Source organism: Malus domestica, chromosome 03, assembly GCF_042453785.1.
Source record: "Malus domestica chromosome 03, GDT2T_hap1".
In the NCBI taxonomy this organism is placed as follows: domain Eukaryota; kingdom Viridiplantae; phylum Streptophyta; class Magnoliopsida; order Rosales; family Rosaceae; genus Malus; species Malus domestica.
The window spans coordinates 3557892-3628863 of record NC_091663.1 but is presented as its reverse complement, the minus strand read 5'-3'; the positions used below and the strand labels follow the sequence as shown (position 1 = coordinate 3628863).

The window sequence follows — 70972 nt, the reverse complement described above, 5'->3', positions numbered from 1 at the left end:
TCTTTTGCATATTTAGACTGATTGATAACCAGTGAACCATCTTCTTTGTATTGAATATGTAGACCAAGGAAGAAAGTTAATCTTCCCATGTCTTTGAGATAAAAAAAAACTGCTGCAAGATCTTGTATAACTGCTTGAATTTTTGCAGGACTAGACCCTGTGAGTATCATATCATCAACATAGAATAAGAGGAGAATAATATCACCTTCATCAACCTTCACAAATAGGCTAGTATCAGACAATGAGGTTTTGAATCCCAGAGATGGAAGATAGCTAGTGAACTTCAAATTCCATGCTCTCGGGGCTTGTTTTAGCCTATTGAGAGACTTGACAAGCTTACACACATAATCTGGACAAGAGGAATCCACAAATCCTTGAGGGTGCATCATATAAATTTCTTCCTCAAGATCACCATGTAAAAAGGCGTTTTTAACATCCGATTGTCTCATAAATGGACTGAATGTTTCAGAATAGTCCAATCCTTGTTCTTGTGTGTGGCCTTGTGCAACTAACCTCGCTTTGTATCTTGAAATTGAGCTATCAGGGTTCTTTTTTACTTTGTACACCCATTTGCTTCCAATTATAGTTCTATGAGATGGAGGTGGAACCAAAACCCATGTCCTCTGAGTTTTTAAAGCATTATATTCTTCTTGCATGGCTAATCGCCACTCAGATTTGGTTGATGCAGCTCAAAACATTTTTGGTTCCTCAACTTCTTGTATATCAGCTATAAATGAGAATCCACCAGAAAATGTATCACATCAAGTTTCACTAGAACAATAGTCGATAAGCTGTAATGAACTTAACTCAGGCAATGTAGGAAGATAAGTTGCATAATTTTTTTTATGGAAATTGCTCCTTTTTGAAATCGAGTTTGGATACCATGTTGCCTATTATGATGCACTGGAATAGTAAAAGAATCAGTTCCAGAAGATGATTCAGAGAATGGTAGTATTACTTGGAGTTGTGCTAGATTGAGAACAGAAAGCAAATGAGGTGTATCACTGGAAGGGGAAAGAGTAAGACCATTTGCTGATATTGATGAAGAATTAGAGCTTTGAAACTATGGTGTATGATGAGTTGCAGAATTAATAGATGATGTATCATTCAATGATGTTCCAGAAATAGTAGTATGAATTGCATATGGATGTGAGGCTGCACTATTCTTATTCCTATATTGATGACTTGAATTTTGCAATGGTATTGGAACTGGCACAATGACATGTGAAGGTTGAGAACCATCATTCACAGACTGATCACTTCTGTGAGATAAACCCAATTTTGCAGGAAGCAATGACTTTTCAAATATAACATGCCTTGATATAATGTATTTCTTAGTCTACATATCATAACATATGACCCCTTTGTATCCCATTGCATAGCCTAGAAGGTACCCATTTTCGATTTGAATTGTAGCTTATTGACATTATAAGGTCTTATCCAAGGAACAACTATTGTTCCAAAAATCTTCAAAGATTGCAACTCAAGAACCTTGTTATATAATAATATATATGGTGACTTAAATGACAGAGTTTTACATGGCATTTTATTGATTAGAAACACTGCATGAGAACATGCAAAATACCAAAACTCTGTGGATAGACTAGCAGCATTGAGAAGAGTCAGTGCAATCTCTACTATGTGTATATGTTTCCTCATACTCCATTCTATTGAGGAGTGTAGGGACAAGAAATAAACTGCATAATACCTTTATCAACATTTGCTGGTGTATTCACCTCCACCATCTGTTTGAAGTCCCTTGATTGACATCCCAAATTGAGTATGAACAAAATTGTAGAATTTAACAAAGATTGCATACACATCTGACTTATTGCACATGTGAAATATACAAACAAATCTTGTATATTCATCCACAAAAAGTACATAATATCGATATCCTTATAAGGATTTTACAGGAGATGGAACCCAAATATCAGCGTGTACCTTCTCAAAAGGAACTAAGCATCTGTCATTTCTAATAGGAAATGGAATTTTTGACATTTTCCCTTGAATACAAGAAGCACAAATAGTGTGTTAATCATCTAAACTATGTATTACCCTAGACTATTTCAACATTACAAACATAGTATCATGAGCAGAATGCCCCAACCTTTGATGCCAAACACTTGATTTCACCATTTTTTTCCAAGCAAGCAACATGATTATTTGCAACAGATTGTACACCTCTTGACTTGTGAATCACAAGTATATGAAACAACTCTTCTGGCTTACTTTTTCTGTGATACACTACCTCTCTTGTCTACTTGTCTTTCACATAAAAATTAGATTCATCACATATAAACCAACTTTTGTTATCCGCACACAGTTGTTTAACTGAAGGAAGACTCCTTGCAATGTGTGGAACATAAAGAACTTTGTTAAGACTAAGGGAATGATTATCAGTTTGAATTATAGTTGAACTAGTATATTGAATTGGTAAACTAGAACCATTACCAATGGTTTTTTTCTCAGATCCTTGGAAATGAGCAACTTGAGTCAAAGAAGATATATCAGCAGTCATAAGATGGGAGGCACCTGAATCTACAATCCATGAATCCTGAGGAACAAATTGAGTTGCTTGTTATGCATTCATAGCTGATAAAGATGGTGGTGGTGGCTGTCATTGAAAAGAGTAATTCCCTTTATGAAAACAATCAACTGCAAAGTGTCCCCTCTTACCACAAATTTGGCATTCAACCACAAAACCAGCAGTGAGAGTGTTTGTATTTCTGTGAAAACAATTGGCAGATGTGTGACCTTTCTTATTGCAGATTTGTCATTCAATTACAATATTTGTTCTTGTTTTAGTGTTGCCTGTCCAAGAACCATTTCCATTATAAGCTTGTCTGGATCCACCTAAGTAGTAAAAATTACCATTGTTGTATCCTTTTCCTCTAAAGCCATTGTTGTTTCTATAGGTGCTTCCATTGCCTTTGTATTGACCCCCGTTATAAGATCTATATCCATTATTAGAAGATTGAGGCTGAAACCTTGTTGATTTCCAGAATTTGAATGACTCACAAGACCATAACCAAAAGATTGAGCATTTTGACCAGGGAGATGAGGTAATGATGTATCCGGATAGAATGTATGAGAATCACAAGGGTAATAGATGGATGAGTAGATGAACCATATGGCTGTTGTACAATAATTCCCTATGTATTAGCAAGAATGTGATTATGTCCCTGAAGATTAGAAGAAGATGCACCAGATGATACCCTTGACTGTACATGTTAGAACCAAAACCCATACCAATAGTAGTACTAGAATTAGCACCTTGAACATAGAGAACAGACATACTTTGAGACAACAAATTCATTTCTCCTTCAATTTCCTTTTCAGCACTAAGTAGTTGAGCACGAAATTCCTTCAGGGTAATAGATGATTCCCTTGCCAATATAACAATTCTAATAACAGCATACTCATTTGGTAAACCAGCCAAACCATCAATCATGATATCATTCTCACCCTGCAGCAGTTAATTGATCCCTAATGTTTTTCAATCGCAGCAAGTACTTATCAATATTGTATGTATATGTACCCTTCTAAATCGTATGCAATTCAGTCTTTAAGTGATTCACTCGAGATTTAGAAATTGAGGCATATCTTTCAATAAGATCGGATCAGGCCTCGAAAGCTGTTCTACACCCTATAACATACTCCATTGCTTCATCTGTTAGTGTAGCTAACAACAAACTAATGAGAGCCATATCAGTAGATTCGCATTCAAGAAACTTATATGTAATTTCCTTTGTAATACCAACTTCAATAGTAACAACAAATTTAGGTGGACACACAGTGGTACCATCCAAATGACCAAACATTTTGTATCCCTTAAGGATAGATTGAAACTAAAACGCTCACTTAGCAAAATTATTATCTCTGAGTTTTATAGTAAGCATACCCAACAAGTTCTTTACTTTGAATGATGAAGATGCCATCGAAAACAATTAAACTAACCAAAGCTTGAGTTGACACATACAATCTTGAGAGAATAATACTCCAAGATTCAAAACCAGAAATACTACTACTCCAAGAAAACACTATTGCTCCTAGAAAGAATGACACTTTCTTTATCAATCAACAAACTTCAATCTTCAACAAAATGACCAGAAAGAATAACACTTTCTCTACCAATCAACAATCTTTAATTGTCAACAAAATCCCCATAAAGAATAACACTTTCTCTACGAATTAACAGAAACCCTAGAGAATGATACTCCAAGACAAAAACCCATAAAGAATAACACTTTCTTGAATTCAATTTCTAATAAAAAATTATCAAATCTTCAACTCATACGAACCATCTTTAGCATATCGAATCAATACCAATGATCACAGCTTCAAGATTGTAGAAAACATATAGAAACACAAATTCATAGAGACGAAATCACCTAATTCTCCATACGCATCAATCGAAGTTCAAGATTCTCAGAACTTTCAACTCTCTCGAGCGTCAATCGAAGAAAACTCCATCGGAATCAGAGACAAAACAGTGGAGAAAACCCGTTTAGGATCGGAGTCGGCGACAAGCCAACATCGGCGATGATACCGTATTGACAGTTGAAGATAAAGCTTGAGAGCGAAGAAAAGAGAGAAGAAGAGAGAGCAACTAATTCTTTTGATTGAATGTATTACAACCTTGTTTTACAGTACATGCTACCAATTCCTTATATAGCCAAATCATTACATGTTACAATTACTACAATACCCTTCTAACGACCACAACTAACCACAACTATATTAAAAAACTATTTCACTAAAACAATGTCAAGTGTCATCACAATTATATAAGTTATTACTTACGTTGCTCGTAAGTTAGCTGTCGAATGTTAACGTCATATGTAACACAATTAAAAATGAAGATAGGGACTTTGAAAATGAATAACGTGATGACATCCGCTAATAGTTTTATTAAAACAAATGTTACCATTACCTTAATTTAAAGAGACATCAAATCACATGTATCTAAATTTTTAAATAAAAAGAATTCTTTAAATATGATTTTCTTGTTGCATATATATAATTCACAAATGGACAACCTAGTAGAAGAAGAATTCGTCAAGATTCAAAACCTGAATGAAAGCCATGCTCCTACTGACAGTGACAGTCCAAGTACTCCTACTATGAATGAAAGATAGGAGTGTGCTATCCACATACTTATTTTTATTTCGCACACACCTTTTGTTAATTTCTATCTGTTGATATTCTTCAATTCATCCGATCCGATGACCGAAAACTAAAAATGTATGGAAGAAGTAAAAATGAATGTGTGGATATCATACCTCGAAAAATATTATCCTCCAAAACCTAGACTGATTCTTCTCCGCACGCAAACTGATTAATTTATATATTTGATCATGAGCAGTGAATACGGTTAATTACCGAAATTTATATGACGAGGGTTTAATTTCCATTTTTGCAATCCAATTACTTTTCAGGGAGGAAGCAACTTGTATTTCAAGCTCCCCAAATCCCAAGGTGTGTGTTTCCCAAACAAATCAAATGGTATGTGACAGATGACAATACAAAGGTTTCAGTTAATTTAATGGCCGATTCAAACAAGGATATCCGCAAACCCACGAGAGGAAATACAACGACTTTGCTTTGTAGATTTTTTTTTGTTCATTTTAGAAAAGAAAATCACAATTAATTTGTTCAGCTTAAGTTGAAATCTCATGTGCGAATTTGACAGATTCAATGAGATTAGAAACTCCATGTTGATCAATGTGTGTGCATATTTTTTAGGAAACTATTCTATCTTATTCCATGTATTAACTTTGAATTCAATTTAATTTAGATGCAACAAACCTCGTTAAATAAACTGATTTTTGAGAAACGAATTAGCGGCTCACTACTAATCACACAAACATTGTTATTAATTTTCGTTTTTTATCACATACGTACTACTTGGTAATGCAGGATCAATTTTGAGGGTTTACACTACTGATACATCAGTACGAAATTTTTTAACACAAAAAGTCTCACTTTTACAAAGATCGAATTATTCATTGTTATTAAAAAACATTTATTCACATATTTTGTATTCCCAATTTCATACATGAATTTTTATTTTTTAGCATTCATTCACCATAACACAACAGTGAGCTAGCTAGCAACCACTGTGGAGCATGAGTGTTTATTTAATAATCCAAGTGAATAAACTGACTTCCCAAGTCAACGATTGATTCCTTGACCCAGAATCAATTTGGACAATGTACGTTTGAGAAATAGTATTTTTCTCCATTTCACATGTCCTTTATGTATGAATATTGTACACATGTTTAAAAATCTGAATCGTTGATTAATTATAGATAAACATAGTATTACATTATAATTAGATTATTAACCTATTGATCAGTTTAATCAAATGAAGTTTATTTAAATATGAATGTTCATTAGATAACATTTACATAATGCCAAATATCTAATAAAAAGAACATCATGTGCATGCAATAACTTTCTAAGTATATTGTGGAGGTCCCACCATTGTTAATGTGATCAACAATGCTAATGTCATAGATAAAAAAAGAGAGAGACATCTTGTACATTGTTGTTGCTCAGAGAGAAACAGATTACATACATATACACATACATAGAATAGTGTTATTCACACACTTATTTTTACTTCTTATACACTTTCATTATTTTTTGTCATTAATTTTCTTCAATTCATTGTTGCACGTATTGTTACTCTAAGTAGGCTGCAATATGGGATTACATGGAGGTGTACAATTAAGGTATCATAATGTAGGTACTCTGCAGTTATCGGATTTATTAGGAACAAGAACAATATTGGGCTTGTTAGTAATAAGCAAGTACAATATATATCGTAAAATCATTATACAAAGTATCAAGAAGAGAAATAAGTTTATGCAATAATTGTAAGAGAGAGGGTAATGCAGTGTACAATGACACTGTTACTGACTACTGCAAGCATTTCAGCTTCTGGTAGATAATCCTCCTCATAGAAAGCTGCTCCCAGCAGCATAACACATGATGAGATCACATCTTATTAAAATCCCTTCCTATAGTAGATTACACATGAGTAATGCTAAGGAGATTCAATTTGTAAATTAAATTTGATAAACTAAATGACATAGAAGTTGATGATTGAATTATTACTTAATCGTTAATAAACGTACTTATTTTTTATTGGTGACTCCTCATTTAGTTTGCTAATTTAGTTTACAAATTTAAATTATTACTTAATCTCGTTGTAAACTGAGCATGATAACTCTCTCCAAACCATAATCACAAATGATCTCTCTCTTCAAACCCTTGTGAGCAGGCTCCAGGTTTCCAGAGTGCAATTAATTTCTTACGTAACTATTTAAGTAGTATTATATATATTAATTTGTGTAGGCAAGGAGAGGGAGAGGAGGGAAGAGAGACCAGTTTCCCCAAATATACCTGGTATCCCAGTTTGCTGCTGCTACTTATTGCCACAGCTATATATGATTGCTCCTGCAGATTACAAGTTATTAAAGAAAGCAGCAGCTAGCTACCTAAGCTCAAAGCTCATCTGATCAATCAGAATATATATAATTAGTGATCATTCGCGTGAAGATCTCATCACCAACAACTGATTGCTCATGGGCTCATTCAATTCTTCCCATATCCAACAAGAAGAAAAAGAAGATCATCAAAACCACCCAAACAACAACAATATCTCAGATCTACAACTATACCACCACCACCACCACGTTTCTGATCAGCCTCCATTGATTATGTCAACATCTCCAAACATTTCACCAACCCACCTCCGCCACTTACTCATTACCTGCGCCGAGCTCATTTCCCACCTTGACTTCCCTTCCGCCAACCGCCTCATTTCTCTCTTATCCTCAAACTCCTCTCCCTTGGGAGACTCCACCGAAAGATTAACCCACTATTTTGTCAAAGCCCTCTCTTTCCGCCTCAATACAAACCCTAATTACTCTCCCACTACTATCTGCCCAATGACAGCGCTCACAACTGCCGCCAGTGCGTCCGCGTCCTCCTCCTCCAACTACTTGTTTCCGCCGATGTTACTCGAGGAGGAGGACGACAACGAGGAGACACTCCACTCGTGTTACCTAACCCTAAACCAGATAACCCCATTCATCCGGTTTAGCCACTTGACGGCCAATCAAGCCATCCTCGAATCCATAGACTCATCTCATCTCTCAATCCACATCCTCGACTTCGACATCATGCACGGCGTCCAGTGGCCCCCACTTATGCAGGCCCTCGTCGAGCGTTCCTACAACTCACCACTCCACCCACCTCCCACGCTTCGAATCACAGCCACCGGCCGCGACCTCACCCTCCTCCTCCGAACCGGTGAGCGTCTCTTGAGATTCGCTCAGTCACTTGGCCTGGCCTTCCAATTCCACCCCCTTGTCCTAAACAATGCAGCCCGGCCGTCGGACTTAATCTCCCCCTCAACCCTCGGCCTCCACCAAAACGAAGCCCTAGCCGTCAACTGCGTCCTCTACCTCCACACCCTAGTTACGGACGACTCACGTGACCTCCTCCTCTTTCTCCAGAAGATCAAGTCATTGAACCCAAAAGTCTTCACCGTCGCCAACAAAGAAGCCAACCACAACAACCCCCTCTTTTTTAACCGCTTCGTGGAGGCTCTCGACCACTACGGCGCCGTCTTTGAGTCCCTCGAGGCGACGCTGCCGCCCAACAGCCGGGAGAGGCTGGCGGTGGAGGAGTGGTTCGGGAGGGAGGTTAAAGACGTGGTGGGAGTCGAAGGAGAGAAGAGGAAGCAGCGGCACGAGAGGTACGAGACGTTTTGGGAGGTGGTGCTGCGGAGGGCGGGCTTTGAGAATGTGGCTTTGAGTCCGTTTGCGCTTTCGCAGGCGAAGCTTCTGTTGCGGCTTCATTATCCTTCTGAGGGTTACCAGCTGAGGATTCTCAATGACTCTTTTTTCTTAGGTTGGCAGAATCGTCCCCTTTTCTCTGTTTCTTCTTGGCACTAATTACAAATATATATACACATATATGTATGTGTCTGATTGATTTTTCAGCTATATTGCTAGCTAGGTTTGAGCTTTCCCCTCTTGTTTCATCTCTATATTACTATTCTTATTAGCCAGATTAAGGAGAGGGAGGGTTTGAATCGGGCTGGAAAGTAAGTTAAGGAGAAAAACCGTTTCTACCAGGGCAATCCACCGCTGTTTTTTTATCATATTTTTATATCTATATATACATATATAGAGAGGGTTTTATATGTACAAAAAGCTGCATTTATGAAGCAAGAGCTGCCATTAAAGTATTTTCAAGAACTCACTGAATTGTTCTACTCAAAGAGAAGAGTACTCTTTCTTTTTCCCTTATTCTTCTGCCTATCTCTAAACATTCCTAAAATTCCTAACTAGTTACTCAGCTGATCCGCCTAAGCATACATGCAAAGAGTAGGGTGAATCTTTGTGGACGTTGCATGTGAACTGAAGACACGCAGCCAGAGGGAGCTCCTGATCAGTTTTTCCAATATCACAGTTTGTTCTTTCTTTAGAGACTGAAATTGATCATGAATTATTGTTTTATATGAATCTCGTAAATATTGAGTTTTATTTAATTTATTATATTTTTTGGGATTTATCCTCTTAATTAAGATCCTGTTTTTTTCCTTATGCGTAATTATTTAATCAATTGTGTAACCAATTCCTCTCTGGCCATTAATTTGGAAGCAAACAAATTAAAGGCTTAACGGGAGCATATCTAATTCTCTCTTTTTATTGAGTATTGACTTTTATAATATATCAGCTAGTTTCAATATCTGAACTCCTTTAAGCATCATTTTCTTCTAGGGGGTTGTTTGTCTCCGTGTATATATCCTGATATAGCTAGTTTATATGCTACTTTTCTCCAAAGTTTGAGTCTCGAAGGACAGGACTAATTTTTAGCTAAATGCATTTTCACTCCTGGCTACAATTAAATGATGCATGTCCTTCTAAAACTTCAAATCAAAGAATCATTCGTATTTAGCTACTTAATACTATGATCTAGATATTTATCTTTACTTGTAAGTGAGAGATCTTAAGTTCGTTTCCTATCAAAGATGAATTTGAACTACATTATTGTTAATACATTGTGAGGTTAAACTCATCTCATCTTCCTAAATATAGATAATATTATTTATTAAAAAAAAAACATCACTCAGTATTTTGGCCACTAGTTTATACATATGCTACTTCATTAGATGCCTTCTTTTTAATGCTAATTAATTAATAATTATGTACTTCACTTTTGGATGAAATGCCAAATACTTTGTTTTGATCAGTTATCTATCATGCACTCCCACCTTGGACACCTAAAGATCATCTCTCTCTTTTGTTAACAATAAATTATAAAAAAAGAGGGGCACTGTTTAATTAAAGTAGTAAAAATATTGCAAATAACCACTCCTTGTTCCCCAAAATTCTTTTGTCTCCCTTCCTCCAATGAATGTTGTTGTGCTTTCACGAGATTGATTAAAGAGGCATGGAAGTGCATGAGAGCATATACATAGCACTAAGTAGCCGTATATGCCTGTCGATGTCTTTTGATTTTGCACTATTTTTTGCCCTAATTTATGCCGTCTGTCCCCTCAACAACACCATGAAATTTCTCAAAACAGACCATATCATGCTCTCCTTTGCCTCCTCTATCACCATACGCCCCCAAACCGACCTGCCTAGCTAGGGATCTCTCCTGTCCTCTTTGTTATTAAGGACCACTTAATTAATCTATTTATAAATTATTGGGTAATACTAATGAGACTAAATTTTTAAACTAAATTTTGTAAACTAAATGATTTTATTAGTGATATATCATTTAGTTTGTAAATTTAGTCTCTCCGACATTACACTAAATTATTTACACAAAAATATATGATCTCCTCTACCTAGCTTTCCCTTGTTATTTTTTTTTTGTCAAACTTCCCCTTTTTATTAAATATATATATATGGACGGTGGGAGGTAAGCCCAGTGGGGGCACATGCCCCCTCTCATTCCTTTTTTTAATTTCATTACAAATTATTCAATTAATCATTCTCATGTTATTTTGTTTTGCAGATTATTCAATTAATCATATTAAAATAGTGAAAATCCTCTTTTAGTTTTTAAATGCCCCTTCGTTTTGAATATTTTTCTCACGCACTAATGTCTAAACCTTGTTGAGTTGCATGTATCTGGTTAATTAGTATAAATGAGCATTAGATTGTCAACAGTTAAAGACAAAATTAGACAATAGAGTAATAAAATTAGGCATTTTGTAATTAATTTTTTCAGCATTTGTAAAAGAACTAGCTTTATTTGTCCAAAAAATGAGCTCAAATTTTTTAAGGTGCCTCTCTTAGTTAAATTTTTTGCTTCATCCCCTGTATACACACACACTTCAATTAACCTAACCCTAAAATTAATTCTCACTATCTCCTTGCACACGCGCGCCTGTATAACTTTCCAAAAGGAAATTAGATTTAATGAACCTTCCACTTAAAGTAAATTTAGGGATATATTAATCTTTTAGCTACTTACAATGGTACCTTCGAGCTATCTAGGTTTCTATATCCACCTTTCCCTAATATATGGCTTTCTTTAGTCGTCAACCTTGCCCTAATGTTGCTTAGTAAGAAAGACGTTGCCCTAACGTTACTTGCATACATTTCTGTAGGTAATATTGGTTCAGAAAGAATGTGTACACACGGACACACACACACACGCATATATATAATTTAAGAATTTATGTAAATATGGAAATGTAATAGGCCATCCATTTAACTAAAAAATTAAATTAAATATGAAAACTATGGTTTGCTAATATAGAAGCTCTAGCTAGGTATGTTAATTATACAGAAAAGTTCTATGTCTAGTTTGGTTGGTTGCTTACTGACATGAGTGATACGATGGTTACAAGGCATGGCAATAACGCAAAGAGCTTCTTACCTTAGGTTGGGCTTGCGTGTTGGGGCATATATATATGACTGAGTGATGAGGAATCAGGTTCAGGTTCAGGGCTATAGCTAGGGTTGGTGGCAACATGGCATTGACATCCATCCATCCATCTTTTCTTTAATTTCCATCTGATTCAGACTAACCTTTTGGCCAATGTGTTCTGTTTGTTTGGACAAAACAAAACTTAACCCTTTTTTTAGCCACTGCTAGCTTGACATGTTTGGGAGTTGATGCCCGGCCCTATCACACGTCTCTCAATTATTCTCATAGTATCGGATATATACTTTGGATTTCTTTACTATTAGATTTTTGGTTAGAAATACAAAAATTCAACAGTTAAATAGTATTTTATATTTCGGAGCACTATAAAATTTTGATATACATATTATTAATTATGGACAATTAAAATATTAATTATTTAAAAAAAAATCTATGTATTCCTTTTTTATATTGGGTTTTGCTATAAAAGTCAATGTTTTCGTTTTCATGCTTGTAAAGAAATGATTGATGTTTATGCACTCTAGTACGGGTCGTTACCGATTTTTCTTTTCCCTAATAATTAATAATTTAACTCATTAACGATATTGTTGTTAAAAAAAAAAAATCACAAACGTCCTTTTTTGGTTTCATACAAACTCAGGTTTATTTTTGTTGTGGCCTAAATGTAACGAAAGGTAGAGAGAGGGGACAGCGACAAAAGAGAGAGTTTGGGTAATTTAGGTGATGTTGATTTTCATCACTTTTGTATTTATTTATAGTAAACTTAGTAGGCTTACTTGCCTCACAAGTAATACAAATCTATGGGAATAAGATCTTCTAGATCATAGAAGAATTTGAAATACAATTTATTGGAGAGTAATCTAATTACATATAAGCACATGCAAGATCCATTTTCTTATAAATGTGAGATTCATTCTTAACACATCCTTATAGATATGAAGTAGAAGAAGGAAGTGTTTGCAGTGCAGCAATGGAGAGAGAGAGAGAGAGAGAGAGAATAAGCTTTCTGTTATATTTCATTAACTCACGGTTCATTACAAGGATCCTATTTATACAAGCTACATTGCTTAGAGACTGGTTTGATATTGTTGTGCTTTGAAAAAAAACTGTTCCTGTTGTGCTGTGAGAATAAGCTCATTTTTACTGTTTCACGTTTTCAGTTTTTTTTTTAATATCCAAAACTGTGAAAATAAGATGTTTTTAAGTGTTTACCAAACACTTTTTTGAGCTCAGCTTTTTTTATACCCACTTTTTATAAAAGCACCTTAGTACCAAACCAGTACTAAGCAACCATGTAATAACAGACTTAACAACTGTTTGCCTAATCTGTTGACAAGTGGCAATATCTGAGACATCTTGAGCTTGAGCTGGATCTTGAGCTTTTATACCTTTACAATACTCTCACGTGTGACGAATTTTCAAGCCTAGTATACGCACAAATTTGGTGATGTGGAGATGGCATGTGTTGCCGTTGACTTCACACATGAGACAACCTGCTCTGATACCATGAAAAGAGTTGAGGTTCCACTATAAATCAATTGATGTATGGTAAGTAGCCCAATTACTTATAATTACATACAAAATCCATTCTCTTATCAATATCAAATTTATTCTTTAAAAAAAAGAAAGTCATTACACAATTCAAAATTTATAACCAATTTGAAAATTCAGCAGAAGACAAAATGCCTCTAATTCGTGGAGCATTGCATATTCCCTATTTTTATATACAAGTCTATGGTTAGTGGGTATCTTCTTCATGGAATAGCCAACTATAAAACATTTTGCACAAATCGAAATTAAGCGTCCAATTTGCCTCGACATTGTATGCCACTTATCCTATGCATATGTTTTATTAGCTATTCTATTCATGTGTCTGTTAAGTGACTCGGAGAGAGAAAGCTGAGAGCGGAAAGAAAGGATAACTTCAACTTATTCACAGCATTTACCGGCTAGCTGCTCTTTTACCCTTCTTCTTCCATGCATCAATTTTTTTTTAAGAATCTGTTTTCAATTTTCGAGGCATCTACTTCTTATATTAATTTACTTGAGGAAAATAGTCAAATCGTCCCCAACCTCCCTGTCCGCTGAATACATACCTGATTCTTCCACAGCATGCACACCCTTTTTTTTTTCCCCCACTTTTCCCAGTGATTTAGGGTTTTTTTTAATTTAAATAAATGATAAATACACGTTATTCCAACCTTTTACACATCTCTATTTAGTCTTGATCATTATTTTTACTTACATTATTCAATTTAATGGTTAAAAATAAAAAGTAGTTTGTGAAAAGCAATAAATGACCTGTGCAAATCATCTCCCTTAATTTAATTCTTCTTTTGTCTTAGGTAGGGAAGTCGTAATGTGATGTGCATTGAAGAGACACACACCATGCATTGTAGAAATTTATTTTGTTTTATTTTCTACGATTAATTTAATTCTTCTTTTGTGTTGGGTAGGGAAGTCGTAATGTGATGTGCATTGAAGAGACACACACCATGCATTGTAGAAATTTATTTTGTTTTATTTTCTCCAACGACATATGGTACAATAATTCAAGTTGTCGATCAGATATACACACACACACACACGCACACACACGCACAGAGAGAGAGAGAGAGAGGATTGGGGACCATCAGGGTGTGCATCAGTTGTGAGTATATGGATGTTGATGTATAAGTAGATAGCTAAGCTACAAGAACAACACTATTGTCAGGCCTTCTTTATCACCATGAGTAATATTAACCCTAGCGATATACTTGTCCATGGAGATCACACACAATAATATAAAGTAGAGTAATGTTAGGAAGATTAAAATTTTCAAATCAAATTACAAACCAAATGATACTTTACCAATAAGAAACAAACACGTTAATTGACACTTAATTAATAATTCAATCCTCTACAATCACATTATTTAGTTTGCAAATTTGATTTAAAAAATTTAGTCCCCCTAAAATTACTCTATATAATAACTGTTGAAGCTCAGGATATCAATGGTTCTCTGATCATATCTTCTCTCACATCAAACTTCCTACAACGAGAGAGAGAGAGAGAGAGAGAGAGAGAGAGAGAGAGAGAGAGAGAGAGAGTTTTGGATGGTGATGAATCAATGAAGCGTGGGGGGAATGATGGTAGTGAAAGTATATACAAGGTATGACTACTGAAAGGGACGAGGATCAGCTAGAGGAGAGGGACAGACAAGATTCTCCAGAATTGTGTTATATATATATATGTGTGTGTGTGTGTGTAATTAATTTGCTTTATTTAGGGTTTGTAGTACGTATGTATAGAAATCGATTAATATTACTACAACCAGAGCTATCAGTTTGTACATACATACATACATATACATTCATATTATATGTGGATGGAGAGTGCAGAAAATAATGAATGGTGGGTTGGGGATGGACGTAGGTGGGGTTAATTCTATATATGCCAAAGGGGGATAGGGATGGATATTGTGGTTGGCCGTGCACAAGAAGTTAAAGCAAGAGAAGAGACCAGACACTCTCTGCGATGAGTTTTCAGTGCGTGTGTGTGTGGTTGGTTTCTACTTCTTTCTTTATTAAATCATCCGGTTAACTGTACTTTTATACTGGGACAAAGATTGTTTGCCCTCCCTTTTTTCATGTTCTTCTGTTTGTGTGGTCACGGTTAAGCCACGTCAACATTTTATATTACTATTTATTTTTGTCTTATTATTTTTATAAAAAAATAATATAAAATTTTAACGTGGCTTAATCGTGACCACACAAAACAGGAGAGCATGGAAGGGCATGAAAAAAAAAAGGAGGGCAGACAATCCTTGTCCTTTATACTGATACATGATTTATAAGATGTCCATAGTTTGACTTTATAATTTACGATATGTTGTAGGTAATCTTGACTTTAGTGCATCTAACCACATTGGAAAAAGACGATAGCTTGTTTGGATTTGTTTTTAGAATGACTAAATGTATTGTTATATGACAAATAAAAATACTTTTGAGTACGTTTAATAGAAAAACTTAAACTACAATTTTTATCATATAAGCATTTTTCGGAGAAAACTTGTTAGGTGCTTCTGCAGAAAGAACTCAATTTTTTTTTTTTTATATTTTTTTTTTTATAAAAATTTCAACATGCTTATATTAATAATGCTTCGAAAATAATGTTTTAAGCATGAGCTTTTAAACAAAAGCAGTCGCAAACGATTTTGTGGATGTTCGTATGCTACCATGGATTCCTCTCTTCCTTTATTGATATTCAGAACCTCTTGCATTATCCAACACAAATGATTGATTTAGAGTGAGAGAGACCACTCTGGCATTGGGTTGGCTTTGGTTTCAGCACACACGCAAGGAGAACAATGGATCATTAGACCATGGCAGTTAATTTTTGTCCATAGGCTGTGGAGCCTTATAGGGGGAACTCATGAAACAGTGAATTATGTGTTATCTTATGATTACAAGATTCAAAAGAAAAAAAATGGCATTTTTTGGGATTTTACAAATGAAAAATGCTAAGAAGAATCATTTAAATTTGCAACTCTCAATGCATTTTCTGTCATCTCATATTTTTTACATAATATTTTATGAAAAATGCTTAAGGGACTCTCCAAAAGTGGAGCTCTCCATGGATTGTATATCACCTCACAGTTTAAAGTTCATTTCCGTGCTAACTTTATAAAATATTGTGCAAAAAATATAAGATGCCAGAGAGTCCCATTTCATAGAGTCTCCTTAGTATTTTTCATGTTTTATAATGTTGACACGAAAGTTGACGATAAAATGTGAATTGGGAGAAAATTTATGAACAATCCCGCCTTTGAGATTCTTTACAAATTTACTACAATCATGAGTTCCCCAACATTATTTTGTTGCAGCTGCAGGTATAATTGGGGATTTGTGGACAAAATGGCCCTTTGAGTCTCTGATGGTTCTATCACTTTATTAAGATACAAAGATCCTTGTATCTCAGAATTCACATGGTCAATTTTGACAAGCATTAATGGTTGACTTCAACCCCTGGATGTGCCGTGAATAATTCCAGACTAGTTTTGGAATAGGATCTTCTTTGGATACTCATCCGAATGATTAATCAATCGTGTCCGTTCATCGTATATTGTATGGTTAAAAATTATTTTAAATTTTAAAATTGAATATAAATAGTATTTAACGAAAACTGGCCGCACGATATACGATGAACGAACACGATAGATTGATCCCCGGATCCCCACAAAAAGAATCTGTAGAGGATCCTTGTCCTCCACTCTTAACTTTAGGGTATAAAAAAATTAAACTTAACATATTAAAACATTCTAAATAACTATCTAACGTTTTGAAAATTAGACATCTGATAGGTCACAAGGAATTTTACCAAAATTAAGTGATGAAATTACTGGCATTAAATGATGAGGTGGCCAAGTCTAAAGTTGGTTTTCACTAATTGACGTATTTGGAGTCCTAATCTCCCAAATTGACTAATTTTAGCCAAGTTAAACCATAAATTTGCTTAGCTAAATGTCGTCAATTTGGAATTCAAGTCTCCAGTGATGACTTGAGAGTTGAGAATTAAAGCACGCTTAATATTTGCCCATGTCATCGTTGAACGCTACTGAACCTAATAGATGTCATTTACAAAACTTTAGATAGTCATTCGGAGCGTGTTAAGAGGTTAGGAGGAATTTGAAATTACTCCGAGAAGTTAGGTACCCATTTTTTAAAATCAGAAAAAAGAATGTAGGCTTGTCAATGGCTTGCCATATCAAACTCTTTTTGTTTACTTATATGAGTAAATCTCATTTTTTATTTATTTATTTTTACATACAAGAAAATCTAGAGGAAAGGAGATTAGAACATGGGACCTTCGCATTCAAGGACAAAATCTCTTAAACCGGTGAAATTAGCGTACTTCCAACTTTATACTCTGAAAATTCTTAAAAATTTGACAAAAAATCATGAGCACCAACAGTGTGACCAAAATAACCACAGCAGATATGAACAAACCCTAATTCCATTACAATTTACATCCTTTTTCAATGTAAGCTATGATTCTGATTTCTGTTATACAATAGAAGCGTTACACATAGACGATTTATTTTTGAAGTGCCGAGACTTATTTCATTTCGATGAATTTTTATTGGCCCGCTTCTTCTTTCGAGTTACGCCTCTGTCGGGATAATGTTTACCAAAACCGGCAGACTTTGCTTAAGAAGCACCGGAGGATGAACCGTAAAGGTGAATGTTCTCTAAAATCACAGTTCCGGCGGGAGCACCAGAGGATGCATGTTTCGGTTTTTCATTCCAGCAACCCGAAATAGATACATGTTCTATAACGGAAACTCTTTCTGGAGAACATCTAGATTCCGAGAATCGCATGCTTCCAACATGTCGTTCCTAGAAGCACAGCTGCAACAAAGACGATAATAGTAACGTATTTAATAGGTATCTTGCAAAGAGAGGCTTAAAAGATTTTTTCCTGCCTTTTGATACTTAACATACCTCAACGAAATTCTCAAATATTGCCAACCGTTGTCTGCCTTTGGATTCATGGTCAGTGCTCGGACATAGTAACGTATGGAATCCTCATACATGCCCTAGATGCAAAACCAAAAGGGAAGAAAGAAAATAACCGGTCAGACAATGTTGCGGATCCCAAATTTAAGACACTGGGAAACACTATCCTAACAGTTTGATTACTTATAACAAAGTTGAATAACAAGTAATAACTAGTCAAAATTCATGGACTGGGCGCTCTCTCTCAGCATCGAAGTTTGAAACCAAAACATTGTTCAAACTCGAAACAAGGTAGGAAATGATAAAATTCATTACCCGTCTAAAATTTCAAATTGATAGTGAGCATGAATTAAGCGTAGGAATAAACCTGGTTGGCATAACTGATACCCATATTTGCCCATGCACGAACATAATTTGGCTTCAAATCTAGTGCCTGTATACCCAGAGGAAGAACCAAAAACAAAAGTTAGTCCAAAGTAGATGGTATAAAATATTCGCGAAAGTCAATTAAACACAGAAATACAAACATGCACTTTGTATTAAATAAAACTGTACATCTATCACATAATGTACTGAAAGGCACTGAAGCCCATTGAAAGGAACAAAACAAAAGTAACAACTATAAACAAAAATTATGGAATTGTTTATTTTGTTAATAAGGAAAGATAAAGATAAAACTATTGTTGACGGAGAATCCTCAACCGATGACAATAAGGGCTGCAGGAAAATTGTAAACTCGTCTTTGAACAATTTTGGAAAGCCGCTAGTTCAAGAAGCATCTGAGTAACAATTTTCCTTAACACTCACTAACAAAAGTTTATCATAGTATTATAAATTGCAGTCAATTTCTTATATGCTACTGTGGCTAAGGTGACTGTTTTGTCCTACATTTAGTCTTTCAGAATGAAGGGATTCATATGCATTTTAAATATAAGGTAAGTTAGAAAGAAGAAACCCTATAAGGGTTGATTACCCAAATTACCTGTTGATAAGCGAATATCGCATCAGCACTCTGAACACTGTTTGCTTGTGTTGCTCCAAGCTTGTTCCACAGAGAGTAATCTTGTGGCTTTAGTTTCAAAGCTGTCCGGAAGGAATTGATAGCTTTGTCATATTCTCTTGACAAATTGTAAAGGACACCAAGTACTATGTGCACATCAGCATCATCAGGTGACATCTGAGCAGCTTCATTGAATAATCTAGCAACCTGTGCATTAGAAATAAGGTTTATTCATACCTTATAGGTTTAGGGGTAGCACTAAGCAATTCAAACCTGAAACTAATATGCGCTAAAAACAATTTTGGGGAAAAAAAAAATCCTCTGCCGAATATATTTGGAATATTAAGACCCACAAAACCATAAAGGTTCTAAAGGTGAACACTTACATCAGCATAATACAAGGAATCAGACAGCTCTGGGTTGGTAAGTACCCCATACTTTTGGTGATGGTGTAACCATCCATGTAAATATTTCAAAGCAGACGCCTGCTCCATTTCTGCAAATTTGATGAGTCTTATCAGTTTACTTTAGAGAAGTATCTGCTTCCTAGAGTTTGTTTCTGAAGAAAAAAATCACTTTTTTTTTTTTTACAAACTGAAAAAGGCTAGATTTTTTTGGCAAACAGAAAAAGACCATAAATATTCACACAACTAGTGTGCTTCAGGGGTGTGGATACTATGATCAGTTGCTTGGAACTTTAATGATTACTCAAATGAGGTTCTACTGTTTTACTTATAAATGGAGAAAGAACGACTGACCATTTGTATGACTCACTCCAAGAGCAAGAAGCACTTCGAGATTTGTTGGATCAGCCTCCTGTGCACGCATCATACCTGCTATAGCCTGCAAAGATTACATTTTAGGACATTAATTGTCATTCTATGGAGTAAAAACACACTGAAACACATGTATAAGTCAGACACAAGGTAGAAATAAGGTCATTCTTTGACTTAAAGCATGTTCTACGGCTATATGAAATTTTCAGGAGTTCATATAGTACGACTATATGGAGACCACCTATGCTAAGGGTTAAAAAGAAGGAATATGCCAAAAGTATACAATTTGTAAATGCTAGATGGTAAATATTAACATAGTAGGATTACCTGTTGATCATCATCATTTTCTGCATGCGCTATTCCAAGTAGCCTCCAACCTTCAGCATTGTCGGGGTTTTTGAGAACTTCGGCTTCTAATGCCAGCACTGCTTCACTCAAAAGACCCTTGTGGAACATTTCCTGGCCTACTTTTAGTGGGTTTGGGTGACCAACGTAAGGATTCATATCGGAAAATACATAAACTCCCCTTGCAGCATCATTACGCTGTTTCGTAGCTACTTGCTCATTCATGTACCTGCTCGTCGAATAAGGAAGATAAGTTTTCTTTAAGGATGAAATAATGAATACCATAGAAGGTGAGTAATAACACAACGTCCTCCAAGCCTGTTTAATGAATGAGAGATGGAATCAACATTTATTACTCGAAATATCTTAAACAGACAGACATATAAATTAACAAACACATTAAGTATCCTTTTTTTTTTTTTTTTTTGAAACTAGAGCATCCAAGTCTTTGACCTGACTAATCACTAGGTCCCCCCACCTGACCCCACAACATTTGGGGAGCGAGAAACTCTAGCATTTTGCTAGGTGGGTACCGTGGGAGAGAGTCGAACCCAAGACCACTTGGGAGCAAACCAAGGACCTGACTGGCAGACCAACAACTCTTAGGTCATTAAGTATCTTATATAAATCTTTCTTCTTTTTTTGGTCTGAAAGATAGGATACAAAGTTGATAACTATACAAGTAGAAACAAGAGAGGGAGGAATCTCATAAAGCCCATGCTCATGAACTGCAAAAATCCACTCTTCATTACTCTAAGTTTTCCTCTTTTGAAATAAAGAAAGTTGAGTGATGCTTAAAGGGGACCAATATTTGAACATTAAATCAATTGAATTTCCAGTACTTTAGCGGTTTAGCCATGAGATGCATTCATTTCAGCACTAGGTGTCAATATACAGACCAAAACCACCAACAGAAATGCATGATTTACTTAATTGAAATAACTGCAAACTTAAGGCACACGTTTAGTGCCTAGGATTGGATTGAATAACTCATTAGAAGAAATGGAGGCCAACTTCCAACATTTGTCCAAGTTGAAGGTTGATGGAATAGTCATTAAAGGAAACTTATCCCTTCCAATACCCCACAAAATGGTAGGATATTAACACCATGTAACTAATTCATCTATTTTTTTCACCTTGGAAAAAATTTAGAAGTTTGCCTTCATTTCTTACTTCAACGTACCTTAAATCTAGTAAGTTATTTGATTTAGTCCAATCCTAGGCAACAAACGTGGCCAAGACGTTACTGTTGCTGTAACTTTGCAAATATATGACACATTCATTAGCTATTGGATTATATATCAGACCAACTTCCCCAAAGTAGAATATAAAGCTGATAAAGTAGAAAAAACATTTTGTTTCAAAAAAGAACGATTTGACTTACTCATTGTATGCATTAGCCCAGCTATCAGCAGAACTGTCCCCCAAGAGTCCTTCACCAACCTGATTTCCAAAATCCTCAGCCCAGTCATCGACATGCAACTTAGAAAACTGATTGACCCACTGATCATCAACTGACCCATGCTGCTCTTGTTCAGAATTAAACTCATTTGCCCATTGATTGGGTCCATGAGATAGCTGGAAAACCATCAGAATCAGACAGCAGAAATTGGAACTGGAGTGAACTCATTGCACAACAAATCAAGGTATTAAAAATAAAAGCTTATGCATGAGTTTGCCACCTTACAGAAGGATCATGTAAATCACTATTATTCTCTATTTGTGACAACAACTTACCCACCAAAATGTTTATAAATGGGTTTCATTTTCCTTTAAGTATGAACTTCTAGCCTTGTCGCAACACAAATTTACATAGGATATTTTCTTGTATTATTTTGTTAAGCATCTTTGGTTTCTTCCGCTTCAAAACAAGCTCGATCGCTCCAACATATAGAAGCATATTATTAATTTAGTAGTATTATGTATGTTAAACTTTGTTGAATACATGTACAAAAAGTAATATGCATTATAATTACCAATTCAATTACATTAGTTTTTGTATGTATAAGGTTTTTCTTGTGAAATGATTCTCGGACACCACTGTTTATTTTCGTCCCTTGATTCTCCTACGATCTAAAAAGGGTTGTGCATGGGAGAAATAGGGTGTGAGGAAACCACTTCCCCTTTTCTTTTATGTGTCATCCCGCACCACAAGTCATCCCAGAAACTAACTCATCCCACCCTTTCTTCATACCATTCATAAACCAGAACATGAACACCTCACCTCAACACCCCAAAATAATCGCTTGTACAAATAGGAAAAGTATCGTAAAATGGGTTCAAAATTGGTTGGTATATTTCAGATGCTGAAAGTAAATATAAACTAGGGAACAAATATTCATATTCAGACCAGATTCCTACCTCGCCACGTGCATATTCGTCAGCCCAACTAGGACCCGCATTATACTGCCGTTGATATTCCGATGCCCAGTCCCCAGATGATGTTGCCGGCTTGACTTGATTATCATCGATAATGAGTTCACCACGACTCATTTTTGATACAAACTGGAGAAACCTTGACTTCTACATACCCCGAAAAGTAAAATATATGAATGACGATAGTAATAATTCCAAAAAACAAGAATGCAATTACATTGCATCGTTAATACCCATCATAACAAATCACATGTAATTGGGGCCATCATTTGTTTAAGGACAACATTCTGACTACATGTCATGATAATTAACAGCCCCTGAGCTATTTAATGCCAAAACATCCAGAGATTAATTCATGTAAGCGTCTGCTTACAAAATAAAAATGTTGACACAAGCTAACAAGGACACCTAAACAGTGAATACAGTTAACAGCAATTGGAGCATTTCATGAGAATTTTTACGGGAATTTGCATGATGAATCATCTTGAGTAATTCCATGTTTGTTATACTTAGAAGCACTAATGTAAAACATGGTGTAAAAATGACATATTACAAACATTAGCCATCATTTATAATAGATTCTGTGACTAGTGACTATTGCAGTCCAATAGGTTCAGCCAAAAACGATAAGTCAATTAAAAGGCGTGCAAAAGCTTGGAAAGAGTATGCTTGATTCCAAAAGTCATTTGCTGATGCGATATTCAATAAAAAAAATGTTCCAAAATTCAGTCTTGGAAACTATAGTGTGAAGAACGTGTATAAACCTGAAACTTTGGTTCTTCATTCTGAGCTAGCGTACTTGCAAGTATACGAGTTTGCTCCATTGCAGCTAAGTTTGCCATATTTACACCTCTCATATGATCTGCAGACATCAACTGGGACTGTTCCTGTAACCATCGGAAACGGAAAATTATGCATCAATATAGCTCTCATATAAAATTTGTATTGATTATAGTTTTAAAATCCAAATCCTATTACAACGGGATATCAAGCAACATATAAACAGTCTTACACTTTCAGTTCAAGGTCAACTCACATACACTAGTGTGATGCACTCAAACTAAGGTGGTAAGCCTAGTTTTTAATTAAGGGGCCATAACTTATATATTCTTCTTCTTTTCTTTTCTATTTTCCTTAGGTTAAAAAATTTTCGGTGCTTCTATATTACAAGCATACTCCACCATGTACTACGTGCTTCATCTTGAACAAGCCCCTGGTTCTAGGCCAATACACTGCACAGGAATAATCCCCAAACCCCAGAATATTGTAACTTACCTGAAAAAAACCTAATATATTGCCACACCACCAAATTTTAACTCAAGTACACATTTTCCAACCTCCTTGGTTACTAAATCGATGACAGCAAGAAATAATTGCTAGTGTCGTTCTCCATCAAATTATGAAGGTCAATGATTGATCAATGGCAAGTGAGTATAGAATCAGTGAATGCAATTGACATACAAGTTACAATACTCCTTTACCTGCTCAAATTCAGAAGCCCAACCATTGGCACCATGTTGTCGCTCAAATGAGTGAGCCCACGTATTGGGATCACCATGATCTAACCTATGTTGGCTAAATTCAGTGACCCATCCTTGCGCAGCGTGAGCACCAGGTTTTGTTATAGCTTGGGATTCATTCCAATAATCGTCCAGTTCCCGAAACCTTGCAGGCAGAGGTCCTTTACTGTTGACATCACTGTCAATATCTAAAGAAGATAGAAGTGCATTGACCTGGAAAAATAGAAAATACAAAATTAACCTAAACTCTTGAGACTATGATTCTCGTTGGAGAGAAAAGGAACAACTCAAGATACAAACTTCTGAAACAAACCCCAAAGACAAGCAAAAACATGACAATGAGGCAACAGAAAATGCACCATCGAATGCTCATAAACAAAACCAAGCTGACAGCTACTGCTAGAAAAGAAGATACATTCCGATTTACGACAGACAAATTCCAATATAACATAGGTAAGAGAAACTTCAAACCTGCCCATTAATAAAATCTTCACTTTTATCAGCAAAGAAGTGCCGGGCCATGATGCTGGTGCGATCACGTATACATTGTTTGTCACCAGCAGACAATCCTAACACTGGAAGTGGAGTGGGACGAAAAGGCATTCCACCACGACTACTTTCAACAAATGAGTGCAAAAAGCTTGACAACACCCTTTGTGGTGGCCCTGCAAAACATATTTAGAAGGGAAAAATATAGATAAATCTCAAAATAAATTAATAATCCTTTATGCTTAGGATAGACACTACTCCTGGTTATTTGATCAGAAGCAACGACCAGACATTTAGGCTAAGCATAAAGTACTACACAAAGCGGGAAGATAACAACCTACAACTCATCCAAAAAGAGAAGTAAAACAAAAGAGCTTTTCCTTTTTTCTGGTTGAACTATAAAATTAACTGGAAATTGAAAAAAAAATAAAACTAAAACTTCAAGCTTCTACCTCACTTCAAAGTTAAACGTTTCAAGATATAAAATAATTAAAAGTAGCAGCACCGAAATCCAAAACTCCAAAGTATCGCCTATTATGTGGTTTTTTCTTATTCAAATGCCAGGTTTTGGGCATAAAAGCCTCTGACAAACACTCATTCCACAAGCAACTGTACTAATCTCCAATGTTGATAAACATAGAAACCAATATCCATTCTTGATCAAGTAATCTTGCCATTTATGTCGTTCACTCGTTACTTATAAAGGCGAAAATACATGGACAAAGCGGAAGGCCTAGCAGGTTGTGAATGAAGTGCAACAATCAAGAGGTAAATACTACAAAGACAAGCACTTTGAGAAATCTACCATCCAAAGTCGGTTGAAGATGAGGTCTCATATCATAAATGCGGTCGTGTTGAGGCACATGCATAGGCTCGGGCTGAGAACTCTGTATCTCGTCCCACGCATTGTCAAGCAGTCTGTTGCCATCAACCGAGTTGAAGTTTCGAAGAAACTCCGAGCTCTGACACAAAACGAATGCTAATTAAGCAAAATTAAAGGTAAGTAAATTATAATACTAGAAGTAAAATCAGTGGGCAAAGATTGGAGCTTTAGAAGTCAAACCTGAGTGCGGGGTTGCATAAACGGCTGGTCGAGCTCGGAGCCGGGGAGCTGTTGCAGGTGTCCATGGCCGTCGGGATAAAACTGCGGCTCGGAAGCAGTGGGCGTCGACGAAGGTATCTCCTTCAACCCCTCCTGTTCACAAATTAAATAGAATTTCAACAAAACGACGCCGTCGCCGCCGTTTCCGACTGAATTGCTGATCGAAACGAATGAAATACAGAGAGATTGAAAGGAGGAAGAGAAGACGAACCTGCTTGGAGGAGGAGCCGATGAGGGCGTTGGCGAGGGCGCCGAAAGGATTGGAGGAAGAAGATTGGCCCGGAACCGCACAAGCTGCTCCGCCGGTCACGAGCTCGCGCATCGCCATGGCGGCCGATGTTCTTCTTCCTCCTCAATCCACACCAGAAGTACAATACAACCGCCACCCACTGTGTAAATATCTCTCTCTGTATTTTTCTTCTCTGTGAATTATTTAAATAATAATTTTAGAAAGACCTACCGGAAGATATGAAGAAATGATGAGTGTGTTTGTTGGGATTTGGATTGAGGGGATTACGGCAGAGAGAGAGCTTTGATGGCTGTTTCAGTTCCTCTTCTTGGTCTGTGACGTCTGTCTAAGTTATCAGATGGATTTATTTTAGGGAAATTTAACGAAATGTTTACATTTTTATATTAAAAAGTCAATTTTGATATTATTTACTTTACCTTTTATTTTGTTTTTATCGTTAAAACTTAAAGTATTTAAATCATTTTTATTAGTTTTCCTTTTATTTTATAGCTTTTTAGCTTAGAATATTCTATGAAGTTGGTATAACGGTATAAGTTCTTATTTTCGTGTCGATAAAATTGGTTTCTAGGATTGTTGTAAATCAATTATATTGGTTATTTCATAAAAGTTTTTGTTAAATATGAATAACGATAAAAACATCGTTAATTTTTATTAAATCATTTTGACTTTATTAATTTGAGAGTTTTTGTCATTTATGTTCTTATTAAAAGAAAATTTTCACAAAAATGATTGATAGTGAATAAACTCATAAACTAATTCTATTAATTTTAAATCTCAGACATCAAAATAAAAAGTTATATCGATCTCAAATATCACTTTAACTCAAAAGTCTTATTTTATTTGTTTGATCCCTCTTCCTCATGGGTCGTGTGACGTGGGAAAAGCGTTTTCAGGTGATGGGCTTTATTCAAATCGACTCGTCCTCTTTCACTCAGTACTAAGTCTAGTGGTATTTCTCTGAGGTCCGCGAATTTGAATCACATTGTAGAAGATAATCGAAATTAAGGTATCTAATTTACAAGTGAAAAGAAATACCACTAGATTATAATACTAAATGACAATAATATCGTTTGTTAAAAAAATAAAATCAACACGTCCTCTACTAAACGGGCCCCAAGAGCTGAATTTTGTTAAATATGGGGTGGGCCAGATGCCATTTCATGGTTCCAAAACCCACCAGACTCAGGCCCAAATCCTGGAACGAACTGAGCGAAGTCACCAACTCGGAAATTAAACTGCAATAAAATCACAAATAAAATGAAAAGAAAAGAGAAGGCAGAGAGGAAGCAAAAGCAAAAACCCAAACCGGAGCTCCGAAGAGCCAAAAAACCAAAACCACCAAATCACGAAATCGGAAAAAAATGGCGGAATCCTCCAGCAGCGGGCTGACGTTCAAGCTCCACCCACTGGTGATCGTCAACATCTCCGACCACTACTCTAGGGTTAAGTCCCAGATGCACCCGCCCGTCACCAACACATCGACACCACCACCGCCCAACAACGGCGCCAACGGAGCAGTAGAAGCAGCCTCCTCTTCTTCCTTCTCCGACTCCGCCTCCGCCTCCGCCTCGTGTCCGCGGGTCTTTGGCTGCGTTATCGGGGTTCAGAGGGGCCGCACGGTCGAGATCTTCAACAGCTTCGAGCTCCTCTACGATCCTGCAACTCACTCCCTCGACCGTGCCTTCCTTGAGAAGAAGCAAGAGCTCTGTTGCGTTCTCGTTTCTCATAGCCTTTATTTTTTATTATTTTATTATTTTATTTTTGTGGTTTTAATCAGTGGCAGTATTTTGCTTTTGCAGATAAGAAGGTGTTCCCGCAGTTTTACATACTGGGGTGGTACTCTACTGGAACAGATGCTCAGGAATCTGACATGAACATCCACAAAGCTGTAATTTTTCTGCTCTTTTCTTATTATTCGAACCCGTAGATACTTGCATTATGTGATACTGTACTGTTAGGGACCGAATCATGTCGACTGCGAAATATCAATGATTCTTGAATTCGAGAGTCTAGTTTTTCGGCATGATGTTTATACTGCATTTGGTTTTCGGTTTTCCCACGATAAGAATTTGTGTTTCTATTGTCGCAGTTGATGGATATCAATGAAAGCCCTGTTTATGTTCTTCTCAACCCCTTGATCAATGCTGCTCAAAAGGATCTCCCAATCACTATTTACGAAAGTGGTACATTAGCTGCATAGTTATCTTCTTGTTGTTGTGTATGTGAGCTTTTGTGGGCATTTCCAGTTAATTGTAAACCTATGCATTTCTAATTTTGTGAATTTGTATGCTATTTGGTATCATATCCATGGCTGAAGCATGAATTTGTATTTTTATCATGGCAGCATATGCATGTAGTGCTTTCTCTTTCTTGTATATACCATGATTGCTTATTTTAGTTTGCACTGGTTGGTGGTTGTTTGCTTGAGATATTGTATTGGAATTCGGCCACGTGGTGTTTCTTAGGAAGCCATCCTTGAGAACTGTGGCAAACAAACTAAAAGTGCCCCAGTGCCGGTTCCAGTTCTTTCAATACTCTGTCGAACATAAGGCTGTCTAAAATTTAGTACGAGGTTGTTTAAGCTTCTTAACAACCCCACATTGATGGTGTTCTAACACAGCGTTATCTATTGTTTGCTGCCATCTTCTTAGTTTTAGTTGAGATTGTAGTGTTTCTTTTTTCTTTGCCTTGTACTGCACAATTAATAGTTCCTGCAACTCTTATTTGTCTCAAGAAATCATGGTCCTTAGTGAAATCTATTGTGCAAGGACTTTTAGGGTGGCAATATTTTTAACTGGATTGGCTTGCAAATTATTTCTATTGGCCAGAGTCGTATGGAAAACTTGTGGGATTTGGACAGTTTTCTTGGTTCCTATTAGAATTGCCATTTATCATTTATCTGTTTCAACTTGGTCGTCTTATGATTGTTAACTTTACAACTGTAGAGATGCATGTCATTGATGGGATTCCACAGCTAATCTTTGTCAGCTCAAGCTATACCATTGAGGTTAGGCTTATTCATTATTTTCTACTCTAAAGTTATTTATTATTATCAACCAGGGTTTACTGAGACGATTTTGTTCTTATTTTTTGTGTATGTGTTTGTGTGTTTCAAAGACGGTGGAAGCTGAGCGCATTTCAGTTGATCATGTTGCCCATCTTAAACCATCTGATGGAGGTTCAGCAGCAACTCAATGTGAGTCCTCAGTTGATCATGTTGCTCATCTCACACCGGTTCTTCCCCACAAAAGATAACTGGACGTACTCATCTATTTCTGGTACAAACTAATACAACATGGGTTGTGTGCAGTGGCTGCTCATCTTACAGGAATCCACAGTGCTATCAAGATGCTAAATAGCAGAATTAGAGTGCTTCATCACTATCTTCTTGCTTTGCAGAAAGGTACGCACATACTTTTAGTATAAGTACAAGTACTTGCTTTTGTGTTGGCGCTTTGTGTATACATACTGCTGGGAGCCATGTTTTAGAAAGGTCCAGAACTGATAATAATTGCTCTTGTTTCTCTACTAGCAGGTGACATACCTTGTGAAAATTCACTGCTACGACAAGTATCAAGTCTTTTGAGAAGGTTGCCTGCCATAGAATCGGGGAAATTTCAAGATGACTTTTTGATGGTGAGTGTTCCTCATTTCAATTGCGAATTCACTAGTAAAGGCATTTGTTATGCACTTAATTGTACTATTAGAGAAATAAACGTTAATTAAAAATGGGAAGATGGCATAATAATTTTGGATGGTGTTGGGAAAATGGTAGAAGATTTGGTCCTTCCCTTATCAGTTATATATGTTTCATCAGAATAAACTTGTTATATTATTTGTAAGAGCTGTATTCGGTAGAGCTCATTACTTATACTTCATGGCTCAGAAAAGCTCTTAATTTAAGCTTCGTAGTTCCAATTATCAATTTTATCTTGTCGTTAATTTGGAATGGAAGATTTTGTGATCCATAACTGTAAGTAAGTAAGGCCTGTTTGTCGAGATTTTTTCCTCTCTTTTCACATAATGTATGATTGTGGATAGTGGCTGCTGATTAAGCTGACATCTTTATCCCGTGGATGCTGACCTCTTTTTTTATTTTTGGTAGGAATACAATGACACTTTGTTGATTACATATTTGGCTGTTCTGACCAACTGCTCAAGGTATGAGATGTGGCATATCTTGCACTAATATGTTTTCTTTCCATGTGATTCTTATGAACTGAATTAAACTTTTCAATGTCCATCGTTTTATTACAAAGGAAGTCCTGTAAAAAAGTTGTTGCAGCAAAAAGATAAACAATAGAATGTAAACATAAACTTTTCCAGATCAATGACTTTCATGTGAAGATCAAATGGGGGATCCGTCAGAGCAGCTTAGGCACATGGGTTTGATACCCATGTATTCTCCTGTTTGAAGCCCGAGGCTACCTATCTAGAAATTGCTAGTATTTCCTGCCCTGAACGATTGTAGGGTTCGGGGTGGGGGTGATTTTACTGTCTTTTTTCAGTTGATGTGTGGTAACGAATTTTGTTCCTACGCCTAGAATAAAGTTGTTTATAATACGGGTGTTGTCGTAAGTTGAATTTACGAATTACATTCACAGTTAAGATCATAATCCAAACCTCTGTGTGATACTAATGCACTCACCAAGTTTGCGTAGCTCTGTACCGCAGCGTGCGTATATTTTTGTTGGGGTAAAACAGTAGAGTAGTTGAATGTGGCATTGTATCAAAATTTCAATGATACTAAAGAAGTTCGTAGCTGAATATGACAATTGTATTCTCATTTCCTTATCGTTTATTTCTTTTTTTTTCTCAGTACAACGAATGAGCTAGTGGACAAGTTCAACACCGCATATGATAGGCACAGTCGAAGAGGTGGACGGACTGCTTATTTCTGAAAGTTTCTTTGACATATTTTTGGGTGCTTCTGGTTTCGTTTGACTGCATAGAGGCGTAGAAATTGAAGTCTTAATGAGACCTACACCATTCGGAATGGAATATAAATTTCAGTCACCCCAACTGTCAATGCCCATTATTGTTTCGTTTTGGGTTGTAGTTTTTAAAGGGTAATATATGAGTTGTTTGATAATCATTTTGTTTTTGTTATTTATTATTTATTATTATTTTCTGCTATAGATTGATGGAATTGGAGAAAGATTGATGGAAGTGGTGGGAGGACGAGAGGGAAGTGATGGAGAATGTACTAAATAAAAACTCGAAAGCAAAAGCCACTCTAATTAAATTAGGGTTACGATCGGGGAGCCTATTTTTTTGACATACATTCTGATTCACTTTCTTAGAGCCCAATTTATAATTTTTTTTTCTACGATCCAAATCATTTATATTTCAATTCAACATTTATTGAAATACAAAAATCATTTTTTGTTCAGTTTAACGGCCATTTTTATTGGCTGAAAAATTATTAAAAAACGGCCCTTCTTTTTTCTGAAAGCTCAAATATGATATCAAAGGAAAAAAAAAACACCAAATCGAAGGAGACCAGTTCCGCGGAGAAGTGAACTAATCACGGTACAAGGTTAATTAGGCTCTTAAGGAAATGAGCTTGCTTGCTAACAGAGGCACGAATGCCAATCGAACAAACAGCCACCCAAACGAAGGGCATAATTCCATGTAGGAAGTCGATGTTCACACAAGAAAGATATTCAGATTCTGTAACATGGTTAATTATGCTCCAAGGAAATGAGCTTGCTTGTTGACAGTAGCAATAATAAATTCACTCAAAAAAGTTGCTGTTATTCCTTTCTCTCCACGGAAAGTAAATCGCAGAAGAGGGAGACGTGTATAGAGAGAAAAGAGAGGTGCTTAGGCCTCTTTTTTTTTTCTTTGGTACCGTATTCCCGTCTTCGTTTCGGTAATTCACTCAAAGAATCTTGCTTTACAGGTGTGTATATATATGTATTGTCTATATAAACTAGGTAGAAGAAAAGCAATAGCACACAACGACATCCTGCGTTTCTCTAATTCCTATACACTTTCCTTTTTCCAACTATTCTCTTTTTATCCTCTGTCAACCAATTTCTAAGTTCCTTACCCTAAAAATGGCCGATGCCCTTATCTCCACACTACTAGAAAAGTTAGCTTCAACGGCTTATGAATACGTAGCCGAAGAGGTGAAACTTGTTTTGAATGTTAAGAAAGAAGTTGAAGAATGTTCTCGCAATCTAAAAGCAATTCGGGCTGTGCTTGAGGATGCAGAGCAAAGGCAAGTGAAAGAGGCCAACGTGAGAGACTGGTTGGATAATCTCAAGGAAATATCCTTCGACATGGTAGATGTGCTGGATGACTGGAACGGTGAGATTTTGAGGCAACAAGTGGAGAAGCAAGAAAGGGAAGGCACAAGTGTTGTTGTTCCTAAGAAAAAGGTATGTTTCCCTATTGTCCCCCGTTGCTTTTGTTGTGGCCATGTTGGGCGGGTAATTCCTCGTCATAAAATTGCTCAAGAGATTAAGGATCTGAATGAGAGGTTAACTGTGATCTATAAGCAAAGAGAAATGTATAGTTTTCAACTTATAGAAAAAGCCACTCAAAATCATCAAATCCCTCAAACCTCTCAAACCTCATCTTTTGTCGATGTATCTGGGATATATGGCCGAGAAGCAGAAAAGGATAGTTTGGTAAGGAAGTTAGTGAGTGACGAAGAAGGGAGGGGGCTCCTCATCATTCCTATTGTAGGGATGGGAGGAATGGGGAAGACAACTTTAGCCCAACTAGCCTATAATGATGCCAATGTCCATGCCCATTTTAAAAAGAAAATATGGATTTGTGTGTCAGAGCCTTTTGATGTCATGAAGATTGCAAAAAAAATTATTGGTGATGAGTCCTTAAGTTCAAATGAGTTGGATTATGTCTTACAATGTATGTCTATATCTATTGAGAAAGAAAAGTTTCTCCTAGTATTGGATGATGTGTGGAATGAAGACAGTACACAGTGGGACCAGTTAAAGGTACCACTGATGCGAAATAGTGCTAAGGGCAGTAGAATATTGGTCACCACAAGAAAAGAAAGGGTTGCTAGTATGGTGAGATCAACCACTTTCACGATAAATCTTGGAGAGTTGAGTGAACAACATTGTTTGTCAATCTTCAATCACATGGCATTTCCTAATGGGGAAGCAGATGAGTATGGGGTGTTTGGAGATATTAGTAGGGAAATTGTAAAGAAGTGTAAGGGTTTGCCTCTTGTTGCAAAGACTTTGGGTAGTCTCATGCGCGATAAGAGAATAATGAAGGAATGGAAAAATGTTTTGAATAGTAAGATATGGGATTGGAAAGAAGTGGAGGAAGAAGTTTTCCGACCCCTGCTTCTAAGTTATTATGATTTGATCCCTGGAGATAGATGTTGCCTTTTATATTGTGGAATTTTTCCCAAAGATTATGAGTTAGAGAGGGATAAATTGATAAATCTTTGGATGGCACAAGATTATCTTGATTCGGGAGAGAATAAAGATAAGGGTATAATTGTTTTTGAAAACTTAGTTGCACGGTCGTTTTTCCAAGATTTTAAAAAAGATGATGATAGTGGTAAGATTATAGGTTGCAAAATGCATGATATTGTACATGACTTTGTGCACTTTCTCACCAAGAAGGAATGTTTGATTACGGAGGCTAATCAAGGTGCTAACAGGGAGATAGAGGTATTGGCCAGCAAGGTTCGCCATTTAACCATAACATATGTTCCCGACGGTTCAAATTCACTTCCTACCTCATGTTACAATTGCAAAAAACTACGTACCCTCGCAGTTTTTGGGTCATCACTGTCATGCATAGACGCACGTTTAGTTTTGCAATTGAAATGTCTTAGGACATTAAATTTGATTGGTAGTTCCATTAAAGAACTTCCAAAGGAGATTGGTCAATTGGTACATTTGAGGCATCTTGATTTGTCTGGCAATTATCTTTTGAAGAAATTACCGGACTCTATTTGTAGTTTATACAATTTGTATACCTTGGTCATTTGTTTTTGTGGTTCACTTTCAAAATTGCCTCGTAACATGAGCAAGTTGATTAACTTAAGGCATCTTTATGTGGCAAACTGTATTCGTCTGGAGTACTTGCCAAAAGGGATAGGGAGATTGACAAGTTTGCAAACATTAGATGAGTGTAGTGTTTTTTTCGGTCGCAATGACGAAGCATTCAAAGTTGGGGATCTGAGAACCTTGAACAACCTTCGGGGCAGTCTCAAAATAACAGTTAGGGGGGATTTGAATGATGTAAGCGAGGTTGTGGAACTACCATTGGTTGACAACAAACAAATTTTTAATCTCCAAATTCATTGGGCGTTTGCGCCCCCTATGACTCCAGAGAGTAATATTCAAATACTGAATGCCTTGCAACCGCAAGAAGATTTGGAATCTTTAGGCATTAATAGGTTTGTGGCTCCCACCTGGCCGAAATGGTTGACGTGTTTAAACAGGTTGAGATTCCTTACTCTTGGTGATTGTGGAAATTGGGAAACTTTGCCTCCTCTTGGTAAATTGCCCTTCCTTGAAAGACTGAAGCTATCGTTTATGAGGCGTATAGAAAAGGTTGGTGGCGAATTTTTGGGACTAGAAGATGACCAAGCAGCATTCAAATCATCCTCCGCAGTATTCCCAAAACTGAAAGACCTCTGCTTTAAGGATATATGGGCTTGGAAAAAGTGGGAAGGCGTGAGCGGGTGGGCGAAAGAGGATTCTAAATTTCCTGCAATCATGCCTTGTCTTTCTTCCTTGACTATTCACTGCTGTCCACTAGAAACACTGCCAGACTTCCTCAGCAAAGTACCACTTCAGAATCTTTACATCTGGAGATGTCCGAAACTTATCCCTCGTTGCACAAAAGCGAGTGGAGAGGAGTGGCCTAAGATTTCTCACATCCAAAAAATCATCTGGTAATTGAGATCATCTATTTTATTTTATTTGATTTTTAGATATACATTTATGTATCGACTGTGGCTTAACATCATCATTTTTTGGGTTTATTTAGCCACTAAATCTTCAATTATTAATTACTAATGGTGGCTCGCAAAGACATACTCTGTGTGTAATCCTATTTGAAAAGGTACTGTTCTGTGCATATTTGCTTCCCACAACTAAATTCATGTAATCTGTTGTGCGTTGCTATATTAGACTAACATATTTTAGTAAAAATATTTGTTCATATCGTTTCAGGGAATCTCGTGATGAAGCTAAAAGGGTGATCATGTAGAGGCCACTGAAGTATGCCTCCCGAGGTCTCGGGCTGTTGCACTGTGTGAATTTTATTATTTGGATTCCATCGATTTCAGGGTTTCAATGTGAATTCACAATAATGTCTTTTCTTATTATAGTTATGCTGGAGTGGAAGTGACATTGTTGTTTTAATTTAAAACAGAGTTTCAGTATGGATTTGTTACATCTTGTATATATTGGTTGTTTGAGGTTTGTTGGTTATGATTGCTGTCATGATCAATATCGGACTTTATGTCCCCTTTAATAGATTGTACTTCCCCTTTTTTATTATAAATAAATCTACTATTGAGAATTTTAATGTGAATCTAACATTGTGGATGTTGAATGAGTTTTTCTTCATTATTGTTTAATTTCGTGATCGATAAATGTTAGTTTATATTCGTAGATTTGATCAAGTTTTTCATTATAGCTTGGTTTCAATATTTAATACAAGCCTCATGTGAAACACGCCACAACTTCTCAAAGGATAAGCAAATGACACTTTTAGAGAGATAAAAATTGTTATTTCTCTTTGAGATGCTCTTATGAAACGAAAACCCGACAATATTTGAGTTTTTTAATAATATTAATAATTCGGAGTGATACAACCAGTGGCGAAGCCAGGATTTCTCGAGGGGAGGGGCGAACTTAAAAGGGTGCAAGGTTAAAAAAAGATGGCAACAACTAAATCTTTTTATATAGTAATGTCTTCCAAAATTAATCAATACAAACAAATTACAATTGTTGTCGGCGAGGTTTCATGTCATAAGAACGTCGCATAATAGGCTCATTATCAATAAAAGAAAATACATATCTCTCAATGTAAACAACCATGCTATCACTCAATCATTGATCTCCAATTTTGTTACGCAATGGTGTTTTCACAATCTTCATAGCAAAAAAAGCTCTCTCCACTGAAGCGGTTGCAACCGGTAACACCAAAGTCAATGTAAGAAGCTTATACACTAACATATAGCTCTCACACCTCCCGGTCTTCACTAACTCTTTTGCAAGATCTCTAATTCCTCTCAATGATGAAAACTCACTATGCATCTTCATATCATGAATGTAATTGTCAAGTTGAATTGGAAGATTCATATCATCCAACTCAGTAACCTCACTTTGTTGTGCATTACCCGGAATACTAGAAGGAAGACTACTCGGAATATTTGAAGGTGGAGGAGGACTACCCAGAATATTTGAAGGAAGAGGAGGACTATCCGGAATATTTGGAGAAGGATTTAAGCACTGTTTCTTATAATATCGTTCCATTACGTAACTGTATAACAAAAGAAAAACAAATATATCTTAGACTCTTAGTCCTAGAGTAGATTACGACTTTAATTAATCAGTACCAACAATCATATGAATAATCAAGAATTCAATTTTTATCCTAGAGTAGAGTCTGTAGACTACGAGTCTACGAATGTAATTAATAAGTACCAACAATGCATTTGAATAAGGGTTTTGGTTGGTTGAATTGGGGTTTATTATGTTAATGTAAATATGATGTAAAAGTCTTCACCAATCACCTCTTTTATGTACTTCAAAAAAAAAAATATCAATAATCATAGTATTCATATGAATAATCTATAATCAATAACCATATAATGTATAACTCTATAATCCTACATTAATCAAACAAAAATTTGTATTCAATAATCAATTAGGGTTTGAAATAAATTAAAATTTTACCTTAATTGGAGGCGTGGCGAGTCAGTGATCTTGGACAGTTGGACCTGGGGCTGGTGGCAACCAACGAAACGGGGTGGCTGCTTGTGTTCTTGGGATTTGAGACAATTTTGGAAAGTGAAATTTGGGAGGGGAGGGTTTTGTCGTGTGGGGAGTAAAGGTGGGGGAGTAAAGTGAAATATGGGAAAAGGGTAGGGATAATTGAAACGGGTGGGATTGGAATGGGGATGGGGACCAGTGGTCCCCCACTTTGTTTTTTCTTTTAATTTTCTTATACAATAAACGACGCCGTTTAACAAAAAATTTACATTTTTTTTACCAGGCCCAAAACGACATGTCGTTTTGGCCTGGATTTTAAAATTAAAAAAAAAACCCTGCGCACAGTGCAGGTTTCTGGTTTCACAGAACCACCGCGATTCCCAGTTTCCGGGCGAACCAGGGGGGTTCAAGCGTCGCTCCTGACTTTGTTTTCCGGCGAGCGGAGGGGCGGCCGCCCCCCTTCGCTCCTATGTAGCTTCGCCCCTGGATACAACATTGCTCTATACCAAAGGTCAAAAAACACTGTTAAATAACAGCATTTGGCGAATATGCATTTCAGTTGCTGCACTTGCTTGGATATATGTTTTGTTTATCAAAGTCCGGATTTCTTCTATTAAAGACTCAGAATCAAGTGATTCGGATCGTTAAAATTTGATCCAACAGTTATAATTATTTTAATTTTTAAAGAATTTACTATTTGTAATCGTTAACTCAAATTTCAACTAGACCGGAGCTTTTAATGGGCAGCAATGTAATACTTGGGTACTGTCTAGTCCAACACCCACTTCTTTTATTAATCATGTGACCAAACATATCCCTTCGTCTTTTCTCCAACGAATCTGCGCATCTTCCAACCATGGCAGCCATGGCTTGTCTTCTCCGGCGACACCAAAGGCACAATTCCTTCCCTTCTCCGGCGTCCCAAACCTCTATTCCCTCTCTTCTACAACAACTGTGGCTCGTCCTCTGTGGTGGGGTGGAGGACGGTGAATAATGAGGTCAAGTACACATTTTCCAACCTCCTTGGTTAGTAAATCGATGGTAGCAAGAAATAGTTGCTAGTGTCGTTCTCCATCACATTATGAAGGTCAAGTGAATATAGAATCAGTGAATGCAATTGAAACAGAAGCTACAATACTCCTTTACCTGCTCAAATTCAGAAGCCCAACCATTGGCACCAGGTTGTCGCTCAAATGAGTGAGCCCACGTATTGGGATCACCATGATCTAACCTATGTTGGCTAAATTCAGTGACCCATCCTTGCGCAGCGTGAGCACCAGGTTTTGTTATAGCTTGGGATTCATTCCAATAATCGTCCAGTTCCCGAAACCTTGCAGGCAGAGGTCCTTTACTGTTGACATCACTGTCAATATCTAAAGAAGATAAAAGTGCATTTACCTGGAAAAATAGAAAATACAAAATTAACCTAAACTCTTGAGACTGTGATTCTCGTTGGAGAGAAAAGTAACAACCCAAGATACAAAATTCTGAAACAAACCCCAAAGACAAGCAAAAAAATGACAATGAGGCAACAGAAAATGTGCTATCGAATGCTCATAAAACAAACCAAGCTGACAGCTACTACTAGAAAAGAAGATACATTTCGATTTACGACAGACAAATTCCAATATAACATATAGGTAACAGAAACTTCAAACCTGCCCATTAATAAAATCTTCACTTTTATCAGCAAAGAAGTGCCGGGCCATGATGCTGGTTCGATCACGTATACATTGTTTGTCACCAGCAGACAATCCTAACACTGGAAGTGGAGTGGGACGAAAAGGCATTCCACCACGACTACTTTCAACAAATGAGTGCAAAAAGCTTGACAACACCCTTTGTGGTGGCCCTGCAAAACATATTTAGAAGGGAAAACTATAAATAAATCTCAAAATAAATTAATAATCCTTTATGCTGAGGATAGACCCTACTCCTGGTTATTTGATCAGAAGCAACGACCAGGCGTTTAGGCTAAGCATAAAGTACTACACAAAGCGGGAAGATAACAACCTACAACTCATCCAAAAAGAGAAGTAAAACAAAAGAGCTTTTCCTTTTTTCTGGTTGAACTATAAAATTAACTGGAAATTGAAAAAAAAATAAAACTAAAACTTCAAGCTTCTACCTCACTTCAAAGTTAAACGTTTCAAGATATAAAATAATTAAAAGTAGCAGCACCGAAATCCAAAACTCCAAAGTATCGCCTATTATGTGGTTTTTTCTTATTCAAATGCCAGGTTTTGGGCATAAAAGCCTCTGACAAACACTCATTCCACAAGCAACTGTACTAATCTCCAATGTTGATAAACATAGAAACCAATATCCATTCTTGATCAAGTAATCTTGCCATTTATGTCGTTCACTCGTTACTTATAAAGGCGAAAATACATGGACAAAGCGGAAGGCCTAGCAGGTTGTGAATGAAGTGCAACAATCAAGAGGTAAATACTACAAAGACAAGCACTTTGAGAAATCTACCATCCAAAGTCGGTTGAAGATGAGGTCTCATATCATAAATGCGGTCGTGTTGATGCACATGCATAGGCTCGGGCTGAGAACTCTGTATCTCGTCCCACGCATTGTCAAGCAGTCTGTTGCCATCAACCGAGTTGAAGTTTCGAAGAAACTCCGAGCTCTGACACAAAACGAATGCTAATTAAGCAAAATTAAAGGTAAGTAAATTATAATACTAGAAGTAAAATCAGTGGGCAAAGATTGGAGCTTTAGAAGTCAAACCTGAGTGCGGGGTTGCATAAACGGCTGGTCGAGCTCGGAGCCGGGGAGCTGTTGCAGGTGTCCATGGCCGTCGGGATAAAACTGCGGCTCGGAAGCAGTGGGCGTCGACGAAGGTATCTCCTTCAACCCCTCCTGTTCACAAATTAAATAGAATTTCAACAAAACGACGCCGTCGCCGCCGTTTCCGACTGAATTGCTGATCGAAACGAATGAAATACAGAGAGATTGAAAGGAGGAAGAGAAGACGAACCTGCTTGGAGGAGGAGCCGATGAGTGCGTTGGCGAGGGCGCCGAAAGGATTGGAGGAAGTGTTGGATTTATCCAATATAAATCAACCTTTAAGTGGTCTACTATATGTAATAGGAATGTAATATTGGAGAATAATGTTAATTGTGATTTGATCTCTTAAAGATATCAATCCTATATAAGGTGTCTTATATTGGAAATAGGATTGATGGAATCCTTAATTGAATATGATTATGATACTTGACTTGGAGGCTAATAAAGTAAGTTTAGGTTTCCTTTATGGATGGAAACCCTAGCTTTTAGCCTATATAAAACACCGGTCCCTATAAGCCCTAGAACACACAACATAATGCTTCCCATAGAGTAGTTGTATTCGGCTAGGAACTTATAGAAGATCTTGGTGTTGCCATGCCCAGTTCCTTTCGTGTTCGACTTCCATGGCTACCGTTGGAATCAGGTTAGTCACTCATTCGTTTGTGTTTTAATTGTATAACCTAATAAGGCTAACAATTGGTATCAGAGCCACTGGTTATATGATTAAAACCTATTAAGTTTGAAGTTTGATTATATAATATTTTCCTTTTTGGATTGCGGTATTGATCTTAAAATTCAAATTGTGTTCCGGGTCGATGAGGTCTTCTTGCATGAAGACACATCTGCGGTCATGAACGAGATCTACGCCCTGCATTGGTTCAAGGACGTTCACGTGAGAACCGTCCGTGCATTGGTCGGTAACCTTATTCCAAACGTAGGCTTTTCTAATTGAAGCACCTAATGATGATATCAAATTAACTATAATAAAGGAAGATTGATATAGTTGATTCATTATTTTATGGAATTGTATAATTGGAAAACCATGGTGCTTAACGTTTTCTATTTCACATATGCATCGCATATTAAGAATCAGATGGAGGTCGGTTAAAGAGCAAGGGCCGACAGGACTTACGATTGTGTTGTTCATGGTATCAAGATTGTTTCTTACTAATTAATCTTATGGCACGAATCTGGAAATTTTTATCAGAAATAGCTATAAACTGTGTTTCAATCGTATAATCATATTGGAATTTGGAGAAGCATATACATATATATATATATATATATATATCATGCTAATATGTAAATATTTTGTAGTGGGATCCAAACATGGATTGAAGTATAAAATTTAAATAATGGTGATGGTTGCTTCGAATTCCAACAGTGTTCCAGACTATACTTATTATAATTACATATAATCTATGATTAGGTTGATGGCATTTTTTGCAGGCCTTTGTTTTGCATATAATAAGTTTTGGTCGAGCCACTGGTTATGCAGGTTTTATTTACATGTGCTTGCTTGATCAACAAAAGCCAATTTGATTAGTCAAAATAGATTACCACCAATAGTTCTGATAAAGGAATGACTAAGAAAGTTAGATTAGCGTCAGTTTATTGGATTAACAACGATTGAAAACCATGGAATATTTCAGAGATTCTATTTCAATTTTCATGCTAAGTTTTTGGTTGATTTACCATGTGCCACTGATGATCTCAATTTTTGTAAGCATGCTATATTTGTTCTGACCTTACTGAAGAGGCCCCTCTGATTAGCAAGCAGAACGAAGTCATCTACCAAAGCAAAATGGTTTGTTTCATTGACTTTTAATTTCCATAATGGTTTATGGTATTTTGGTTGATATATATTCGGGTTGATCCTTGAAAGCTTAAATTGGTAATAAGATAAAGATATAATTGCATGAGTGATGTGCTAATTATTGTAGAACATGTACATACATTGATTACCATGTATCGGTTAAGTATGTCATGAATATGGATCCAATTTTTATATATTTTGGCAATACGTATCTAAATGGGCATATGTTTATTGAATAAGAACTAATATTGTTTTCCATAAGTTATATTCTATATGAATTGCTACGGGTGATACGCTAATGTGACAAGAAATAATTGCATAAGTGCCAGCAATTGTTTGATCAAGCAAAGTATACATAATTTTCTAAAGCCAATTATGTATCTATAGTTCGCATAGCATGTATATGTATTTACATGTGTTCTAACCTTGCATTGGAGAATTTCTTAAGATCCCTCAGTCGAACAAGCCCAATGAAGAAGTTCGTATTACATCGGTTATGAAATTCTAGTATGATCTTTCCTTTTGGTCTTCATGATAAATTATATAAGGAATGGTTATGTTGGAGTCATGAAGTGTTATATTGTTCCTGCAAAATCCAACCATGTCGTTACATCTTTCTGATTGTAGGAGACGAAATTAGTCATATCCTATAATTTATCAATACTATTCGGATATATTGTGCCTATGATTGTGATAACATATATTAAAGTTATGTTTCAAGGATGCATATGTTAAGTTCTCCGCATATCAACTTTATACATGCTTGTCAATGAATATAATGTATTTCTTATACATGAAGGTAATTTAATATAAATTTTGGCAACATAATTAAGCAAATGGCGTGTTGGTTCCAGCATGTATGGGATGATGCAATTTTTAAACATTGTCGTGAGCTTGGAATGTGTTGCATTATAGTTTTTGGTTAATCATGTGATTATACATATGTTTATAAAGAAGTAATGAACATATGAAGGCATGAGGTATGTATTTCATTCAAAGTATGTGACTAAATTGATAAGCATGGATTTTTCAAACATGTATTACTGTTTGTGGTTTTTCCTATGCCTAAAGAATTTAAACAGTGTTTTAATTAGTAAATTTTTATGTGCCATAAGGGGAGAAGAAAAGAAACTTTTCAAGGCTAATGTAGGGCATATATATTCGAGATGTTTTCTATGGAAGAAAATAATTTTGGTTGTTCCTTTAATTTAATTGGTATTTACAAGGCTAATGCACGATTTTGATGCTAATGTTTTAGGAGTCTTGTACTACGGAAAGAAAGATACAAAAGAAAAGGAACCCGTTTGACTTAAGAAAACATTTGAGCGATTTAGTTTTTAAATTAAAGGAATGTATTGTTCTTTTGCATTACATAAAGTATTTCTAATTCAAACAATTGACTCCATAATGATAAGTATTGACATTCTTTTGGTGGAATAAAATTTGTTCTATATGTGATTAATCTCTTTCAAGTATGCTGTCAGGTTTCTTGAGATTAATTTAATGTCAAAGGGAGTCATGAAGGAATTAGTGCCATTTGTTGGCAAGACTTGAAGCTCGAATCAAGTTATCATAATTTTGTCACTTACAGTTAATTAATTCATGTGACATCTTGTATCGTTTCAGGGCGGAGTTGATCAATGTCATTTCAACTAAGCAAGCCGCAATGGCTCAGTTGATGATGAGACTGTATTTTTGAGTTACTTCGGTCAACTTTGCATCTTAATTAGAATAAAAGGGATAATCTCCTTGCCTACAGGTGCGGATTACTTCTTTTAGTTTAATTAAGATGGCATAGTATGGGTTTTATTTCACATAAGTTGTGAAAACCTTCATCTTGCCTACAGGTGTTGAAGTTTTTCATTAAGGAACTTTTGTGACATAAAATCTAGTACTAGAAACTAGTTAATTTTCTTGCCTACAGGTGTAAATTAATTTAGTTTCATGCAGTTTATTGGGATAAAGTTCCATGCCATTAGTGACAAATATTTCCACAATGAGCCCCATAAAAGGTTGTGGTTTGAAGGCATGGAAATCGGTTGCATCATGACGTATTTTGTGTCTCTTCATGAGACTTGTTGATGAAAAGTATTGGACCCATGAAGGTTAATCAATGATTGCTAAGGTACGCATTGTTTAAGTCTTTATGCTTGAAAATCTTTTCAATTTGAACTATGATGTCAGTTTAGAGGATGAAATTTGACTACTAAAGTTTCCTTTGGACATCGAAATTGAAATGATATGAAATTGAATTTGTTATGGATGCATAAATTCATGATAGAAGCACATAATTGTTTCTGGCAGATTACGTATCTTGATTTAAATCGGGTGAATGACATGTCTAATGGTCACCAAATGACCTGAATTTTGGATATGTTTAACATATAGATGTCTAATATGTGTCTGAAAAGTTTCGTAATTTTCTGCCATGTATGTTAATTATGGTGAATTTACTAGTAACACATGCTCGTATAGGCAGTTTTACTGGCAGATTGTGTTGGTCTTTTTGAGACATGATTTTAGACTACTATTTTGACCCAAAACGGCTCTATATTTTTATTTTATGAAGATTAGTATGTCAATTTTGATCAGTATAACTTTGGTAGCAATCAAGCTTGTAAATTAATTATGATAAATTCTAAAGTAGGTGTAACTCATTGCTGAAATTCTGTTTTGACAACTTTATGTTGGTTGAGATGTCTATTTTATTATGTCTAAAATATAGAGAAATTTTTTTAGGTACATCTTTGAAAGAGTGTTTGCCCAAGTGGGAGAATTAGTGAACAAAAATTGGGCTTCACACTCATTAACTTATTTGCAAGTATAAACTCTGAAAACTTAGTGGGAGTTATTCTAAAATTGTGAGCATTAAGTGGTCTTGCATGAATCTATTAAAGAGTTATTCTATCTTCCATGAATTTGTGTTGCTTGAATGTCTATAATATGTTTAAGTTGCACGAATGTATACTTGGTATATGCGTGCATTTTTCTGTTACTGCCAATCATTTGGATTTCTCGGTTGATCATTTGTTTTGGGGCTCATAAGGACTTAGCATAAATGTGGACTTATTAATACATATACGATGGTTGTTGGATGCACGTTTTTTGTGTAAACAGCAGTGAATGCTTTCATGCTTAGTTGTACCTTTCATTGAGGTAATATGCAGTCATTGACTAAGTAAGGCTATTCCCAAAGGCATATTTTCAAAAGTATGATTTAAGTATTGATTTGCAAATTAAGTAATGATGTTGCAGATCAGTGGGAGTTTGAGTTTCGTGTTAGTAATGCCTTACAGTTGCAGATGACCTATAAGGTATGTATAGAATCCATGTATTCATTTTAATCTCCAGTTGGATTCATTAAGTCACATTTTTCGTGTGCTAGTCAATAATCTGATAAAATATATATCAGATATCAAGTTGTTATCAAATTGCATATTAAATGGCATGACATGATTTGTGCATTGCCTCAGTTGTAAGGATTTCCATCTTGCCCGCAGGTGTTGGAAATCACTATGAAAGTAACTGGTATGGTGCATAGATCAATGTCAAAAACATATTAATTCATCTTGCTCACAAGTGTTGAATTAATTTGTTTTATGAAGTTTTGGGATATTTTACTTGGACATGTGCCTATTTGGTATTTTCAGTTGTGTCCGTTGGTTACAAACATTGTTTGTATTGTTATCGGTCTAATGAAACTGATGCATGATTGTTTTGGAGATGTATTCACCCCTGCAGGTTATGGTGGTTTCATTAGATGAAGGATATCTGCATTGGCAGATTTAAGGCTTCGAAAAAGCATAAAGTGTAACTTGTGAGTTACAATAAGGTGGACCTGAGATGATATAAAGTAAGACATTTTGGTTAATTTAAAATTTAATTTTAAAGTTTCATCTCTTGATCATAATTTGTGTTTCATGTGAATGAGGATCTTAGCATGTGTGATTATGAAGGTTCTGGGTTGTGTCAACTCTACAACCTTGTTAGTTCCATGTTAAGAAATGCATTTGACAAAAGCTGCATTAAGGACGAGATGTAATCACTGTTACATGGCCACTAAAGTGACATTAGTCTCCAATCTCAAGTATAAACATGAATATTACATTTTGTAGACCAAGTGGGAGAATGTTGGATTTATCCAATATAAATCAACCTTTAAGTGGTCTACTATATGTAATAGGAATGTAATATTGGAGAATAATGTTAATTGTGATTTGATCTCTTAAAGATATCAATCCTATATAAGGTGTCTTATATTGGAAATAGGATTGATGGAATCCTTAATTGAATATGATTATGATACTTGACTTGGAGACTAATAAAGTAAGTTTAGGTTTCCTTTATGGATGGAAACCCTAGCTTTTAGCCTATATAAAACACCGGTCCCTATAAGCCCTAGAACACACAACATAATGCTTCCCATAGAGTAGTTGTATTCGGCTAGGAACTTATAGAAGATCTTGGTGTTGCCATGCCCAGTTCCTTTCGTGTTCGACTTCCATGGCTACCGTTGGAATCAGGTTAGTCACTCATTCGTTTGTGTTTTAATTGTATAACCTAATAAGGCTAACAGGAAGAAGATTGGCCCGGAACCGCACAAGCTGCTCCGCCGGTCACGAGCTCGCGCATCGCCATGGCGGCCGATGTTCTTCTTCCTCTTCAATCCACACCAGAAGTACAATACAACCGCCACCCACTGTGTGAATATCTCTCTGTGTATTTTTCTTCTCTGTGAATTATTTAAATAATAATTCAAGAAAGAGACCAACCGGAAAAATATGAAGAAATGATGAGTGTGTTTGTTGGGATTTGGATTGAGGGGATTACAGCAGAAAGAGAGCTTTGATGGCTGTTTCAGCTCCTCTTCTTGGTCTGTGACGTCTGTCAAAGTTATCAGATGAATTTATTTTAGACAACTTTCATGAAAAGTTTCGATACTGTTTATTTTAACAAAAAATTATATTTTTACATTAAAAAGTTAATCTTAGTACTATTCACTTTATAATTTATTTTGTGTTTATCGTTAAAACTCAAAATTTTCAAACTCTTTTCATTAATTTTCCTTTTATTTTATGATTTTTTAGCTTAAAATATTTTATGAAGTTGGTATAATTGTGTAAGTCCTTATTTTGGTGTAGATAAAATTGGTTTCTAGGATTGTAAATCAATTATATTGGTTAATTCGTAAAAGTTTCTGTTAAATATGAATAACGATAAAAACATCGTTAATTTTTATTGAATTATTTTGGCTTTATTAATTTGAGAGTATTTTTGTCGTTTTTGTCCTTATTAAAAGAAAATTTTCACTAAAATAATTGATAGTAAACAAATTCAGAAACTAATTCTATTAATTTCAAATCTCAAACATCAAAATAAAAAATTATATCAATCTCAAGTATGCTTTAACTAAAAAGTCTTATTTTATTTGTTTGATCCATCTTCCTCATGGGTCGTGTGACGTGGGAAAAGCTTTTCAAGTGATGGGCTTTATTCAAATCGACTCGTTCTCTTCCAGTATTCCTATTCACTAGTAAGTGAGAGGTCTACGAATTTGAATCACATTGTAGAAGAGAATCGAAATTAAGATTTCTAACTTACAAGTAAAAAGAAATATCACTATATTGTAATTTGTAATACTAAGTAACGATAATATCGTTTGTTAAAAAATATAAAATCAACACGTCCTCTACTAAACGGCCCCAAGAGCTGAATTTTGTTAAATATGGGCTGGGCCAGATGCCATTTCATGGTTCTAAAACGCACCAGACTCAGGCCCAAATCCTGCAACGAACTGAGCGAAGACACCAACTCGGAAATTAAACTGCAATAAAATCACAAATAAAATAAAAAGAAAAGAGAAGGCAGAGAGGAAGCAAAAGCAAAAACCCAAACCGGAGCTCCGGAGAGCCAAAAAACCAAAACCACCAAATCACGACAACAACAACAACAACAACAACAACAAAGCCTTTTCCCACTAAGTGGGGTCGGCTATATGAATCCTAGAACGCCATTGCGCTCGGTTTTGTGTCATATCCTCCGTTAGATCCAAGTACTCAAGTCTTTTCTTAGGGTCTCTTCCAAAGTTTTCATAGGTCTTCCTCTACCCCTTCGGCCCTGAACCTCTGTCCCGTAGTCACATTTTCGAACCGGAGCGTCAGTAGGCCTTCTTTGCACATGTCCAAACCACCGGAACCGATTTTCTCTCATATTTCCTTCAATTTTGGCTACTCCTACTTTACCTCGGATATCCTCATTCCCAATCTTATCCTTTCTCGTGTGCCCATACATCCCACGAAGCATCCTCATCTCCACTACACCCATTTTGTGTACGTGTTGATGCTTCACCCCCAACATTCTGTGCCATACAACATCGCTGGCCTTATTGCCGTCCTATAAAATTTTCCCTTGAGCTTCAGTGGCCTACGACGGTCACACAACATGCCGGATGCACTCTTACACTTCATCCATCCAGCTTGTATTCTATGGTTGAGATCTCCATCTAATTCTCCGTTCTCTTGCAAGATAGATCCTAGGTAGCGAAAACGGTCACTTTTTGTGATCTTCGCTAGATTGCTCCGGTCATTAGTGTTGATAAGTATATAAATGGATAGAGATAGGAAAACAAACACAAGATGTACGTGGTTCACCCAGATTGGCTACGTCCACGGAATAGAGGAGTTCTCATTAATTGTGAAGAGTTTACACAAGTACATAGGTTCAAGCTCTCCTTTAGTGAGTACAAGTGAATGATTTAGTACAAATGACATTAGGAAATATTGTGGGAGAATGATCTCATAACCACGAAACTTCTAAGTACCGGAGTGTGGTATCGTCTTGACTTGCCTTATCTGTCTCATAGGTAGATGTGGCATCTTCTCTGAAAGTACTCTTCCTCCATCCAGGGGTGGTATCTGTAACTGGTGGAGATGCACAAGGTAATGTATCAATTTCACTTGAAGCTTACTTGCAGTTTCAGGCTTGGTCAAGCGCGATACAAACCATGTAGTAGGAGTCCCCCAAGTCGCCGAGCTAGGGGATCTGCTGAAAGAGGTGACAGACAAGGTAAGCAATCAAAGCTCTGGCTGATTGTTCACATTCTCCCTATCTTGCAGGCAGCATGAAGGATAAAGAGAAGAAAAATGAGAAGAGATGATATGAAATACTTTTGCTTTTGAAGAAGTAACTTTCCACAGGCTTATTCTTGAACTGGGCTGGAGGGTTTTCTGGTTTCCTCCAGAGTATAAGGCCGACTGAAGAATTTGAGGGTCAAAACAAGTCCATCAAATCTATAGTACGTTCGACCATGCTGATATGGGATACTTTTGCTTTTGACAGAGTAGTGGATGTATCGGCACGTGTGCTGTTACGCTTGTCTCCACATGCTTCCTTGTATCCTTCTCACTTGCCCTATCTGTTCCTCAGGCAGATGCGGTATCTTCCCTGGAAGCATAAGATGTTGAAGATGAGTACTCGAGAGCAATGCCAGGTAAGTAATCAGGTATGGGGTTCCAGGCAGTCAGTTTCTGGCTGGAAGCTTGATTCCAAGTGCTGACTGATTGCTCTCTTTCTCCTTGTCTTGCAGGTAAGAACAAGGCCAAAGGAAAAGACAGGGAAAAAGCATGATATGGGATACTCTTGCTTTTAACCCTGATGATATGAGATATTCTTGCTCTAGTATAGCTTGTTTACAGAGGTATTATCAGGGGGAAAGAAAGCTGAATATTTCGAAAGGCTTCGTTGGGAGTGCCCTCTCAGATAAGAGGAATGGTTGAGCATTTTTGCAGGTCTGCCTGTCCGTTGGGGATGGAGGTCGACATATATAGGAGTCTCCCTAACATCAAGTAATAATGTTATTCCTTTACCCTGCTTGGTCATAGCACGGTAGTGGGAGCTGCCAGCTTCACATGTTTTAACTCCGTCAGAGCACTTTGAAAAAGTGGTCTGTGGTATCTGGAAAGCTGATGTTGCGTATGAAGATTACAGACAAGCTTTATCCAAGGAGATCCAGCTCTTGAAGTTGGGAAAGTGGTGCCTCTTCGATTTTCGAACAAGCAATCCTGTCGGGGATCTGGCTCTCGAGATTCGGAGAACGATGCCTCTTCGATTTTTGAGAAAGCAATCCTGCTGGGGGTCTGGCTCTCGAGATTCGGAGAGCGGTGTCTCTTCGATTTTTGAGAAAGTAATCATGTTGGGAGTCTGGTTCTCGAGATTCGGAAGGCGGTGCCTCTTCGATTTTGGAGCAAACAATTTTGTTGGGAGTGTTTTCTCGAATGTGAGTAAAGGTTGGGCATGTTTGCTAGTCTACCTTGCCACGAAGCACAGAGGTTGACACACAAGGACTTTCCAATTATCCAGCAGTGGTACTGTTCCTTTACCCTCTCTTCGATTTTTGAGAAAGTAATCATGTTGGGAGTCTGGGGCTCTCGAGATTCGGAGGGCGGTGCCTCTTCGATTTTGGAGCAAGCAATCTTGTTGGGAGTGTTTTCTCGAATGTGAGTAAAGGTTGGGCATGTTTGCTAGTCTACCTTGCCACGAAGCACAGAGGTTGACACATCGGGACTTTCCAATTATCCAGCAGTGGTACTGTTCCTTTACCCTCTCTTCGATTTTTTAGAAAGTAATCATGTTGGGAGTCTGGCTCTCGAGATTCAGAGGGCGGTGCCTCTTCGATTTTGGAGCAAGCAATCTTGTTGGGAGTGTTTTCTCGAATGTGAGTAAAGGTTGGGCATGTTTGCTAGTCTACCTTGCCACGAAGCACAGAGGTTGACACATCGGGACTTTCCAATTATCCCGCAGTGGTACTGTTCCTTTACCCTTGTGGGTAATAATATGGTAGCTAGACCTTCAAAATTTATGTGTCTAAACTTTGTTAGTGTTGTTTCTTTGCTATTCTTTTACCCTTCTTGGTCAGAGCGATGTAGTGGAAGCTGCAAGCTTCACGTGTCTCAACTTTGTCAGAGAACTTTGGCAAAGTTATCTGTGGTACCCATGAGCTACTGTTGCGTGTGGGAAGTGGGTGATTGAACAGTACGATTCATGTGCTTTCTACTTCGCCAGAAATCTTCGACAGAATGCCCATAATTTCTGCAAAGCTGAGTGTGCGTGTGACAGGTGCTGACAAGGCTGGAAAAGTAGGTGCCTCTTTGATTTCTGAGATCGGCCCTCGTGGTCTCTGAGCAGCCCAGCTTTTGAGAAAGCAAACCTCTTCGATTTCTGAGATCGGCCTTCTTGGTCTTTGAGCAGCCCAGCTTTTGAGAAAGCAAACGCCTCTTCGATTTCTGAGATCGACCCTCGTGGTCTCTGAGCAGCCCAGCTTTTGAGAAAGCAAATGCCTCTTCGATTTCTAAGCAGGCGCCTCTTCGATTTCTGAAGCTTCGTCGAGTGCAGATTTTTATAAGGGCTGACATTAAGTTTCAAAGCACACTTGAATATCCACCAGTAGAAGCTCCATTCTTGCACTTCTAAGATCTTGATTTGTCCGACCTCTTCTCTCTTCAACACCTTTGAAAATGTCTGGCCCCTCCGACCGTCGTTTTGACTTGAACCTTGTTGAAGAGGCAGCCCCGCCTTCTCCAGACAACATATGGCGCCCATCCTTCGTCTCCCCTACTGGTCCTCTTACCGTTGGGGATTCCGTGATGAAGAATGATATGACCGCTGCGGTAATGGCTAGGAACCTTCTCACTCCCAAAGATAATAAACTACTTTCCAAACAGTCTGATGAGTTGGCTGTTAAGGATTCTCTGGCTCTCAGTGTTCAGTGTGCAGGTTCTGTGTCTAATATGGCCCAACGCCTATTTGCTCGAACCCGCCAAGTTGAATCATTGGCGGCTGAAGTGATGAGTCTCAAACAGGAGATTAGAGGGCTCAAGCATGAGAATAAACAATTGCACCGACTCGCACATGACTATGCTACAAACATGAAGAGGAAGCTTGACCAGATGAAGGAATCTGATGGTCAGGTTTTACTTGATCATCAGAGATTTGTGGGTTTGTTCCAAAGGCATTTATTGCCTTCGTCTTCTGGGGCTGTACCGCGTAATGAAGCTCCAAATGATCAATCTCTGATGCCTCCTCCTTCTAGGGTTCTGTCCAGTATTGAGGCTCCGACTGATCCCCCTCCGATGCCTTCTCTTTCTGGGGCTCTACCGACTGCTGAGACTTCTCCTAAGCAACCTTTGTGAAGGCTCCCTCTTGTTTGTTTATTTTGACTCAAGTATATGTACATATTTGTAACTTATCGGGGATATCAATAAATAAGCTTTCCTTTATTTCAACGTATTGTGTTAAATACACCAAAGCCTTCTTCGCTAAGTTCTTGAATTTTCTTTTGTTGAAGCTTTGTGAGTGGAGCATGTAGGTTGAGGTAGTGTTCCCTTAATTTCCCGAGTGAGGAAAACTTCTCGGTTGGAGACTTGGAAAATCCAAGTCACTGAGTGGGATCGGCTATATGAATCTTAGAACGCCATTGTGTTCTGTCCTGTGTCATGTCCTTTGTTAGATCCAAGTACTCTAAGTCTTTTCTTAAGGTCTCTTCCAAAGTTTTCCTAGGTCTTCCTCTACCCCTTCGGCCCTGAACCTCTGTCCCATAGTCGCATCTTCTAATCGGAGCATCAGTAGGCCTTCTTTGCACATGTCCAAACCACCGTAACCGATTTTCTCTCATCTTTCCTTCAATTTCGGCTACTCCTACTTTACCCCGGATATCCTCATTCCTAATCTTATCCTTTCTCGTGTGCCCACACATCCAACGAAGCATCCTCATCTCCGCTACACCCATTTTGTGTACGTGTTGATGCTTCACCGCCCAACATTCTGTGCCATACAGCATCGCCGGCCTTATTGCCATCCTATAAAATTTTCCCTTGAGCTTCAGTGGCATACGGCGGTCACACAACACGCCGGATGCACTCTTCCACTTCATCCATCCAGCTTGTATTCTATGGTTGAGATCTCCATCTAATTCTCCGTTCTTTTGCAAGATAGATCCTAGGTAACGAAAACGGTCGCTCTGTGGTATTTCTTGATCTCCGATCCTCACCCCTAACTCGTTTTGGCCTCCATATGCACTGAACTTGCACTCCATATATTCTGTCTTTGATCGGCTTAGGCGAAGACCTTTAGATTCCAACACTTCTCTCCAAAGGTTAAGCTTTGCATTTACCCCTTCCTGAGTTTCATCTATCAACACTATATCGTCTGCAAAAAGCATACACCAAGGAATATCATCTTGAATATGTCCTGTTAACTCATCCATTACCAACGCAAAAAGGTAAGGACTTAAGGATGAGCCTTGATGTAATCCTACAGTTATGGGAAAGCTTTCGGTTTGTCCTTCATGAGTTCTTACGGCAGTCTTTGCTCCTTCATACATATCATGTATAGCTTGGATATATGCTACTCGTACTCCTTTCTTCTCTAAAATCCTCCAAAGAATGTCTCTTGGGACCCTATCATACGCTTTTTCCAAATCTATAAAGACCATGTGTAAATCCTTTTTCCCATCTCTATATCTTTCCATCAATCTTCGTAAGAGATAGATTGCCTCTATGGTTGAGCGCCCTGGCATGAACCCGAATTGGTTGTCTGAAACCCGTGTCTCTTGCCTCAATCTATGCTCAATGACTCTCTCCCAAAGCTTCATTGTATGACTCATTAGCTTAATACCTCTATAGTTCATGCAATTTTGTACATCACCCTTATTCTTGTAGATAGGCACCAAAGTGCTCGTTCGCCACTCATTTGGCATCTTCTTCGTTTTCAAAATCCTATTGAAAAGGTCAGTGAGCCATGTTATACCTGTCTCTCCCAAAACTTTCCACACTTCGATTGGTATATCGTCTGGGCCTACTGCTTTTCTATGCTTCATCTTCTTCAAAGCTACAACCACTTCTTCCTTCCGGATTCTACGATAAAATGAGTAATTTCTACACTCTTCTGAGTTACTCAACTCCCCTAAAGAAGCACTCATTTCATGTCCTTCATTGAAAAGATTATGAAAATAACCTTTCCATCTGTCTTTAACCGCGTTCTCTGTAGCAAGAACCTTTCCATCCTCATCCTTGATGCACCTCACTTGGTTTAGCTCCCTTGTCTTCTTTTCCCTTGCTCTAGCTAGTTTATAGATATCCAACTCTCCTTATTTGGTATCTAGTCGGAAAAAAATGGCGGAATCCTCCAGCAGCGGGCTGACGTTCAAGCTCCACCCACTGGTGATTGTCAACATCTCCGACCACTACTCTAGGGTTAAGTCCCAGATGCACCCGCCCGTCACCAACACATCGACACCACCACCGCCCAACAACGGCGCCAACGGAGCAGTAAAAGCAGCCTCCTCTTCTTCCTTCTCCGACTCCGCCTCCGCCTCCACCTCGTGTCCGCGGGTCTTCGGCTGCGTTATCGGGGTTCAGAGGGGCCGCACGGTCGAGATCTTCAACAGCTTCGAGCTCCTCTACGATCCTGCAACTCACTCCCTCGACCGCGCCTTCCTCGAGAAGAAGCAAGAGCTCTGTTGCGTTCTCGCTTCTCATAGCCTTTATTTTTTATTATTTTATTATTTTATTTTTGTGGTTTTAATCAGTGGCAGTATTTTGCTTTTGCAGATTAGAAGGTGTTCCCGCAGTTTTACATACTGGGGTGGTACTCTACTGGAACAGATGCTCAGGAATCTGACATGAACATCCACAAAGCTGTAATTTTTCTGCTCTCCCAGACCCTGCGTAAAGCGGGAGCCTTGTGCACTGGGTACGACCTTTTCTTATTATTCGAACCCGTAGATACTTGCATTATGTGATACTGTACTGTTAGGGACCGAATCATGTCCACTGCGAAATATGAATTATTCTTGAATTCGAGAGTCTAGTTTTTCGGCATGATGTTTATACTGCATTTGGTTTTTCGTTTTCCCATGATAAGAATTTGTGTTTCTAATGTCGCAGCTGATGGATATCAATGAAAGCCCTGTTTATGTTCTTCTCAACCCTTTGATCAATGCTGCTCAAAAGGATCTCCCAGTCACTATTTATGAAAGTGGTACGTTAGCTGCATTGTTATCTTGTTGTGTATGTGAGCTTTTGTGGGCATTTCCAGTTAATTGTTAAACCTATGCATTTCTAATTTTGTATTTGTATGCTATGTGGTATCATATCTACGGCTGAAGCATGAATTTGTTTTTTTTATCATGGCAGCATGTGCATGTAGTGCTTTCTCTTTCTTGTATATACCATGATTGCTTATTTTAGTTTGCGCTGGTTGGTGGTTGTTTGCTTGAGATATTGTATTGGAATTCGGCCACGTTTGGTGTTTCTTAGGAAGCCATCCTTGAGACTGTGGCAAACAAACTAAAAGTGCCCCAGTGCTGGTTCCAGTTCTTTCAATACTCTGTCGAACATAAGGCTGTCTAAAATTTAGTAGGAGGTTGTTTAATCTTCTTAACAACCCCACATTGATGTTGTTTTACCACAGCGTTATCTATTGTTTGCTGCCATTTTCTTAGTTTTAGTTGAGATTGTAGTGTTTCTTTTTTCTTTGCCTTATACTGTACAATTAATAGTTCCTGCAACTCTTATTTGTCTCATGAAATCATGGTCCCTAGTGAAATCTATTGTGCAATGACTATTCGGGTCGCAATATTTGTAACTGGATTGGCTTGCAAATTATTTCTATTGGCCAGAGTCTTATGGAAAACTTGTGGGATTTGTACTGTTTTCTTGGTTCCTATTAGAATTGCCGTTTATCATTTATCTGTTTAAACTTTGTCATCTTATGAGTGTTAACTTTACAACTGTAGAGATGCATGTCATTGATGGGATTCCGCAGCTAATCTTTGTCAGCTCAAGCTATACCATTGAGGTTAGGCTTATTCATTATTTTCTACTTTAAAGTTATTTATTATTATCAACCAGGGTTTACTGAGACGATTTTGTTCTTATTTTGTGTGTGCGTGTGTGTGTTTGTTTTTCAAAGACGGTGGAAGCTGAGCGCATTTCAGTTGATCATGTTGCCCATCTTAAACCATCTGATGGAGGTTCAGCAGCAACTCAATGTGAGTCCTCAGTTGATCATGTTGCTTATCTCATACCGTTCTTCCCCACAAAAGATAACTGGACGTACTCATCTATTTCTGATACAAACTAATACAACCTGGGTTGTGTGCAGTGGCAGCTCATCTTACAGGAATCCACAGTGCTATCAAGATGCTAAATAGCAGAATTAGAGTGCTTCATCACTATCTTCTTGCTATGCAGAAAGGTAAGCACATGCTTTTAGTATAAGTACAAGTACTTGCTTTTGTGTTGGCGCTTTGTGCATACGTACTGCTGGTAGCCATGTTTTAGAAAGGTCTAGAACTGATAATAATTGCTCTTGTTTCTCTACTTGCAGGTGATATACCTTGTGAAAATTCACTGCTAAGACAAGTATCAAGTCTTTTGAGAAGGTTGCCTGCCATAGAATCAGGGAAATTTCAAGATGATTTCTTGATGGTGAGTGTTCCTCGTTTCAATTCCGAATTCACTAGTAGAGGCATTAGTTATGCACTTAATTGTACTATTAGAGAAATAAACATTAATTAAAAATGGGAAGATGGCATAATAATTTTGGATGGTGCTGGGAAAATGGTAGAAGATTTGGTCCTTCCCTTCCCAGTTATATATGTTTCATCAGAGTAAACTTGTTATATTATTCGTAAGAGCTGTATTCGGTAGAGCTCATTACTTATGCTTCATGGTTCAGAAAAGCTCTTAATTTAAGCTTCATAGTTCCAATTATCAATTTTATCTTGTCGTTTATTTGGATTGGAAGATGTTGTGATCCACAACTGTAAGTAAGGCCTCTTTGTCGAGATTTTTTCCTCTCTTTTCACATAATGTATGATTATGGATAGTGGCTGCTGATTAAGCTGACATATTTATCCCGTGAATCACTATTGTTGCTGACCTCTTTTTTTATTTTTGGTAGGAATACAATGACACTTTGTTGATTACATATTTGGCTGTGCTGACCAACTGCTCAAGGTATGAGATGTGGCATATCTTGCACTAATATTGTTTCGCTTGCATGTGATTCTTATGAACTGAATTAAACTTTTCAATGTCCATTGTTTTATTACAAAGGAAGTCCTGTAAAAAAGTTGTTGCAGCAAAAAGATAAACAATAGAATGTAAGCATAAACTTTTCCACGTCAATGACTTTGATGTGAAGATCAAATGGGGGCTCAGTGAGAGCAGCTTAGGCACATGGGTTTGATACCCATGTATTCTCCTGTTTGAAACCCGAGGCTACCTATCTAGAAATTGCTAGTATTTCCTGCCCTGAACGATTGTAGGGTTAGGGGGTGGGGGTGGGGGGGATTTTTCAATCTTTTTCAGTTGATGTGTGGTAACAAATTTTGTTCCTACGCCTAGAATAAAGTTGTTTATAATACGGGTGTTGTCGTAAGTTGAATTTAAGAATTACATTCACAATTAGGATCATAATCCAAACCTCTGTGTGATACTAATGCAATTACCAAGTTTGCGTAGCTCTGTACTCTGCAGCGTGCGTATATTTTTGTTTGGGTAAAGCAGTAGAGTAGTTGAATGTGGCATTGTATCCAATATTCAATGATACTAAAGCAGTACATAGCTGAATATGACAATTGTATTCTCATTTCGTTATCGTTTATTTCTTTTTTTATCAGTACAACGAATGAGCTAGTCGACAAGTTCAACACTGCATATGATAGGCACAGTCGAAGAGGTGGACGGACTGCTTATTTCTGAAAGTTTCTTTGACAACTTTTTGGGTGCTGTTCGACTGCATATAGAGGCGTAGAAATTGAAATCTTAATGAGACCTAGACCATTCGGAATGAAATATAAATTTCAGTCTCCCCAAGTGTCAATGCCCATTATTGTTCCGTTTAAGGTTGTAGTTTTTAAAAGGTAATATATGAGCCGTTTGATAATCATTTTGTTTTTGTTATTTATTATAATTTTCTACTTTAGAATGATGGAAGTTGTGGGAGGACGGGAGGGAAGTGAAGGAGAATGTACTAAATAAAAACTCGAAAGTAAAAGCCACTCTAATTAAATTAGGGTTAGGATCGGGAAGCCTATTTTTTTGTCATACATTTCGACACACTTTCTTAGAGCCTGTTTTATAATTTCTTTTTGCGATCCAAATAATTGATGTTACATAGTTATATTCTCAGCTTGTACCACGTTCATGACCGTAGGACATAGCTTGCACGTGTATGAGTATTTTTAGCTTATCCACATTGTGGACATGTTCTTCCAGCTTGTTTACCTAGAGATTACCCGATGATGATATGATTATGTCTTCAGCTTCCACTAGAAGATAAAAGTGCATTTACCTGGAAAAATAGAAAATACATAATTAACCTAAACTCTTGAGACTATGATTCTCGTTGGAGAGAAAAGGAACAACTCAAGATACAAAATTCTGAAACAAACCCAAAAGACAAGCAAAAAAATGACAATGAGGCAACAGAAAATGCGCTAACGAATGCTCATAAACAAAAAAAAAAAACCAAGCTGACAGCTACTAGCTCTCTTGATTTCTCTCATCCGTGCCCATGCTTTCCCCCCTTGGATACTCACCCTCGCTGTGTTCTCCTCCGGATGCTCTTATTTCTACTCTCTGAGCCACTCATGTGGCATACAAAAAAAGAGCCGAAAGTGTTGCCACTTGGCCTTATAATTCAACAAAAACTTCCATGCCATAACCGAAAGCCAAACACAAATGCCTCGTTTGGCAGCTCGGACTGTACTTACTAACTATTTTTGTCGGATAGAATAAATAGCCACCGGATAGTACTGACTAAATTAGTCGGGCTTTTGGTGCAGTATCGGACTAATGACCGTATTAGGTTTTATACCAGATAGGAGGAATCAAACTTAAAATAAAATTTAAAAAAAAAACTGAAACCATCACTTTTGTTCCCATATCTCTCCGCCGCACCCTCAAACTCCCTCCATCTCTCTCCCTTCTTCTTCCCCGACTGCAAAAGAATCCCAATTATCAAACCCAAATTTCAATCCAACCCAACGAAACTCAATTACGAGAGAATTGTTGAGGAAGTACATCAAGCCAGTGAGAGCAGGAAACATGGAGCACAATTCCAGAAGTTCAGCTCCACCCCCAGGTCCCCCACTTAATTACAGTTCTCCAAATGTTGCAGAGGAAATTGGATTGGACAAATAGATATGAATAAAGAAGTAAAATTTTAATATCATTCAACGAAATTGTTCATAATTTTCGTCATCCAGCCAAAACCAAAATTGGGGAAAACGAAAAGGGTCTGGGTTTGGGTGGAGCAAATAGAGAAGAAGAAGAAATTTACAGGTGGGGGTTGGATGGCAAAATTTGGGAAAACGTAAACGGTTGGGTTTGTGCGGAATAGATGGAGAAGAAGAAGAAATTTGTAGTTACAAAATTGGGGAAAACGAAAAGGGGTTGGGTTTAGGCAGAGCAGATAGAGAAGAAGAAGAAATTTGCAGGTGGGGTTGGATGGAAAAATTGGGGAAAACGAAAAGGGTTGGGTTTGGGCGAAACAGATGGAGAAGAAGAAGAAATTTGCAGGTGGGAACAAAGAGAGAAGAAGAAGAAATTTGCAGGTGGGAACAAAGAGAGAAGAAGAAGAAATTTGCAGGTGGGGGTGGATAGAGAAATTGGGGAAAGCGAAGAGGGGTTGGTTTTGGCCGGAGCAGGGAGGGGATGAGGAGGAGGAGAAGAAGACGCAGGGCGCGATGCGAGACGGGAAGGAGAGAGCAGAGGAAGCAAAACTACCCGACTAATAATATAGAGGATTTTGGGAGGATAATTTAGCGGGCGTACACCGTATAAAACGTGTAGGGCCAGTTTAATTAATCTGGGTACTATTTAGTACAAATAAACACATGCATCCGTACTATTTATCCTATCCGATGTGTTATACGGGCTGCCAAACGAGGCCAAAGTCACAAATGGCTACTGCCATTTCCTTGTAGCAATTAGATAAATGCCAATGTGAGAATTGCAAACTGAATTGAACTAAGTGCCAATCAGTTTGTGGGTATCATTTGTCATACATAAAGAAAATGTTTGAAGCCCCTTATAAAACAAGGCATAGAAAAGAACTTAATATGGATCATAACCCCATCTATACTTAACATGAATCATAACCCCATCTAGGGCACACTCTTTTGATCAGAATCCCGGTTTACTTGTGACGCAAACTTGCACTTAAATAACAATATTATTCAACTTTTCTGTTGATATTAACCAACAGTAGCATGCTTGATATAACAAAGAACTCATTTAAAAGAGCTTGGTACCTCCTTAAGGTGTTTAAAGGCATTTTAAACCGACAAGAGTTACAAACACTTACAGGAAGAATTGCGTCACCAATAAAAGAAGACATTAATTAATAAAACTATGTGTACACACTAGGGTGACTTTTTTTTTTTCTTTTCTTTTTTTGGAAACAAGGAATAACATTCCAAGGGCAAGAGCCAACAAGAACAGGAAAGCCTACATAGAGGCTAACAACACACCAACAACACTAGAACAAAGCAATGAAAGAGGATACAAACAAAAGACGCACCAACCGAATTGAGCGTCACCCCTACCACCGTCACCCAAAATCAATGAGGACAAGGAAGACCATCCTTGTTCAAAACGTGAACCAACGTAGATGGGGGTCTGTCAATCCAAACCCGATCACCCATCTCCGTAAAATCAAACGCCGCAAGAAAGTAGGCCACTATGTTGGCTGATCTTGGCACCCAAGACCAGCGACAGAACTGGAAAGCTTCACACACCTGCTTGACTCTTGCCAATATAGGGAAAACCTCCTAACTGCCCGAATCAAAATCCCTAGAGAGACAATCAATAGATTCACGAGAATCCGATTCAATAATGATGGAGTTACAACCCAAAGAGGAACCAAGCCCACCACCATGCAGAAGAGCCACAACCTCTGCCGTAGCAACATTAAGGGACAAAATGGCATATCTAGCCGTCGCCACAAACCGCCCTCCCGCATCCCGAATAACCATGCTAACAAACCCCGATTGAGGCACCTTAGACCAACTCGCATCAACATTAATTTTGTAACAAGGAGAAGAATGAGGAAGCCACCCTTGAACATGCACATGCCGAGTAATGGGCAAGGGAGGAGCAAGCTCCTACAAACCCACCGTAGCCCAGAAAGAATTCACAGCAGAAAAAAGTCCCAGCAGCACCTTAGTAGGATTAATGGGAACCTGGTTGAAAACAAAATCACATCTAGCTTTCCAAATAAACCAACAAGTAAAGGCAATATAGGATTGCATCTGTTTCCTATCAGACAAGAACCCATTGTTAATAGAGAAAACAGCTTGCAACCAAGTTACCCAAGAGATAATACCATCTCTATCCACACGATAGTTAAGGGCTTCACCAAACCAAATTGCAGCCACCCACGGACAAAGGAGGAAAACATGTTCAATAGATTCATCCTCACAGAGGCAGATGGGTCAAATTGGAGAGAGGGAATACCTTCGATTAAAAAGAACCGCCCTAGTAACAAGGCCATGATGCAAGGTTAACCAAAAGAAATGTCAAAGCTTAGGAGGCCCCGAAAAATTCCACACAATTCTCCATAATTGCTTAGGAACTAGTCAAACCCGTTGAAGCCTTTGATCTTGCGATGCAAGAGACCTCGTTTGCAGCCAATGGTAACCCGATTTGACTGAGAAATGGCCATTCTTACGAGCATTCCACACTAACCGATCATTACGACGTAAATCCCCAATAGGAATTTGTCTAATGGTAGTTTGTTCCTCATCAGAAATAAAAGCCTACAAAAAACCAATGTCTCGTTCATGAGTCTTAGGCCGAATAAGAGAACTAACCCGTAGGTTAGGAGAAACTGCCACTTCCCCAATCGGCACTGGATACCCCTCAGGGAGAGAAATGAGTCAACGATCCACCCAAACTCGAACATTCTCACCACCTATAATTTGCCAATGAGATCCATTCCTAATAACCTCTCGCCCCACCAGAAGACTAGTCCAAGCTCAAGAGGCTCTCCCTCCTTTTTTGGCATCCCAAAAGGAACATGTCGGGAAATAATGGGCCTTGATCACACGGGCCCAAAAAGAGTTCGGGTCAAAAATCAGACGCTAACACTGCTTTGCAAGCAGAGCATCATTAAATTCACTAAAACTCCAGAAACCCAAACCACCCATATCCTTTGGAAGTCCAAGAACAGTCTTCGAAACCCAATGAGTCTTCTTTTTCGGTCCAAGACTCCCCCACCAAAATCCAGCGACCAACACATCCAAATCTTGACACACAATGGCAGGAAACTTAAAAATACTCATTGGATAGGCAAGAATGGCCTGGACAACCGCTTTAATCAAGACTTCCTTCCCTGCACGAGATAAAATATTTTGCTTCCAACGTTGAAGCTTCCCCAAGATGCGCCCCTTAATATAAGCAAGACCACGTTTCTTCGACCGCCCCCAAATAGCAGGAACACCAAGGTAAGCTCCAGGATTATCAACAACCGGAATGCCAAGAACATTAGCCAACTCAGCCACAATCCTCGTATGGATGTTCGTCCCAAAATAGACACTAGATTTTTGCAAGTTCACTTTCTGTCCCGAGGCATCACAATACTTCCTAAGAAGATCAACTAAGTTCCTACTATTTTTCTTATCAGCCCTGAGAAAAAGTAGTATATCGTCAGCAAAGAACATATGGGAAATGATAGGCCCCGGAGCTCCAATTTTCACCCCATCAAGTTTCTTGACATGTACCGCATCCTGAATCATAGAAGACAGAACCTCTCCCACTAGCAGAAAAAGATACGGGGATAAAGGATCTCCCTGCCTGAGGCCTCGAGAAGGAGTAAACTGTTGCCCAGGTTGACCTTTAAGGATGACAGCCATCCGAACCGAAGACACACAACATATTATTAACTGCCTCCACATGCTGCAAAATCCCATTCTATCCATAATAGCATCGAGGAAATCCCATTCCACCCGATCGTAGGCTTTCTGCATATCAAGCTTGATGCCCATCTTAAATTTATTTTTGGCTTTTCTCTATTTCAGGAAATGAAAAATTTCATGCGCGATGCCAATATTATCATGAATCAGCCTACCAGCCACGAACGCATTCTGAGAGGGAGATATAATCCGCGGAAGCACACCCTTCAATCTATTAGCAAGAACTTTGGACATAACCTTATAAAAATAATTGCATAGACTGATAGGGCGAAACTGCGACACCATCTCCGGATTTGGGGCTTTAGGAATAAGAACAACGTGAGTAGCATTAAGATTACTAGGGCTAGCCATACCTTGCATTAAAGAAGTAACAAGACTATTCAAGGCATCCCTCAGATGTTCCAAAAAATACTGGTAAAAAATCCCCTGGAAACCATCCGGCCCAGGAGCTTTGAGCTTCCCTATAGTCATCACTGCCTCTCTGATTTTCGTATCTGACATCGGTGCACAAAGCTGCTGATTCCATTCCTCAGTAATACTCGGTTTCACACATTCCAAAATAGTGCCCCAGTTTCTCGGTCTCTCCGACCTAAATAAGGAGACAAAATGATTTTCCACAAGCTCACGGACTCTGCTAGGATGCTCCACCCAGTGCCCTTCCTCATCTTTTAATTTAAGAATTTTGTTCCTCCTACGTCTTTGTAAAGTGGACTGATGAAAGAACTTAGTGTTAGCATCCCCTTCTCGTGACCAAGTAATACGAGATCGCTGCTGCCAAAAGCTTTCCTCTTGGGCCCGAAGATCATCAATGATTCTTGCTTTCTCCTGTATCTCAGAAAAATTATGTCCCCAATTCTGCTGAAGCATCTCAAGTTGTTCAATATGCTCATCAATTTGCTGCCCCCGCTTTTTGAACTTGTTTCGACTCCAACGAGTAAGACGAGACCGACAAGCATAAATGTTCTTGACCCACTGCTCCATGGCCTCACCTTCCCCCCCACCGAGCCCAACAATCCTGCACTAGCGAATTGCACTCTTCCTCCTTGGCCCAAAATGCCTCAAACCGAAAAAGCCTCCTACTATTCGGCCTATCTAAGTCAGATTTAAAAATGACCGGACAATGATCAGACCCCAAAACTGGACCATGAATAGCAATAGAGTTGGGCCAAATTTCCTGCCAAAGCCCATTGATTAAGCCTCGATCCAAACGTTCCTCCACCCACTCCCCATTCCTAAGACCCCTCCAAGTAAAGATCGGCCCTTTAAATTCAAGGTCAAACAACTCCGTAACATTCATAAAGTCCGCCAAAAATCTGGGCCTATTGTAGAGAACAGCTGCCCTTCTGGACTTCTCATGATCCCAAACAAACTCATTGAAATCACCTCCACAAAGCCAAGGTATGTTCGATGGAGAAAAATGAGATTGCATCCAATCCCATAAACCAGCTTTATCATTTCTGTAGGTCGTGCCATACACTCCCGTGTAACCCGCACCCATTGATGATCGTCTTCAGGTCTAACCAGTGCATCGATCATATGCCTGGACGAGAAAATAATTTGCACGTCTAACGAATCGTCCCACCACAGAATGAAACCTCCAGCCGTTCCAATTGGATCGACATTAAAACCGTGAGAAAATCTCATTCTTCTCCTCAACCCATCAATTCTATGAGTTTTCATTTTAGTCTCAGACAGAAAGAACATAGAGGGTTTGTTGTGCCTTATAAGCCCATGAAGGGCCCGAACTGCCGTGTCCGACCCAAGCCCACAACAGTTCCAAAAGATAAAATTCATAGTGACCTTGCGGCTGTTGAGGGCCAGCCGCTAGACTTGGCATTCGTGTCGTGTTTTTCGTGTTCGTGTCGTTTTCATGTCATACCTGATATCTTAACGGGTCGTGTCGTGTAACACCCGTTAAAATAAACGGGTAAAATGACCCAACCCGAAATCGACCCGATAATATTAACAGGTAATATGACCCGACCCGTTACCCGTTAAGGAAAATATATTTTAAACCAATAAATAATCAAATGAAAAACATAATACTAAATAAGTATATACATTCCATATTATCACATCCAAAACATAAAAACACAATTTTGTTTTAAGTATATTTTCGCTTACCTAAAGTATTTAATAGTTTTTTAATTAATGTAGAAGTGTAAAAAAATATAGAAAAATATATATAAACACTCGTAATGACAAGCTTTATAACTTTCATGAAGAGCTTAACTTCGAAATTCGCCACTATAATCATATAATTCATAAATCAAAATTTAACCGTTGATTGTTGTTTACATTTATGCTTCATTGTTCTCATCAAATTTCGTTTTTTTAGATTTTCTTTTTTGAAAACATGATCTATTAGAGGGTGCAGGTAGATGAACGGTTTAGCTCGTTGATATTATATTTAGAGTTTTACGGTTAGTGAAAATATTACTTGATGTTTATAAAGTTTCTACAAATTATATGACATTGACTCATATTTCAGTTAACCGTAAATATCGAAACGTAATATCATCTTCTTACATCCGCCAGATGATCATGTTTTCAAAAAATAAAATTTTAAAAATGAAATTCAGTAAGAAGAATAAAGCGTAAATGACAATCGACGGTTAAATAAATTTAAGGTTTCACTACTACAAAATTATCTATTGCTGGCGGTCCAAAAACTTTTTTCAACGATCCAACCGTCAAACTTATTTGTACACATTCCAAGATTGCGTACGTAAAAAATCGTAAAAAAAAACATTCAGATATTACGTAACGGAACAAAAGTTTTCGACGGTTATAAACGAAAAATGACAATTTAATGGTTATTTTATCTCTGATTTTGATACTTTTTTACAGATAGACTCCTCGACCTATAAGAATGTAATGAATAAATTTGATCTTTAATTTAAAGTATTTACAATAGTGGATACCACAAAAACTTATTTTATACTTAATAGAAGTATAATATTAACTCTAAGTGTTTGTTTAATCTACCGTTTTGACACAATATGCATTCTACGAAAATTTTTTCAACGATCCAACCGTCAAACTTATTTGTACACATTCCGAGATCGCATACGTAAAAAATCGTAAAAAACAAACATTCAGAGATTACGTAATGGAGCAAAAGTTTTCGACGGTTATAAACAAAAAATCACAATTTAATGGTTATTTTATCTCCGATTTTGATACTTTTTTACAGATAGACTCCTCGACCTATAAGAATGTAATGAATAAATTTGATCTTTAATTTAAAGTATTTACACTAGTGGATACCACAAAAACTTATTTTATACTTAATAGAAGTATAATATTAACTCTAAGTGTTTGTTTAATTTACTGTTTTGACGCAATATGCATTCTACAAAAAATATTTCAACGATCCAACCATCAAACTTATTTGTACACATTCCGAGATCGCATACGTAAAAAATCATAAAAAACAAACATTCAGAGATTACGTAATGGAACAAAACTTTTCGACGGTTATAAATGAAAAATCACAATTTAACGGTTATTTTAGCTCTGATTTTGATGATTTTTTACAAATACACTCCTCGACCCTATAAGAATGTAATGAATAAATTTGATCTTTAATTTAAAGTATTTACACTAGTGGATACCACAAAAACTTATTTCATACTTAATAGAAGTATAATATTAACTCTAAGTGTTTGTTTAATCTACCGTTTTGACGCAATATGCATTCTACGAAACTTTTTTCAACGATCTAACCGTCAAACTTATTTGTACATATTCCGAGATCGCATACGTAAAAAATTGTAAAAAACAAACATTCAGAGATTACGTAATGGAACAAAAGTTTTCGACGGTTATAAACGAAAAATCACAATTTAACGGTTATTTTATCTCCGATTTTGATGATTTTTTACAGATACACTTCTCGACCCTATAAGAATGTAATGAATAAATTTGATCTTTAATTTAAAGTATTTACACTAGTGGATACCACAAAAACTTATTTTATACTTAATAGAAGTATAATATTAACTCTAAGTGTTTGTTTAATCTACTGTTTTGACGTAATATGCATTCTACAAAACTTTTTTCAACGATCCAACCATCAAACTTATTTGTACACATTCTGAGATCGCATACGTAAAAAATCATAAAAAACAAACATTCAGAGATTACGTAATAGAACAAAACTTTTCGACGGTTATAAACGAAAAATCACAATTTAACGGTTATTTTATCTCCGAGTTTGATGATTTTTTACAGATACACTCCTCGACCCTATAAGAATGTAATGAATAAATTTGATCTTTAATTTAAAGTATTTACACTAGTGGATACTACAAAAACTTATTTTATACTTAATAGAAGTATAATATTAACTCTAAGTGTTTGTTTAATCTACCGTTTTAACGCAATATGCATTCTACAAAACTTTTTTCAACGATCCAACCGTTAAACTTATTTGTACACATTCCGAGATCGCATACGTAAAAAATTGTAAAAAAAAAACATTCAGAGATTACGTAATGGAACAAAAGTTTTCGACGGTTATAAACGAAAAATCACAATTTAACGGTTATTTTATCTCCGATTTTGATGATTTTTTACAGATAGACTCCTCGACCTATAAGAATGTAATGAATAAATTTGATCTTTAATTTAAAGTATTTACACTAGTGGATACCACAAAAACTTATTTTATACTTAATAGAAGTATAATATTAACTCTAAATGTTTGTTTAATCTACTGTTTTGACGCAATATGCATTCTACAAAACTTTTTTCAATGATCCAACCGTCAAACTTATTTGCACACATTCCGAGATCGCATACGTAAAAAATCATAAAAAACAAACATTCAGAGATTATGTAATGGAACAAAAGTTTTCGACGATTATAAACGAAAAATCACAATTTAACGGTTATTTTATCTCTGATTTTGATGATTTTTTACAGATACACTCCTCGACCCTATAAGAATGTAATGAATAAATTTGATCTTTAATTTAAAGTATTTACACTAGTGGATACCACAAAAACTTATTTTATACTTAATAAAAGTATAATATTAACTTCAAGTGTTTGTTTAATCTATCGTTTTGACGCAATATGGATTCTACAAAAACAATTTCAACGATCCAACCGTCAAACTTATTTGTACACATTCCAAGATCGCATATGTAAAAAATCGTAAAAAACAAACATTCAGAGATTATGTAATGGAACAAAAGTTTTCGACGATTATAAACGAAAAATCACAATTTAACGGTTATTTTAGCTCTGATTTTGATGATTTTTTACAGATACACTCCTCGACCCTATAAGAATGCAATGAATAAATTTGATCTTTAATTTAAAGTATTTACACTAGTGGATACCACAAAAACTTATTTTATACTTAATAGAAGTATAATATTAACTCTAAGTGTTTGTTTAATATACCGTTTTGACGCAATATGCATTCTACGAAACCTTTTTCAACGATCCAACCGTCAAACTTATTTGTCCACATTCCGAGATTGCAAACTTAAAAAATCGTAAAAAACAAACATTCAGAGATTACGTAACGGAACAAAAGTTTTCGACGGTTATAAACGAAAAATTACAATTTAACGGTTATTTTAGCTTCGATTTTGATGATTTTGTACATATACACTCTTCGACCCTATAAGAATGTAATGAATAAATTTGATCTTTAATTTAAGGCATTTACATTTTTTTATATATGAGTGATTGTATATATATATTTTTACATTTTTTACACTTCTACAATAATTATTATTAATTTTATTAATTTTTCCCTCAAATAAAAAACATTATTCATGAGGGTTTGAAGGATTTTAAAAATCTAAATGATAATATAAGTGTAACAATTATCTATTCGTAGAGGAATAATGATAAATCACAAGTGTTTATATATTCTTTCACATTTTTCATACTTGTATGTGTGTCTTCTTAGTTCTTGCATATACAAATACTATACTAGTATATTTTAATTTTGGACAAGAATATGTTATGTAAAATTTATCCTAGTAATGATAATAAGGAACTCTCATAATAAAAATAAATAATGACTAAAACTTTTTTTTTAATTTTTTTATAATTTATATAGAACGATAATACAAAGCTGTATATTTAATATAGAATATATTGTATATATTAATATGACTATTGTATTTTATAATAAATCTTTTAGTAATTAAACTTTAAAATTATTAAAATAATTTTTTTCTTAACGGGTCGAATCAGGTTACCCACGTGTTACCCACGTGTATACCTATTAAGAACCCGTTATTAACGGGTTCTTAACGGGTCACCCGATAGTGACCCGATAAGTTATCGTGTTGACCCGAAACCCATTATTTTCGTGTCGTTTTCGTGTCGTGTCAAAAACTGCCAAGTCTACCAGCCGCCACCACCCCGAGCCAAAGAGCCCGAATGTGTTATCAAACACTTACCCTTCTCCTTCTCAGTCTCCCCCTCCAGACACTCCTCCATACTTCGTCCCTCACTCTAGGGTGACTTTTCTTAACACAAAATACGAGTTCATCATTTATTCTAAAAGAAGATTTTGACATTTGGAGGGGGTAACGTTAACCCTTCCGTAGTGGAAGAGGCATCGACTTGTCACGTCACTAACTTGGGCCTACTCTTAATATTTTCTCTCAAACTACTCTTTGATATTAAAAGAATTATAATTATATATATAGATGATTATACATTTCTTTTTATATTAAAAGCGAGAATATTATTCTAAACTACGTTATGGGAGAGAAAGGCTTTATTCATTAAAAAGCAATTCATCACTTGCATGTATAATTATATATCTAACGAGGCATAATATTTCTATAAGTCTTATTTCTTTTCCAGTGAAAAATATATTTGGAGGAGAAGTTTTTGCCCAACCTTGAAATTTTATGGAAAAAAAAAGCTTCCTTTTTCAGCATCCAAACCAACAAAGGCGGTAGACAAAGTTGTTTTGGAAAATTTTACAAGTCAGTCAAGAAAAATAAGACAAAAATGATTGTCCATCCAAAAACAAATTTCAGGCAGTGATGGTTCAACTTCATACCCAAAGAAACGTCATGTGGGCTAAGAAACCCAAACAACAATTCTCAACTTGTAATCTTGCTGGAAACACACAGGAAAAGAAACCTCAAGTTGCTAGAAAGAGGAAGGTAAACCTAATCTTTCTAAGAAGCACAAACGTAAAGGAAACGGGAAACGAATAGATCAATCAAACGTAGCAAACTAAATTAGAAAATCCTAATGGAATCCGCATCACTTTGATATGGAGATTTCCAGACATGAAGTAGACATATATACAAGGCCGATATTTTCCAAGATTTCATAATTTTTTGAGATTTTACAAGTATACCAAAAGCAAATTCAAAATGGGATGTGCTGCACAAACTGCAGAAAAGTCTGCAGTACATACCCGAGATTAAAAATTCACCAAAATTTTATTTTTCATCCAATGTACGTGAAAATTCCAAATTTGAGTTAGATATCTCGATGTACATCATACAAAAATTTCATGAATTTAGGAGTTGCGTAGGTCTATTAAAATAATATCACAAATAGACTATGTTGCAGAAGTCTGCAAAATTCCAGCAGCATGATACCATAAATCTATTTCTTGTCCAAAATAGGTGAAATTTTTACCTGTGTCTACAATCCATTATATAATATAACATGAGATAATTTCATAAAATTTGGGTTAGGAAAGTATATCAAAATAAAAAACAAGATCTATTTCTTGTTAATCAATATTGAATCACGTTAAAAGTCGAATAACTTAAGAATCAAGTTATATACCTTTCAAGTAATTTGATTCATAATAATTGAGAACTAAACATTAGTCTTGCATAATACTCTATAGCTCCTATTTCTTTTCTTTTTTTGTCTTATGATGGGTTTTTTGTTTTTCCAATAAAACATATAATTGGAGGAGAAGTTTTAGCTCAACCTTGGAATTTTATGAATAGAGCTTCCTTTTTCTACATCTAGCCCCACAAAAGTGATGGTCCATCCCCAAAAATAAGACAAAAGTGATGGTTCATCCCAAAACAAATCCTAGACAGTGATGGTTCAAACCTGATCCACAAAGAAAAGTCATGTGGTTGTAATCAGGCATGTAGATGGCAATAATTGTTGGAGGCAGATTATCTGCCCTCC

The 70972-nt window shown here is 36.9% G+C and overlaps 8 protein-coding genes and 1 pseudogene across 9 annotated transcripts; 4 read left to right on the top strand and 5 right to left on the bottom strand.

Annotated features, from left to right (window-relative positions):
- The first annotated feature begins 7595 nt into the window (after window positions 1-7595).
- On the top strand, window positions 7596-8972 carry LOC103417719 (scarecrow-like protein 18). Its single transcript, NM_001328818.1, is given in 1 exon segment — window positions 7596-8972. A coding segment is annotated over 1 exon segment (1377 nt).
- An 8825-nt stretch (window positions 8973-17797) lies between these two features.
- On the bottom strand, window positions 17798-26693 carry LOC103419492 (peroxisome biogenesis protein 5-like). The gene is made up of 15 exons (XM_008357592.4): window positions 26245-26693; window positions 25995-26126; window positions 25737-25893; window positions 24914-25107; window positions 24404-24655; window positions 23687-23809; window positions 22908-23069; window positions 21931-22124; window positions 20529-20775; window positions 20184-20268; window positions 19812-19921; window positions 19408-19632; window positions 18793-18858; window positions 18411-18505; window positions 17798-18317 (listed from the first exon to the last, which is right to left on the bottom strand). The coding sequence occupies exons 1-15, from the start codon at window positions 26359-26361 to the stop codon at window positions 18239-18241; spliced, it is 2238 nt and encodes a 745-aa protein (XP_008355814.3). The 5' UTR covers window positions 26362-26693; the 3' UTR covers window positions 17798-18238.
- Window positions 26694-27511: 818 nt separating this feature from the next.
- Window positions 27512-31378, top strand: LOC103418768 (COP9 signalosome complex subunit 6a-like). The gene is made up of 9 exons (XM_070818798.1): window positions 27512-27990; window positions 28083-28171; window positions 28373-28466; window positions 29229-29290; window positions 29401-29479; window positions 29594-29686; window positions 29819-29919; window positions 30389-30444; window positions 31103-31378. Exons 1-9 carry the CDS (start codon window positions 27645-27647, stop codon window positions 31182-31184), a joined length of 1002 nt encoding a protein of 333 aa, XP_070674899.1. The 5' UTR covers window positions 27512-27644; the 3' UTR covers window positions 31185-31378.
- Window positions 31379-31817: 439 nt separating this feature from the next.
- Window positions 31818-35820, top strand: LOC103417694 (putative disease resistance protein RGA4). Of its 2 annotated transcripts, none has more exons than XM_070818796.1 (3): window positions 31818-35176; window positions 35272-35346; window positions 35457-35820. In XM_070818796.1, exons 1-2 carry the CDS (start codon window positions 32346-32348, stop codon window positions 35276-35278), a joined length of 2838 nt encoding a protein of 945 aa, XP_070674897.1. In that variant the 5' UTR covers window positions 31818-32345; the 3' UTR covers window positions 35279-35346; window positions 35457-35820. The 2 variants fall into 2 exon arrangements, with proteins under 2 accessions (XP_070674897.1, XP_070674898.1); XM_070818797.1 differs by having other exon boundaries at window positions 32225-35176; window positions 35430-35820.
- A 392-nt stretch (window positions 35821-36212) lies between these two features.
- LOC139194343 (uncharacterized) lies at window positions 36213-37780 on the bottom strand. The gene is made up of 3 exons (XM_070818654.1): window positions 37748-37780; window positions 37191-37693; window positions 36213-36774 (listed from the first exon to the last, which is right to left on the bottom strand). The coding sequence occupies exons 1-3, from the start codon at window positions 37778-37780 to the stop codon at window positions 36342-36344; spliced, it is 969 nt and encodes a 322-aa protein (XP_070674755.1). The 3' UTR covers window positions 36213-36341.
- A 77-nt stretch (window positions 37781-37857) lies between these two features.
- LOC139194381 (peroxisome biogenesis protein 5-like) lies at window positions 37858-40339 on the bottom strand. Its single transcript, XM_070818790.1, has 6 exons — window positions 40216-40339; window positions 39966-40097; window positions 39708-39864; window positions 38885-39078; window positions 38373-38624; window positions 37858-38192 (listed from the first exon to the last, which is right to left on the bottom strand). Exons 2-6 carry the CDS (start codon window positions 39981-39983, stop codon window positions 37938-37940), a joined length of 876 nt encoding a protein of 291 aa, XP_070674891.1. The 5' UTR covers window positions 39984-40097; window positions 40216-40339; the 3' UTR covers window positions 37858-37937.
- Window positions 40340-53979: 13640 nt separating this feature from the next.
- Window positions 53980-57792, top strand: LOC103417685 (COP9 signalosome complex subunit 6a-like; annotated as a pseudogene).
- A 2887-nt stretch (window positions 57793-60679) lies between these two features.
- Window positions 60680-61572, bottom strand: LOC139194342 (uncharacterized). The gene is made up of 3 exons (XM_070818653.1): window positions 61527-61572; window positions 61111-61166; window positions 60680-61012 (listed from the first exon to the last, which is right to left on the bottom strand). The coding sequence occupies exons 1-3, from the start codon at window positions 61570-61572 to the stop codon at window positions 60680-60682; spliced, it is 435 nt and encodes a 144-aa protein (XP_070674754.1).
- A 2234-nt stretch (window positions 61573-63806) lies between these two features.
- LOC139194341 (uncharacterized) lies at window positions 63807-64319 on the bottom strand. Its single transcript, XM_070818652.1, has one exon. It carries the CDS (start codon window positions 64317-64319, stop codon window positions 63807-63809), a length of 513 nt encoding a protein of 170 aa, XP_070674753.1.
- Window positions 64320-70972: the final 6653 nt, after the last annotated feature.

What these genes read in the sequence shown, in the direction of transcription:
- LOC139194341 (XM_070818652.1), bottom strand. Translation starts at nt 64,319, where the DNA reads ATGGGTGCGGGTTACACGGGAGTGTATGGCACGACCTACAGAAATGAT.
- LOC103419492 (XM_008357592.4), bottom strand. Translation starts at nt 26,361, where the DNA reads ATGGCGATGCGCGAGCTCGTGACCGGCGGAGCAGCTTGTGCGGTTCCG. An exon ending in GGGCTTCTGAATTTGAGCAG is followed by an intron (nt 23,810 to 24,403) that starts GTAAAGGAGTAT and finishes CGATGGTTACAG; the next exon opens with GAACAGTCCCAGTTGATGTC. An exon ending in ACGAATATGCACGTGGCGAG is followed by an intron (nt 22,125 to 22,907) that starts GTAGGAATCTGG and finishes ATGGTTTTCCAG; the next exon opens with CTATCTCATGGACCCAATCA.
- LOC103418768 (XM_070818798.1), top strand. Translation starts at nt 27,645, where the DNA reads ATGGCGGAATCCTCCAGCAGCGGGCTGACGTTCAAGCTCCACCCACTG. An exon ending in GCTCAAGCTATACCATTGAG is followed by an intron (nt 29,291 to 29,400) that starts GTTAGGCTTATT and finishes TGTGTTTCAAAG; the next exon opens with ACGGTGGAAGCTGAGCGCAT. An exon ending in TTCAAGATGACTTTTTGATG is followed by an intron (nt 29,920 to 30,388) that starts GTGAGTGTTCCT and finishes TATTTTTGGTAG; the next exon opens with GAATACAATGACACTTTGTT.
- LOC103417694 (XM_070818796.1), top strand. Translation starts at nt 32,346, where the DNA reads ATGGCCGATGCCCTTATCTCCACACTACTAGAAAAGTTAGCTTCAACG.
- LOC139194342 (XM_070818653.1), bottom strand. Translation starts at nt 61,572, where the DNA reads ATGGCCATTTCTCAGTCAAATCGGGTTACCATTGGCTGCAAACGAG. An exon ending in TACCATTGGCTGCAAACGAG is followed by an intron (nt 61,167 to 61,526) that starts GTCTCTTGCATC and finishes CTTGTCTGATAG; the next exon opens with GAAACAGATGCAATCCTATA. An exon ending in GTTTATTTGGAAAGCTAGAT is followed by an intron (nt 61,013 to 61,110) that starts GTGATTTTGTTT and finishes GTGGGTTTGTAG; the next exon opens with GAGCTTGCTCCTCCCTTGCC.
- LOC139194343 (XM_070818654.1), bottom strand. Translation starts at nt 37,780, where the DNA reads ATGCATATTCGCCAAATGCTGTTATTTAACAGT. An exon ending in AAATGCTGTTATTTAACAGT is followed by an intron (nt 37,694 to 37,747) that starts GTTTTTTGACCT and finishes GAAGCTACATAG; the next exon opens with GAGCGAAGGGGGGCGGCCGC. An exon ending in TCGCCACGCCTCCAATTAAG is followed by an intron (nt 36,775 to 37,190) that starts GTAAAATTTTAA and finishes TTTGTTATACAG; the next exon opens with TTACGTAATGGAACGATATT.
- LOC139194381 (XM_070818790.1), bottom strand. An exon ending in TCTTCAACCGACTTTGGATG is followed by an intron (nt 39,079 to 39,707) that starts GTAGATTTCTCA and finishes TATGTTTTGCAG; the next exon opens with GGCCACCACAAAGGGTGTTG. An exon ending in GGGCTTCTGAATTTGAGCAG is followed by an intron (nt 38,193 to 38,372) that starts GTAAAGGAGTAT and finishes ACCCCACCACAG; the next exon opens with AGGACGAGCCACAGTTGTTG.